Below are 72089 nucleotides of genomic sequence, written 5' to 3'. Positions count from 1 at the left end.
AACTGTGCTATCTCAGGTCTAAAGATTATATGCACTGATATGATTTATGACAAAACATTGACAAGAGTAAACTCCATGTGCTTGTCATAAGTGTCACTGGTTCGGCCTACTTATCATTTATAAGTGCCTATCATGTTTGTTATATGGCATGAGACTCACCATTCCATCTTATTTATATCTCATATAAATAACTTGGAAACAAACATGAATACAATCTTTCTGGATAAGTCATGTCCTTATTATGAAGTATCCTCGATTGTGAACCTATTTATGATACTTCGTGCTAGAAATATTGTCACTCATATTCTTAACAACTTAAGAATAATATTTATAACAAAATATCAATGGACCTTTTCTATTACACATAAATATATTATGTAAACGGAAAAGTGGAAATGCCTTTTATTAATAAAAATATGTACAAGATACATACTAAATGATATGCTCTAGGGCATACTACTAACAGTCACAAGGTACCGATGAGTTTTAAAAAGGGGCTAATTCGGGTCCCTAATGTCCTCGGATGCCAAAACCCTTAGCTTAAGGTAGGGTCCTTGTGCGATAAGATCATAATTAAATTTCAAGAGGTCCGGGGAAAGTTCTTACCCGATCCTCATCCAAACCAAATAAGAGATCGGAAGAGAGTTTTTATCCGATTCTCATCCAAAAATTTTAATAAATATTTAAAAGAGATCGGAGGAGAGTTCTTATCCGATTCTCATCCAAAAATTTTAATAAATATCTAAAAGAGATCGGAGGAGAGTTCTTATCCGATTCTCAACTAAAAATTTTAATAAATATTTAAAAAGAGATCAGAGGAGAGTTCTTATCCGATACTCGATCCAAAAATTTTTTTAATAAATATCTACAAGAGATCGGAGGAGAGTTCTTATCCGATTCTGAATAAAAAATTCTCATAAAAATTTAAAAGAGATCGGAGGAGAGTTCTTATCCGATTCTCACAAAAAATTCTCATAAATATCTAAAAGAGATCGGAGGAGAGTTCTTATCCGATCTCCAATCGAAATTTTAATCTAAAAGAGATTGGAGGAGAGTTCTTATCCGATCTCCAATCGAAAATTTAATCTAAAAGAGATCGAAGGAGAGTTCTTATCCGATTCTCAAATCGAATTCTAACAAATATGCAAAGTAATCCCACAAACGAAAACCGCAACACAACACCAATTCACTAAGGTTGTCTCATTTACTTATTTATCTGGGTAATTCGAATTAGTGAAAAATCAAATATTCCTTTTTATCAAAAGGATTAACATTTCCATTTGAACCCCCCTAACTATCGATTTTAATTTATAAAGAACGTAAGGTTAAATCTGCTCACCCTCATTGAGGGACGAGGTGGGGTGCCTAACACCTTCCCCACCCGTTTATGGACCCCGAACCTAGAATCTCTATTTTTGAAGTGGTTTCATTTTAATTTATTTTCACAAATGGTTTTCTTTAATTTCCCTTAACATTAAAGTGGCGACTCCTCACTCTTTCCCACTTCGGTGAGTGTTCGTCTAGGCGATCGCAAAACACCTTGTGACAGCTTGGTGACTCCATTGGGGATATTGATTTTCCTTCAACCCCTACCCAGAGGTCCAAAAGCAGATTTAATTTTATGTTCCTATAAACTAGAATTATATTTAGATAGGTTCAATTTAAGAAATTTTAAAACCTTAGTCTATTGATGTTTGTTATTTCCGCTAACCGCTTTGTTTATTTTTGTTTTATATCCTGCAGGATTCTTCGCCTAAAAATGAAAAATAAAAAAACTCCCCCTATATTGGGAAGAGGTAAAGGTGTCCCTTCACACACTGAACACTCACATAATGTCCTCACACACTTCAGCCCTATACCCGGGCTTTCTTACCCTTTTAGGAAAGTAGGAGGGGGTCATGTAGAGGTACCCGTGGGTTTTACCCCGTTAGTATCCGTGAAGGCTTCTGCTTAGATTGAAACTCGTTCTATCTACTGTGATACCCGTGGAACTTTCCCGACAGTATCATGGGGGATAGAATGTGGCTCTATTGTTTATAGTAGGGGCAATTTGGGAACCTATGGCTTTTAGAAAATTAGACCTTGAGCTAAACTGTCACGATAGCTAGAAGCCGTAGCAAGCTACCTTATAAGATAGAACTATCCAATTAGGTAGCACCTAGCCGGTACTAGGACTCTCCTTATTTTAGGACAAAAGGGGCATACTTACTTTTACCCTATTCTGCTTGTGTTTTATTTTGTTCCTATTTTTGAGGGTAATCTTGAATCATACTGTTAAGAAAACCTACACACTTTCCTACTTTGAGAAATGTGTAGGTGTCACTCTGCCAACAGTATAATTCAAAACTACCTGAATTTATCCTGCTAACAAGTCTTTCTTGCAGGCATTACCAAATTAAGGTCTGTAAAAGGATAAGCATCATTTTTAACATGGCATCCTCGAGTCAGTCGGCAGGAAAAGTTCTTCAATCAGAACAGAATGCTAAACCATGGCCCGAACCGCCTCATAGTTTAGTGCCCCTACAAAGTGATACTAGCTCATTACGTCCATTAGACCTGAGCAAAATTGAGGTCAGAATGAACAGTCTCGAGGGTCTGGCCAATGGTTGGAAGTCATTTCCCGATCAGGTCAAAGCACGATTTGAGAAGAAATATGGGAGGATTGCAACCTTGATACGCGTCAAAGTCCAAGTCCCGGCATTAAAGGCCATGCTGTTAGTTTGGAATCCTTCTTTTTCAACGATATCGATACTACCCCCATTATGGAAGAATATCAGGCATTGCTAGAAATTCCTTATGCGGTGCAAAATCGGATTTACTTACACCTCGAGCATAGGCAGACCTAGAAACGGTTCACACATATGGTAGGGATTCCACCAGAAGAAGCAACGGTGAAGGAAACTGTCAAAGGGAACACGCATGGATGGTATTTGACTTATCTCAAGAAGTGGTTGGATTAATACATCCAAGATGAACAGTGGGATCAAGCTTCATTGACGCTCGTTTTAGGGATCTACGGCCTGATCTTGGTCCCTGGACCTTCAGGAATTATAACCTGCAACGTTGTGGAGATGTTCTGGGCAGTAGAAAAATAGAAGGTCAATCCAGTACCGGCAATTCTTGCCGAGACTTTCTTAACCCTTACTTACTGCAGACAACAAGGCAAGGGATCCATTAAATACTGTTCTCAATTGTTGCATCTCTGGATCATCAGTCATATGTGTCCTGTGGAGACGAAGGGGTTAACATGGTATCTTGACCAGCCTATCCTCGAGAAGATGACCAGATTGGTAATCAGCCCAAAGGATGAGCCGCAGTGGCAAGAACGGATTTTGAGCTTCAACAGCCATGATTACTGTTGGAGGAAATTGTGGACATCGGGTCAATCCATTTTGGTTAGCACAGGGGGTAATCAATCAGTATCCCTAATCGGAGTGACTAGATACACAAGCTACACTCCGGCATTAGTAATGAGACAATCGGCTCAACACAGTTCAGAATGAACATTGAAGAATCCCACCGAGGTCATTTCTACCATGAGCTCAAGGAGGAGGAAGGATTGAAAATAGCTCGCAAATCCTGGGAAAACATCACTATGATGGAAAGGTCGCCTAAAGGTCCGAGTGCCACGGGCGATTATCTTAAATGGAAGGCTGACAGGGATCAAGAACACTTAACTGCAGATTCAACCAAATTCGAAGGCAGCAACCCTCGCCAAAATGTCCTTTTAGAAGAAGCTAGTGATTGTTTGGCTGATTCCCTACAAAAGGCAAACACTGAAAACTCGCAACTGCAAGAACAAATAAAATAGTTGGAGGACCAACAGCAGATCCTCAAAAGAAAAGTATGAAGGCTCAAGGAAGAGGCAAGGACCGAAAAGATGTGGTTCGAAGAGCAAGAGACACGGTGGGAAAAGGAAAAAAGCTCTCTCCAAGCTGTAATAAAAGAAGCAGAAGTACAAAATAGCCAGCTTTAGGAGAAAATGAAATATCAGGAGATACTCATGGAAGAGTATAAACAAGAAAGCAAAAAGAAGAAGCTTGAACTGAAGGAACAGGCAATGCTTATCAACGATATTCTGAAGGAATGTGCTACAGAAAGAAAGGAAAAAGAAAGACAAGCTGCTCTCTATCAGGAGCTGAAAGAGAATGTTGACCAGCTGGAGAGATTGATAGCACAGGGGAAACAAGAACTCCTACCTAAATCCGAGTATTCCCTGAAAGTGTTCAATCCTGCCAGATAAGAAGAAAGGCTATATGAGTATCTCAGGAAATGTCATTACATTATAAAGAACCTCCCTGAGCCTAGGCCGATGTAAAGAATGCTGTGTATGAATTATTCAGTTAATGGAATAACTTTTGGGCCATTGTTTAGCAAAATTGTGAATGAATAGTATAACTCCCGTAGGAAGCCCTTGCTAGGGTTGTGCGAAAAATTAGATGCGCCATATGGACAAGTATCATAGATGCGCATTCAATCCAATCATTCACAGTCGGACTATCGAACGATGCCATGATAAAATTGATACAATCATTCTTCTGCAGATTTCATTTTGGCTCCCAAGTGCCACTGTATGCTTTGTCCGAACCAGGACCTTTAATTTTTTTTACAAAATTCAAAATTCATTAAAAACTTTTTTACTTCCTATAGAAAATCAACATTGCTTCAAACAAAGCAAACCTGACCAGACACACAGTTCAACCTAAACGAGTGTACTTAACAAGATCACGAACAAAGAAGATAATGGAAGACCAGGAACAAGTCCAGAACCTACAAGGACAGGTTTCCGAATTGAAAGACCAAGTCTCGCAGCTCATGAGACTAATGAGGGAAATGTCCCATAATAAGCCTACTTTAGAGCCTAACTTACCACTACCTCCCCCACCTCCTACAACGGTTGATTCTCACCATGCTTCAACCTCTTTCACTTTCCAGCCATCAATCCCAGATCCGATAATCACTGTTAATCCGGCCCCACTAAATAATGACCCGCCTTTCTCCTATTATCCGGCTATCTCGAATGCCGAACCATACCCTTCAGTCCTGATCCCTCCAATTCATCCCACCCCTCATTTCCCAACTAGGGGAGTATCTCTTGCAGTGGGAGGAGAAAATAAGACAAGAGAAAATGAGAAGCTATCTGCTCTAGAAGAGAGACTAAGAGCAATAGAGGGACTGAACATGTATGGTTCAGTTGATGTGGCATCGCTGAGACTGGTCCCTGACGTGGTGGTGCCGCCTAAGTTTAAGGTCCCGGACTTTGACAAATACACTGGGAATTCAGACCCTCACATTCACTTGGCCACTTATATTGCCAAAATGTCTGCCCTGACAGAGGACGATCGACTCCTGGTTCACTTCTTTCACGAGACTCTCTCCGGGGCCGCCTTGAGATGGTGTATTTAGTTGGACAGGAGCAAATTGCGCTCCTGGAAAGATTTGGCAGATGCTTTCCTGAAGCAATACAAGTTTAACTACGACGTGGCCCCCATAAGGAGAGATCTCTAAAACTTAGTGCATAGGGATAGGGAAAGCTTTAAAGAATATGCCCAAAGATGGAGAGAGAAAGCGGCGAAAGTATATCCTCTGATTACTAATAACGAGCTTTGCTCCCTGTTCATTGAGACATTGAAGGCTCCATACTTCAATCTGATGATTGGAAACACTTCCAATAGCTTCTCAGACATTATCCAAGCTGGTGAGAGAATAGAAGCCAACTTAAGGATGGGACGACTGTAGGAGTTGACTGAGAACCCTGCAAAGAAAAATGCCAGTTTTGGCAAAAAGAAGGAGGGTGATGTTCATTCCATCACCCGGCAGAACAATCACTCCCCACTTCCTCAAAACAACTACCGGCCATATCCTCCCCCTCATGGCCAAACCATTGCAAACATTCCACACCCTTTTCCAAATTATCCTCATCCACGCCCACAGTATCCACCACCTATAAATTACCAACCTAGACCACCTCAAAATAACCCGAGACCACTAAGAAATCCTGATCCACCTCTTCCCCTTCCACTTAGTGAAATATACCGATACCTCGTCGGTATAAACCAAATAGTGCCAATTCCCTTTGACCCAATTCAGCCGCCATACCCCAGGTGGTATGATGCCACTGCCCGGTGTGAGTATCATGGAGGGGCACAAGGGCATTCAACCGATAACTGCAGGGCACTCAGGGGAAGGGTGCACGCCCTAATCAGGAATGGGTGGTTGAAGATTGAAGGGAATGGCTCTCTCCCCAATGTTACCTCAAACCCATTGCCCAACCATGGTACAGGCAATAGTGCAAATATGATAGAGTTGGAAGGAGAAGGGTCAACCTTGGAGGTGGATCAACTAATTCCTCACTTTGTGGAAATTTTGACAATGGCAGTAAGGGAAGGTTACCTCTACCCCCAAATAACAGAACCTGAAGATAAGACGGGATGCCCCTATCATGGAAGGGCAGCTAACCACGAGCTGCAAAATTGTGAAGAGTTCAAATAAGAGGTCTAGAACTTACTGTCCCTCAAAGTTCTGAGATGCCGGGCAAAGTAAAAAATGGAGGGCAGAGTAAATACAGCCCGACTCGGCCAAAATGCCTCTACCCCTAACCACAGAATCACTTTCTCACCCCCAGCATCGTCACCACCAGTAACAATCATACGAACCCCGCCTCAGCTCCCTGTCACAAACACCCATGCTATACCTTGGAATTATAACTTCCAAGTTTTCACCCAAGGAGCGTCAAACAGTACACCAGCTCCTAGTCTTGCTTCACCTTTGGCACTTCCCAAACTGTGCTTCACTCCTCATGAACACTTCAAGATGACTTATGAAGGACCTACCAGCAGTGCTACTCCCCAAGCTAATCCTTAGCCCGTCGCTGCCATAAAATCTTCCCCGCTTGAGCCAGAAGTTGAGTTTATAACCAGAAGTGGGAGATGTTACGGGAATGAGGAAAAGGAAAAGAAGAGAGGGAAAGTAAAAATGGGAGAGCCACGAGAAAATACGGAAGAGGAGGCTGAGAAAGCAGAGAAAGAAGAACCTGCCAGACTAAAAGAAGAGGAGGAGCTGTTGCTTCAAATAATGAAGCAAAGTGAGTACGACGTTGTTGAACAGTTAAGAAAGACACCTGCTCGAATTTCACTGTTGTCACTAATTCTGAGCTTTGAGGTGCACCGTCAAGCCCTGCAGAAAATTCTGGATCAGGCCTTTGTGAACCCCGACATCACACTGGGGCAATTCGAGAAGATAGTGGGATAAATCCAAGCATCCAGTTTTGTCACTTTCTCAAAAGAAGAGATAGACCCTGCAGGCTTAGCGCACACTAAAGCCCTACATGTGATAGTTAAGTGTAAAGGATGCATAGTAGCCAAGGTCTTTATTGATAATGGATTCACACTCAACGTACTGCCTAATGCCACCTTGGCTAGGCTGCCGGTTGACCATTCAAATACATGTCAGAGTGCTATGGTGGTAAGAGCCTTTGACGGTACAAGAAGAGAAGTGCTGGGAGACATTGACTTGCCCCTCGAAATTAGCACATACACCTTCAACGTCACATTCCAAGTGATGAACATCGAACCTGCATACACTATGTTACTGGGGAGGCCTTGGATCCATTCAGCGAATGTCATTCCTTCAACTTCGCACTAGAAGATTAAGTACATTATGGATGGCAAAATCATCACTGTGAGAGGGGAAGAAGCCATATTGGTCACCAAGCCACAAGCACTTCCTTATGTGGAAGCTGTTGAGGAGTCATTGGAAAGCTCTTTCCAGGCCCTCGAATTACAAGAAACCATCTCAAGAAATGAAGGGACTATGGCTATGGTAGCCAAGGTGATGTTGAGGAATGGGTATGAAGAGGGCAAGGGGTTAGGCGCCGCTTTGCAAGGGATTGTCGAACCTATACCGGCTATCCAGAAGGTTGGCCTTTGTGGTTTGGGTTATGAGGAAGACGCCCTAATGGATGGGCGATTCTGGATGAGGAATATGCTTCAGGATCAAAGATTTGATCAGAGAATCGGGAAAATGAAGGTAGTCCCGAGAATCACGGAGGTATTCACTAAACCGGTCATTGAAAATCCGGCAGAGATTGAAGAATCACCCGATGAACCATCCATCGATGTCATCCATCTTGATTCCTTGTATGAGGCTCTAGTCTCGCCAATAGCTCAAGGGCAAGAACTAGACAACTGGACAGCAGAGGACATCCCTGTACTTAATTTCGAGTAAAGTACTTTTGGTTATCTACACTTGATCATTTTGTCTATGGATGCAAGTGTAATATTGTAAATGGACCTTTTTCTTATGTCATAAATGTTAATGAATTAATAGCGTATTTTATATCCAATTCTCTTTTTCTTTCCTTTTGAATTCCATTCTTATAATATATTCCATTTTCATTTATTCAGGACCATTCATCAATTAACACCTAATAATTCAATAGACTCAGAAATTCCTCTGGTTAATTTTGAAATCCCCATAACTACCATTACTTCAAGTGATTCTGAGGTGGAACTCACAGAAGAAAGAGATGAAAGAGATGAACCTTCCCTAGTGCCTTGTGGAGACGAAATGCACACCGTAAACTTAGGCACGGAAGAAGTGAAAAGGGAACTTAAGGTTGTCGAGAGTGAAGAATTAGAATATATGATCAGTTTGCTTAAGGAATTCCTAGATGTATTTTCTTGGAGCTATGATGATATAATTGGTTTGGACCCTCATATAGTGACGCACAAAATTCCCCTAATTCCGGGGACAATCCCGGTAAAGCAAAAATTAAGAAGAATGAATCCTGACACACTGCTCAAAGTTGGGGATGAGGTCAAGAAGCAGTATGACGCTGGGTTTTTGGAAGTAGTCAAATATCCCCAATGGATAGCTAATGTTGTCCCAGTGATGAAGAAGGACGGGAGAGTCAGGGTGTGCGTTGATTACAGGGATCTTAATAAAGCGAGCTTGAAAGATGATTTCCCTCTCCCTCACATTGATGTGTTAGTAGATAATGCTGCGGGATTGGGCAGGTGTTCATGTATCGATGGGGCATCGAGGTACAATCAAATCCCAATGGATGAGGAAGACAAGGAGAAAACTGCTTTTATCACTCAATGGGGGGTATTTTGTTATCGGGTCATGCCTTTAGGGTTAAAGAATGCTGGCGCCACCTACCAACGCGCTATGGTCACATTATTCCACGATATGATGCATAAAGAAGTGGAGGTGTACATGGATGATATGATCATTAAATCCAGGGGAGGAGAGAGCCATATACAAGTGCTGAGGAAAGTATTCGAGAGACTCAGGAAATATCAGCTGAAACTGAACCCTGCTAAATGCATATTCGGAGCTAGATCTGGGAAATTGTTGGGATTCATAGTGAGTGAGAAGGGAATAGAAGTTGATCCAGACAAAGTTCGAGCCATTCAAGAGATGCCATCCCCAAAAACAGAAAGGGAGGTGCGCAATTTCCTGGGGAAGTTGAACTACATATCAAGGTTTATTTTCAATCTCACCGCTAAAGCTGAGCCTATTTTTAGACTACTCCAAAAGAACAACACCACTCAATAGGATTCAGTTTGTTAAGAGGCTTTCGAGAAAATCAAACAGCACCTGTCCAACCCACCAGTATTGGTTCTGCCGGTGGCAGGAAGGCCGCTGATTCTGCATATGGCAGTCCAACAAAGCTCAATGGGATGTGTTTTGGGGCAACATGATGATATCGGCCGAAAGGAGAGGCCTATTTATTACCTGAGCAAAAAATTCAATGATTATGAGTCAAAGTACTCTTTCCTAGAGAAAACTTGCTGCGCGTTAGCCTGGATAGCAAATCGCCTCAAACACTACATGTTGAATCATAAGACCTGGCTCATCTCCAGGATGGATCTTATTAAGTATGTATTCGAAAGCCCATTCGTGCTAGGGAGGATAGCCAAATGGCAGGTCATACTCTCTCAATATGATATTGTCTATATGACCCGAAAAGCAGTCAAAGGTAGTGTGATCACTGATCTCCTAGCAGAAAACCCTATCCAAGATTATGAAGCTCTGGATTTTGAGTTCCCTAATGAGCATATTAACGAAGTAGACTGCGGAGAAGAAGAGCCAGCTGATGTAAGGGAAATGTATTTCGACGGAGCTGTCAATTTGTCCGGTAGTGGAATCGGAGCTGTATTGGTATCCCCGAATGGAAAACACTTTCCAATAGCTATCAAGTTGAGATTTGACTGCACCAACAACGTCGCAGAATACGAAGCTTGTGTGATGGGTTTATAGGCTGCCATCGAAATGAAAGTCAGGAAGTTGGAAGTATATGGAGACTCAGCCCTGATTATTTATCAAGTCAAGGGAGAATGGCAAACTAAGGATCCGAAGCTAATCCCATATCATAAGTACTTACTGGAGCTGATTAAGAAGTTCGAAGAAATCTCTTTCACTCACCTTAGTTGAGATAATAATCAATTTGCAGATGCCTTAGCTACCCTGGCTGTTATGGCTCACATGGAAGAAGGGCAGACGACTCAGGTATTAAAGATTAAAGCAAGGAGTGAACCGGCATACTGCTTCATGATCGAGGAAGAACCTGATGGTAAACCTTGGTATCATGACATCTTGCTTTACATCAGAACCCGAGAATTCCCCTCAGAGGTGAGCAAAAACGGAAGGAGGATGATTCGGAGATTAGCATTGGGATACTTCCCCAGTGGAGAAATTCTATACAAAAGGAGCTCCAACGGCGAATTGTTGAGATGTGTGGATGCAAAAGAAGCGAAGAGAATCCTTTTCGAGACTCATGAGGGAAATTGTGCAACCCATGCCAATGGGCATATGATGGCTAAGAAAATCATGAGACGGGGATATTTTTGGACTACCATGGAAAAGGATTGCCGTCGAGTATTTGCGAAAGTGCCATAAGTGTCAAATCTACGCGAATCCGATAAATGTTCCGCCTCACCAATTGTTCAACCTTGTTTCACCATGGCCTTTTGCAATGTGGGGCATCGATGTGATTGGTCCCATCAACCCTAAGGCATCCAATGGGCATAAATTTATCCTAGTGGCTATCGATTATTTTTCTAAATGGGTTGAAGCGGCATCATATGCTCACATTACACAGAACACATTTCTCAAATTCCTCAGAAATAATATTATCTACCGACACGGCCTCCCCAATGAAATCGTCACTGACAACGCCAAGAATTTGAATGGTCTGAAGATCCAAAGATTATGTGATCAATACAAAATCCGACATCTCAATTCCTCACCATACTGTCCCCAGATGAATGGAGCAGTGGAAGCTGCAAATAAAAATCTCAAGAGAATAATCCGGAAAATGACAGTCACTTATAGGGATTGGCATGATATGCTTCCCTACGCCCTTCATGCATACCGGACTTCTGTAAGGACATCAACTGGGGCAACCCCATACTCATTGGTTTACGGAATGGAAGTTGTATTACCTATTGAGGTAGAAATTCCTTCTCTAAGAATTCTGAAAGAATCAGGGATTGAAGAGTCAGAATGGATCCAGTCAAGGTGGGACCAATTAAATTTGCTAGATGAGAAAAGGCTAGCGGCGGCTTGTCACGGGCAGTTATACCAAAGAAGAATGGCCAGGGCATTTAACAAAGGGGTTCGCCCACGTGAATTTCAACCAGGGGACCTAGTCCTGAAGAAGGTGCTTCCGAATCAAAACGATCCCCGGGGAAAATGGTCACCAACCTACGAAGGACCCTATGTGGTTAAAAAAACATTTTCTGGTGGGGCATTGATCTTGACTCACATGGACGGTGAAGAATTCCCAAGACCTGTGAATGCCGACACCATCAAAAGATACTATGCCTAAAAAAAAAAAAAAGGGGGGGTAGGGGTGAAAACCTGAAAGGGCGCTCCTAGCAAAATGTGCGGAAGAAGGCGAAAAACCTAGAAGGGCGCTTTCTGTAAAATGAGTGAGGGATAAAAACCCGAAAGGGCGTCATGAAAAAGTGAGCTAAAAAAAAAAAAACCAAAAAAATCTAGGGGTGAAAACCCGAAAGGGCATCCCAAGAACCAAAAGGGAGAAATAAGGAAAGGAGCATAAAACCGAGGATGGAAATAAACCGTCATGCCATGAGGCTTCAGAGTACTTGAAATAATAGCAGTTAAGAGACTTCAAAGCTAACTACAAGGAATGTATGAGATCTATCCTTGTACCCTTTTTCTTTGAAACTATACCTTTGTTTCTTAAAACCATAACAAAATCATACTTTCTTCGCGTTTATCTCTTTGCTTTTATCTTTCCCGTATGCTCATTCTTTAATATTGTCCTTCTTCAATCTCTTTATCTAATGCGCTATTAATCAGTTAAAATTTTGCCATAAGATTAGGATTTGAAAATTGATAACCTCACGTACTTTGCTATGAGATTTGCAGGAAATGACTTAAAAAAAAAAAAAAAAAAAAAAACTATAGGTGAAAACCTGGAAAGGCGCTTCTAGTCAAATGGGCGAAAGGAAAGTGAAAACCCGCAAGGGCGCTTTTCGCAAAACAAGAAGAAAGTAGAGAACAGAAAAGGGGTATCCAAAGAAATGAGGTCATAGGTCAAGTCTTTTAACTCATCGTCCATTAATCATTGGCCTTCTGGATCCTGTTAAGTACACTTCGTCGTGGAGGAACTCCTCGTATCGAGATTAGACTTGCTTTGTAAGTTGATTTTAATTTTCCTGCATTCTAAATTTCCTGTTAATCAACCTCTAGTTCCTTGATCTAAGTTGATTTTAATTTTCCTGCATTCAAAATTTCCTGTTAATCAACCTCTGGTTCCTTGATCTAAGTTGATTTTAATTTTCCTGCATTCTAAATTTCCTGTTAATCAACCTCTGGTTCCTTGTTCTAAGTTGATTTTAATTTACCTGCATTCTAAATTTCCTGTAAATCAACCTCTGGTTCCTTGATCTAAGTTGATTTTAATTTACCTGCATTCTAAATTTCCTGTTAATCAACCTCTGGTTCCTTGATCTAAGTTGATTTTAATTTTCCTGCATTCTAAATTTCCTGTTAATCAACCTCTGGTTCCTTGATCTAAGTTGATTTTAATTTTCCTGCATTCTAAATTTCTTGTTAATCAACCTCTGGTTCTTTGATCTAAGTTTATTTTAATTTACCTGCATTCTAAATTTCTTGTTAATCAACCTCTGGTTCCTTGATCTAAGTTGATTTTAATTTACCTGCATTCTAAATTTCCTGTTAATCGACCTCTGGTTCCTTGATCTAAGTTGATTTTAATTTTCCTGCATTCTAAATTTCTTGTTAATCAACCTCTGGTTCCTTGATCTAAGTTGATTTTAATCTACCTGCATTCTAAATTTCCTATTAATCAACTTCTGGTTCCATGATCTAAGTTGATTTTAATTTACCTGCATTCTAAATTTCCTGTTAATCAACCTCTGGTTCCTTGAGCTAAGTTGATTTTAATTTACCTGCATTCTAAATTTCCTGTAAATCAACCTCTGGTTCCTTGAACTAAGTTGATTTTAATTTACCTGCATTCTAAATTTCCTGTTAATCAACCTCTGGTTCCTTGATCTAAGTTGATTTTAATTTTCCTGCATTCTAAATTTTCTGTTAATCAACCTCTGGTTCCTTGATCTAAGTTGATTTTAATTTTCCTGCATTCTAAATTTCTTGTTAGTCAACCTCTGGTTCTTTGATCTACGTTGATTTTAATTTACCTGCATTCTAAATTTCTTGTTAATCAACCTTTGGTTCCTTGATCTAAGTTGATTTTAATTTACCTGCATTCTAAATTTCCTGTTAATCAACCTCTGGTTCCTTGATCTAAGTTGATTTTAATTTTCCTGCATTCTAAATTTCTTGTTAATCAACCTCTGGTTCCTTGATCTAAGTTGATTTTAATCTACCTGCATTCTAAATTTCCTATTAATCAACTTCTGGTTCCTTGATCTAAGTTGATTTTAATTTACCTGCATTTTAAATTTCCTGTTAATTAACCTCTGGTTCCTTGATCTAAGTTGATTTTAATTTTCTTGCATTATAAATTTCCTGTTAATCAGCCTCTGGCTTCTTGATCTAAGTTGATTTTAATTTTCCTGCATTCTAAATTTCCTGTTAATCAACCTCTGGTTCCTTGTTCTCAGTTGATTTTAATTTTCCTGCATTTTAAATTTCTTGTTAATCATCCTCTGGTTCCTTGATCTAAGTTGATTTTAATTTTCCTGCATTCTAAATTTCCTGTTAATCAACCTCTGGTTCCTTGATCTAAGTTGATTTTAATTTTCCTGCATTTTAAATTTCTTGTTAATCAACCTTTGGTTTCTTGACCCAAGTTGACTTTAATTTTTCATCATTTAAATTCCTGTTACCAACCTCAACATTTCAATGCCCAATCGTCCAAAATATGGGTCTGAATCTTTACATAATCCCTACACGGAAAATTCTTTCCAGTAGGAATTATGTAAAGAGGGGCAACGGTCCACACCATATTTTGGCCGATCCCCGAAATCAATAAACTTTGAAACCGATCCCCTGCATCAAGTCTCCTAACCAGTCAATCACATTTCCGATCTCTCCTCAAAAGGAATCGAATCAATACTAAGTCCCCATATCATTTAAAGCCTCACCGATCTCTCAAACCAATTATCAAGTCTCCTAACCAGTCAATCACATTTCTGATCTCTCCTCAAAAGGAATCGAATCAATACTAAGTCCCCATATCATTTAAAGCCTCACCGATCTCTCAAACCAATTGCCAAGTCTCCTGACTAGTCAATTACATTTCCGATCTCTCTTGTCAAACGAAATTGAACCAACACTAGATCTTTATGTCACTAGTCTTATTGCCGATCTCCCTTTTAAAATTTTGGGGATAATCGTCTGATAAAGTTAAGGTTCCAATCCGGTTTAATGATGATTCTGATCTTAAGTGTTCAAATTAAATTTCCAATTTTAATCAAGTCCCGTTTAGCGTTTGTTCTCAGCCGATCTCATGCTTACAATGTTTTCCGACCTCTTACACTTGGATTAATAATCACTTTTAGTTATCGTAATATGTTCAGACAATCAAGTGCATATGCAATTCAGATACTTTCCGATCCCATCCATTCGTTGAACAAAAAGGGGAGCTTCATTTCATTTCAAATTAAAATTTATACAAGTCATTCGGCTGGAGGATCACCCCCAGCCTGTTCTACATTTTGTTCGCTTCCTCTTTCACCTTCAGCCTCCTCCTCGCTATCCTCACCTTCGTCCTGGGGAGCCAGATCCACCATCCAAGAGAAGTCCTCCTCGGGATATCGCTTCCTAAGCTCGGCCAAGAGATCCCCATGAGCGTTCACATAAGCACCAGCCTCCCTCGTCACTGCCTCTTCTTCTTTTGCTTTAAGCTCCTCAGTGAGGCGAGCGACTTCAGCAGCTCGGAGCGCCCGAACCTCCTCAAGAACATGAGCCTGCTCGGCCAGCTTATCCTCGTAAAATTTCATCCACCCCTCAATTTCAGATATGCAGTTTTGGGTGGATGAAAGTTGAGATCGGAGGGAAGCAGCTTCCTGACCCACCTTCTCGACATCCTGCCTCAAGCGGTGAGCCTTCTCCCGGATGATATGTTGGTTCACCAGACTCTCCACGCTCAGGCTCATAGTTTGTGTCAGGATATCGTCGAGGTTGTTCGGGGTGAGCCTATGCCGATCCTCCCGAAGGCAGATGGAGGACCCCAAGACCTTAGCAAAACCCGGGTTCTCTCGAACCGTGCGGTTCTCCTCCAGCGAGTGGATCAGGATTTGGGCACCGCGGGAAAGGGTCCTCACAGGTGGTTGGGAAGGACCCCCTTCCGCACTCGAAGCAAATGGAGGGGGTGGTGGCGGCTCTTCTTGACGAGGAGGAGACCGAACCACTTCTACGTCGGGGATCGGCTGTCTCGAGGGTTGAGACGAGCCTCCTTGCATCTCCCCAGGATCATGCCTGGGTGTCTGAAGCAGCTCAGCCCGCTTCATCTCCTGCACTTTCCGGGAGACCTCTCTTTTCCTCTTCCGGCTCTCTTTAGAAGCCTCACTGCTTGCCATACCTGCACAGAGAAAAGCTCAGTGAGATCGCTAAGGCCCAAAGATCAGAGATATAGAAAGTACCGAAGCCAAGGTCAGAGAGTCAAGCCGCTTCTGGCCGGTGACCACCGTGATAGTCCAATGTTGCGCGATTATCACATCGCATCTAAACAAGAGAATTTTTGTCTGGCCGCCTGATCTTTTAGTTCCATCACCATTACTGATAGGTGCCAGAGTATGTCATGATAGTGTTGTACATCCCAATCTCCACCGTTGATCTTACTTGTAAGGACAAGTCCAGAGCCCTTGGATCAAAGAAGAAGACGACAAGACCGGCGCCTTTTATTCCCAGCCCTCAGATCGCCCTGGACAAGAAAATTTGGAACCGTCAAATTAGAAAGGAAAAAGGGCAAAATTTATGAAAAGGATCTCAGCCGTTCATTCTGATTCTTTTTAATTCCCAAACGTCAGATCATGTCCTTCAAAATCCAAACCTTCCATCTCCCTCAAAATAAATCCTGACCCTTCATGGGGAGCACCCGGTCCCTATAAATACCTGCATGAAAACTATTCAAAGGGGACGAAAGAAAAAAGGGTAGTAATTATAGTGGAAAGGCTCTGAAAATTGATTCAGTCTTGCTACTCTGCTATTTTTAAGCTAGAAATACCTTAGAAACCAGTTTTCTAAAGTATTTTCTTCGAAGAAATATTAGACACTGGAACTCCTGATTTTCAGTTTGTTCATTGGTCTGTGATACCCTTTCTTAAGTTTCGGTTCTGTTTTCACCACCTTTATATCCACTTTTATTCACTGAGTTCAATCTCATTCATTATCATTCCGGTTCGATTATGTGCTAACTGGTCATTCGTCATTTCAAGGCAAGCATTAGTCCCCAGACTATTAGCCCGAAACTCTGCAATACTCGTGACTCCATAGTTAGTTCAATAGGTTCAACTTCTTGTAGGTGAGTGTTCGAACTGTTGCCTTATCCAATGTTCGTCTTTATTTTCTTTTTATTTATGCACGTAATTTTTGTTAAAGTTGTCTTGTGTCAGAAGGTCCCATGTAGGTGGTTATTCTCAGGAGTTTATCTTTTGATGCAACAGTTCATGTCACTTATTTATTCTTGGTCTTTTACTATCTCTTAATGTAGGTGTTCTATTTACGGGTAACGTACAGGTAGTTTGATAAAACGTTGGTAACAGTATCTTAACATAAGAGTTTTTTTTTAAATAAATGTTCGGATAATAAATCAGAGAGTTATGAAGTTGAATCACTAGACTAGCTCGAGAATATGACTGGGTAAAGGTGGGGGAGGTCGAAGTAAAATTGAATTTCAGACTAGCAAATAAAAGAGAGTGGATGCTGCTTGTCTAAGGGTACTAGTAGGCCGATCACATAAGAGATCGACAAAAGTTCAGTCCGGTATTCCCTATTTAGTCACAAGGTACCGATGAGTTTTAAAAAGGGGCTAATCCGGGTCCCCAATGTCCTCGGATGCCAAAACCCTTAGCTTAAGGTAGGGTCCTTGCGCGGTACGATCGTAATTAAATTTCAAAAGGTCCGGGGAAAGTTCTTACCCGATCCTCATCCAAACCAAATAAGATATCGGAAGAGAGTTTTTATCCGATTCTCACCCAAAAATTTTAATAAATATCTAAAAGAGATCGGAGGAGAGTTCTTATCCGATTCTCATCCAAAAATTTTAATAAATATCTAAAAAATATCGGAGGAGAGTTCTTATCCGATTCTCAACCAAAAATTTTAATAAATATTTAAAAAGGGATTAGAGGAGAGTTCTTATCCGATACTCAATCCAAAATTTTTTTTAATAAATATCTACAAGAGATCGGAGGAGAGTTCTTATCCGATTCTCAATAAAAAATTCTCATAAAAATTTAAACGAGATGAGAGGAGAGTTCTTATCTGATTCTCACTAAAAATTCTCATAAATATCTAAAAGAGATCGGAGGAGAGTTCTTATCCGATCTCCAATCGAAATTTTAATCTAAAAGAGATCGGAGGAGAGTTCTTATCTGATCTCCAATCGAAATTTTAATCTAAAAGAGATCGGAGGAGAGTTCTTATCCAATTCTCAAATCGAATTCTAACAAATATGCAAAGTAATCCCACAAATGAAAACCGCAACACAATACTAATTCACTAAGGTTGTCTCATTTACTTATGTATCTGGGAAATCCAAATTAGTGAAAAATCAAATGTTCCTTTTTGTCAAAAGGATTCACATTTCCATTCGAACCCCCCTAACTATCGATTTTAATTTATAAAGAACGTAAGGTTAAATCTGTTCACCCTCATTGAGGGACGAGGTGGGGTGCCTAACACCTTCCCCACCCGTTTACGGACCCCGAACCTAGAATCTCTGTTTTTGAAGTGGTTTCATTTTAATTTATTTTCACAAATGGTTTTCTTTAATTTCCCTCAAAATTAAAGTGGCGACTCCTCACTCTTTCCCACTTCAATAAGTGTTCGTTCAGGCGACCGCAAAACACCTTGCGACATTTGCAATATTTATTTTGGAAATAAATATGTTAGTTCGGGTTATATTAATGAAGGTCTTTATTATTTAGATAATAATAACAAACACAAAATGAATGCAAGTGATCTAAATGAATGCAATGCCATGGTGAAAACCAACTCAAGTTCAAAACATATTTGGCACTTAAGGATATGTCATGCTACAGAAGATAGGATTGCAAAACTAGAGAAAATGGAGATTCTATCCTCATTGGGCTCTGAGCGTACTCCAACTTGTGAATCTTGCCTTCAGGGCAAAATGACTAGATCACCCTTTGTTGGACAAGGGCTAACGGTTGAAAATATTTTAGAGCTAATACATAATGATGTATGTGGTCCGTTTAAGGAAATGGCTAGAAGCGGTTTTCATTACTTTATTACCTTTACTGATGATAAATAAAGGTTTGAGCATTTGTATTTGATGAAATACAAACATTAATCTTTTGAAAAGTTCAAAGAATTTAAATATGAAGTAGAAAATCAAATAGGAAAGAGTATTAAAGCTCTTCGATTAGATCGTGGAGGTGAATATTTGAGCACTGAATTTGATGAATACTTGAGAGAGCACGGCATAATTTCCCAGCTGACTCCTCCAGGAACGCCACAGCTGAATGGTGTATCTGAAATGAGAAATCATACCCTATTGGATATGGTACGTAGTATGATGAGCTATACTGATATGCCAATCCCTTTTTGGGGATTTGCATTAGAATCAGCTTTGTATATTTTTAATAGGATTCCATCAAAATCAGTTTCTTCCACACGTTATTGAAGGAACGAAAGCGTGAAAAACACAAGATTATACCATTGAATTCAAAAATTTCACCTAGGGTCACATGCACCATGCAAGATTTATTTTTTATCTATTTGATTTCAATGATAAACAACATATTAAAACTCTTTTAATATGTTTTTGGATCCGTATTTGCCATTTAAGATTTTAAAATTAATCAGATTAATTTTAGAACCCTAGATTAAATCAAGAACGATTACACTAACCTCTTGATGCAATCGCAGTGTCTGCGCCTTTGAGATTCGTCTTCAGGACACCAAATGTTGTCCCTCTAGCTTGTCCACACCAAGAACACCTATGGCAGCCCTTGAACAGCCTCTAAAGCTCTTTCTATTAATTAGAAATTCAAGTTCTGCCTTTTAAGAGATTAGAGATGTAAACGGGACACTAGAAACAATTTCTAGTGTTCTTAATTCAAGAGATTGATGGCTAATCTCTTTGAATTGATGAGAGATGAAAAGAAATAGCTGGAGAGGCTCAAAGTGGCGTGACAAATGAGAGGAGAGGCTGCTGGTTATTTTTTCTTTTCATAACCGCACTTAAATAGCTAGGATAACACATTAAACCCTGCCACATGTCACCTTTTGATTTGCTCTAGGTTTAAGTGACCCAATGACATTGTGCCAAGTGTCAAACCTATATTTAATCTTGATTTTAATCATCTTACATGATTAAAAAACATTTGGCAAGCTTATGTGTAATCCCATGTGTCACCATCTCATGGTGCCACATGTCGCACTGTGAAATGACCAAAATGCCCCTGTGTCTTAATTTTGAGTTCTCAACCCAAAATAATTATTTTTCTTCTTCTAATTAATTTATATCAAATATAAATTAATTAATTAATCTCTATTAATTAACTTCTCATCAATTAAATTCATATTTAAACACTTTAAATATAAATTTAATTTATACTACACATCCAATAATCTAGATTTGGTTTCAAGTCATGCTAGGGACTTTGCAATTTAATTGCAAACGAAACCTATTTAATTAATCAACTAAACTCTTTAATTAATTAATTAAATCATATTTAAATAGGTGATAACTTGTGTATGTGTGTGACTTACTAGGCTCATCACTAATTGGCAATGAGACATGATATCAACTCTTAATATCATCAGAACTCTTTCTTACCATAAATGATTTCTCTAAATCATTTTATGAACCTCATAGACCATGGTTAACACCTAGCATAGCATGCCATGGCCACCCAATTAGTAATAAGGTTTACCTTAAATGAACCTATAATCATATGTTACCATGCACTAGAATCTCTCTGTTACAAAATCCCAACTCAAGCTGGAGTCATGGTTTATGTCAAACTCCACTTGCTATGGATATTATGTTCTCTTTTAATTCCAGTTCTTGATTAAAAAGATTTTTCTCATCAGAAACTCTTTTCTGAATAAATCTATCTATCCTGCCCAGGAACGTGAAACATCAAGAACAATTAAATGAACATAGGATTTTATCTCTATTTACTTAGAGGAACAGATTCCATCTTGATCAACACCTACCTCCATATATAACTAGTAGAAGCCAACACATGCCCATATACCCATGCACAGTACAAGTATGAAAGCAGTATAAAACTCAAACTACCTATAGACAAGATAACTGTGCTATCTCAGGTCTAAAGATTATATGCACTGATATGATTTATGACAAAACATTGATAAGAGTAAACTCCATGTGCTTGTCATAAGTGTCACTGGTTTGGCCTACTTATCATTTATAAGCGCCTATCATGCTTGTTATATGGCATGAGACTCACCATTCCATCTTATTTATATCTCATATAAATAACTTGGGAACAAACGTGAATACAATCTTTCTGGATAAGTCATGTCCTTATTATGAAGTATCCTCAATTGTGAACCTATTTATGATACTTTGTGCTAGAAATATTGTCACTCATATTCTTAACAACTTAAGATTAATATTTCTAATAAAATATCAATGGACCTTTTCTATTACACATAAATATATTATGTAAACGGAAAAGTGGAAATGCCTTTTATTAATAAAATTATGTACAAGATACATACTAAATGATATGCTCTAGGGCATACTACTAACAATCTCCCACTAGCACTAGAGCTATTCATTATAATATCTTAGACCTATCTTCTCAAGATGTCAGTCTAACTGAGTCTGTGACATAGGCTTAGTGAATGGATCAGCTGGATTTTTAGCTTTAGAAGCTATTCAAGGGCTGCCATTGGTGTTCTTGGTGTGGACAAGTTGGAGGGACAACATCTGGTGTCCTGAAGATGAATCTCAAAGGCGCAAATACACTGCAGTGCATCAAGAGGTTAGTGTGTTTATTCTTGATTTAATCTAGGATTCTAAAATTAATCTGATTAATTTTAAAAATCTTAAATGGAAAATATAGATCCAAAAACATATTAAAAGAGTTTAATATGTTGTTTATCATTTAAATCAAATAGATAAAAATAAATCTTGCATGATGCATGTGACCCTAGGTGAAAATTTTTGAATTCAATGGTATAAACTTGTGTTTTTCACCCTTCCGTTCCTTCATGGTCGTCAACCATGCAATGGCTAATCCACCATCTTCAAGCCACCAATTCTTCTAAGTTTCTTCACTAAAGTTGTTCTATACAACTTGGGCAGCACTTAGGGAACATGAAAGAAGGGTTTTAGTGAAGTTTTTGTCAAGCTTTAAAAGAGGTAAGTGTGTGTTTTCATTACTTCTTTCATTAAAATTGTAACTACGGTTATGGTGAGTTAGATTATGGAAGAAGTTAAAGGATTTGTTGAGTTAGTGAATTATTCAAACTTTGGCAGCCCTTATGTCCATGGAAGTTGATTTATTTCTACATGTAAATGGTAGTTTGAGGTGTTTAATTAAGTGTTTAAATGTATTGGAGTTGATTTCCATGTATAAAGTTTAATTTGTAAGTTTGAAAAGTTAAAATGGAAAGCTTGATATATGTGTAGTATTTTGGCAGCCTCATGATGAAGATTTGAAGTGTTTAAATTCTTGAAAAGATTGTTGAATTATGATACTAAAAGTGCCAGCATATGTGCATGATTTAGTGGAGAATAAATGTGTAATTTGATGATAGAAGTTATGTGTAGTAATTAAGAGTGTTTGTGTATATATTATTGGGTTTGGATTTTGTGAACTGTGATTGCATTTGGTGTATTGTGAAGTTATTATATTCTACCCAAGTTGACCTAAATGTGATGTGTTGAGTGGTTATGGTATGGTACAAGTGCAAAATTGTGTGGGAAATGAAGATATAATTGGTTGAATGTATATTTGGATTGGTACTTTTAAAATGTGTTAAGGGCATTATATGTTTTAGGCTATAAATGGAATTGTGTGACTCCAGTTGGTATGAGGCCAATTGGAGGTAAAACTAGGCACAAAATGTGCCAACTTTCATGAAGAAAGCCTACCTAAATTTTGTCCAAAAAGTGACATGAGAATTGACCAAATCCGGATTAGTGACTTTGCAAACCTGAAAATTGACCATTTGGACAGTAGTCAGTATTTTGGCCATAACTCACTCAAAACATATCCAAATGACCTGAAATTTATACCATTGATAGCTTAGACATAGAGATACAACTCTTATGAAGACACCAAAACCCAGAAATTAACATAAGCAAGTCAAAATACTTGCACAATTTCGGATATAAAAACTGCCAGAATCAGAAATGACCTAAAAATGACCTAAGTTTGTCATTTTAGTGCAATCTGTCCAGCAATAGTAAAATGGCCATAACTTGGTCTAGTAAACTCCAAACGACCTAAAATTTGTGGCAAAAGTTCACTAAGATATAGATCTACAAGTTTATAATTTGGACCAAAACCCGAAAACTGAGGAAACTAGGTCTTCCGGCTAGGTCAAAACATCATACCAAAATCCAAAAAACTGCAATAAAATGCAATACACTTAAAAATGAAATTGGTAACATATACTAACACGAAAGGACTATAAAAAGTGATGTATTGGCAACATTAAAATTATTCCCCAAGAGGCATCAAAGGTCAACATTATAGGTTGACTAATGAAAGCAATAGTATTAAATAATATTAATTATTGAACCTTATTGATAAAAATAATTTGGCTGAGTACTGAAACACTTTAAATTGTGCATTTCAATTACAAAGACTCAGGGAAGGGAAAGGAAACATTGAGTCAAGGCCAAGAGGCTACTCTTCAGAGGTTTGTGCACAACAATTATTTCTTTTGAATTTTCAATTCAAATAAATTATGACAATTTGAATGTTATTGCTTAAATTGTGAAAAAAATTGTTTGAATGGAATTTGATAGATACTTATTGCTTGAAAAATATTGTAAATGGTTTGAAACCACAGATATCATGTATATTTGATTGAATTCCTTGCTAGCTTGTCTAATGGGACGAATTGGCTTTGAATTCCTGCTCTGACTAAAGTGTTGAGGTGTGTGCCAGTTGAGGACGAATAGGATGAGTACTCATATAATTGCTAGCTAGCTATGTTATTCCTCACTAGCCATCGGCTTTTGGGAAGAATTGGACTTTGGGAACATGATTAAGCTGTGTGTGTGATTTATTGATATTTATTGTCATATTGTGAAATGCAGTTTAATTCTTTATGACATACACTATCTTTTGAATTTAACTATGATTTTAAGTATCCATAGTTCATATGATTTATGGTTTATGGCTTTAAATTGTATTTTCTTAATGTTGTGCACCACTGAGGCATTGGCTCAGCGATAGCTTTTTCATTGCTATCGTAGGTAGACAGACAGATAGAGCAGCAGAGTAGGCTGCTTGTGCTACATTTTGAGATTCCGCCGGGTATATTGAGTATACCATATTCTGTAATTTTTGTTGTAATGTATGTGAACTGTATGTATATATTGTACTTGGTCTTGAGCAGTTGTAAACTAAAATTGTAAATTATTTTGGCCTGTAAAAATATTGTGATATATTTCTCTTATCTTAGCTTTTGGAAACACTGGAAAATTGATGTTGAATTGAGTTGATAATGTTGAGAAATTTATTGTGTTGAACAAATTTATTGGAAGTGCTTTTTACAGGTTTTTGAAGAACTATTTTATTCAAAATACAGATGGCACTCTGTCAAAATTTTTACAGAAATTATTGATACTTCAGATTTGTTATTTGGTTTCACTTCAATTTAAAAAAAAAATTTAGCACCTGTAACACCTGCCAAAAGTGCTCACCACTGTAAAAAGAAATAAGAAAAGGTTTAAAATCTCTTGTAGTGTATTTAATGAGTTATCAGTAGGCGAAGTTTAGTAATTCATTAGGTATACTACGGGATCATGTTATGCCTTACGGAGGGGTAAGGTGTAACATGAATCCCACTTCATTTACTCACTAAAACACATGGTCCCCTTCATTAAAAATCAAACCCATATCATAAGGAAGCTATTGATAGTAATAAGAAGAGGTAGAAGGGAAGTTTAACAAGTCACCAAAAAGGTTAGTGCTCTAACTACTATTCTTTCTTCTATAAGTATAAGAAGCATGCTAAACTAAGTACATATTTCATGAAAATCAAAAGAAAATCTTGAGAAAAGGGAGACTTGATTTTTGACAGCCCTAAAAAGAAGATTAATTTGATGGTTTTAAATTGGTTAGGGAAGTGGATTAATAAAGTTTAATTTTTTAAAATTTGATTTGCATGGGTGTATATTGATTTGGATATTTGAAATTAGGGTTTGTGTACATGGATTGGGAATTTTGTGAAATTGTTGGAATTTGACTTGGTTGAGATGAGATTGTTGCTTATAGAAGTGCTATGTATGCAAATTGAAGTGAGAAAGTTGGAGGAGATTGAATATTTGGGAGTGCCATTTTCTACAGGGTTAGGACTCAATGAGTCCAGTGTGTTTGATGAACCATAATTGAAATTATGTGACTCCAATTGGTAGAAAGCCAATTGGAGGTAAAACTGGACCCAAAATAGCCCATTTTTCATGAAGACACCATGCCCAAATTTCATCAAAATCCTGACCAATTTTCTGCCCAAATCCGGATGACCCTGCACAAAACCCAGAAAATGACCAAATGAACAGCATGTATTCATTTGGTCATAACTCCCTCTATATTGGTCCAAATGTCCTGAATTTGATACCATTAGAATGAAGGAACGGAAGCGTGAAAAACACAAGATTATACCATTGAATTCAAAAATTTTCACCTAGGGTCACATGCACCATGCAAGATTTATTTTTATCTATTTGATTTCAATGATGAACAACATATTAAAACTCTTTTAATATGTTTTTTTGATCTGTATTTGCCATTTAAGATTTTAAAATTAATCAGATTAATTTTAGAACCCTAGATTAAATCAAGAACGATTACACTAACCTCTTGATGTCTTTGCAGCGTGTGCGCCTTTGAGATTCGTCTTGAGGACACGGATGTTGTCCCTCTAGCTTGTCCACACCAAGAACACCTATGGCAGCCCTTGAACAGCTTCTAAAGCCTTTTCTATTAATTAGAAATTCAAGTTCTGCCTTTTAAGAGATTAGAGATGCAAACAGGACACTAGAAACAATTTCTAGTGTTCTTAATTCAAGAGATTGATGGCTAATCTCTTTGAATTGATGAGAGATGAAGAGAAATAGCTGGAGAGGCTCAAAGTGGCGTGACATATGAGAGGAGAGGCTGCTGGTTATGTTTTCTTTTCATAACCACACTTAAATAGCTAGGTTAACACATTAAACCCTAGCCACATGTCACCTTTTTTATTAGCTCTAGGTTTAAGTGACCCAATCACATTGTGCCAAGTGTCAAACCTATATTTAATCTTGATTTTAATCATCTTACATGATTAAAAATATTTGGCAAGCTTATGTGTTATGCCATGTGTCACCATCTCATGGTGCCACGTGTCACACTGTGAAATGACCAAAATGCCCCTGTGTCTTAATTTTGAGTTCTTAACCCAAAATAATTATTTTCTTCTTCTAATTAATTTATATCAAATATAAATTAATTAATTAATCTCTATTAATTAATTTCTCATCAATTAAATTCATATTTAAACACTTTAAATATAAATTTAATTTATACTACACATCCAATAATCTAGATTTGGTTTCAAGTCATGCTAGGGACTTTGCAATTTTATTGCAAACCAAATCTATTTAATTAATCAATTAAACTCTTTAATTAATTAATTAAATCATATTTAAATAGGTGATATCTTGTGTATGTGTGTGACTTACTAGGCTCATCACTAATTGGCAATGAGACATGATATCAACTCTTTATATCATTAGAACTCTTTCTTACCATAAATGATTTCTCTAAATCATTTTATGAACCTCATAGACCATGGTTAACACCTAGCATAGCATGCCATGGCCACCCAATTAGTAATAAGGTTTACCTTAAATGAACCTATAATCATATGTTACCATGCACTAGAATCTCTCTGTTACAAAATCCCAACTCAAGCTAGAGTCATGGTTTATGTCAAACTCCATTTGCTATGAATATTATGTTCTCTTTTAATTCCAGTTCTTGATTAAAAGATTTTTCTCATCAGAAACTCTTTTCTGAATAAATCTATCTGTCTGGCAGAACTTGAAACATCAAGAACAATTAAATGAACATAGGATTTTAACTCTATTTACTTAGAGGAACAGATTCCATCTTGATCAACACCTACCTCCATATATAACTAGCAGGAGCCAACACATGCCCATATACCCATACATAGTACAAGTATGAAAGCAATATCAAACTCAAACTACCTATATACAAGATAACTGTGCTATCTCAGGTCTAAAGATTATATGCACTGATATGATTTATGACAAAACATTAACAAGAGTAAACTCCATGTGCTTGTCATAAGTGTCACTGGTTCGGCCTACTTATCATTTATAAGTGCCTATCATGTTTGTTATATGGCATGAGACTCACCATTCCATCTTATTTATATCTCATATAAATAACTTGGGAACAAACATGAATACAATCTTTACGGATAAGTCATGTCCTTATTATGAAGTATCCTCGATTGTGAACCTATTTATGATACTTTGTGCTAGAAATATTGTCACTCATATTCTTAACAACTTAAGAATAATATTTCTAACAAAATATCAATGGACCTTTTTTATTACACATAAATATATTATGTAAACGGAAAAGTGGAAATGCCTTTTATTAATAAAATATATACAAGATACATACTAAATGATATGCTCTAGGGCATACTACTAACAATCTCCCACTAGCACTAGAGCCATTCATTACAATACCTTAGACCCATCTTCTCAAGATGTCGGTCTAAGCGAGCTTGTGACAAAGGCTTAGTGAATGGATCAATTGAATTTTTAGTGATGTTATTTTCTGCATGGCTATATCGCCTTGCCCAACTATATCTCGATAATGTGGTAGTGCCTTTACGTGTGTTTGGATTTTGTGTGAGACCTTAGTTCCTTAGCTCAGTATGATGCTCCATTATTGTCACGGTGTAGTGGAACTGGCGACTCAATGGAAGGAACTGGCATAAGTTACATCACGAACTTCTTTATCCAAAGCGACTTCTTTTGCGACATCGATGCGAGAATATACTCGACCTCGATGAGTGGAATCTGCGATGCGTGCTCTGTTTGGAACTCTTCCAACTAATCGCACCTCCATTACAAATGAACACATATCCGAGGTAGACTTTCTATCATCGATATCGATTGGAAATCGAATCGGTATAACCATCCAATTGCAAGTCTCCACCTCCATAAATTAAGAATAAATCCTTAGTTCTTCTCAAGTACTTAAGGATATTCTTGTGACTATCGATGTTCCAAACTGGATTGGAATTATACATGCTATTCAAACTAACAGCATATGCGATATAAGTCCTAGTACACAACATTGCATACATTAAACTTCCAATAGCCGAAGCATATGGAATCCTGGCCATCTTATCTCTTTCTTCAGGTGTCTTTGGAGACATCTCTTTAGAAAGGTGGATACCATGTCTCACTGGTAACAATCCTCTCTTGGAATCAAGCATGTTAAACCTCTTTAACACCTTTTCCAAGTATAGACTTTGGGATAAACCAATTATTCTTTTCGCTCTATCTCTATAGATGCGAATCCCAAGAATATAGGTTGCCTCCCCTAAGTCTTTCATGGAGAATGTATTTGACAACCATACCTTTATAGTCGTCAACATACCTGTATCATTACCCATCAACAGTATGTCATCCACATATAAGACAAGGAAAGTGATAGCACTGTCACTAACCTTCTTATATACACATGGCTCATCCTCATTTTTGATAAAACCAAAGGATTTAATGGCTTCATCAAAATGGATGTTCCAACTCCTCGAAGCTTGTTTCAACCCATAAATGGATCGCTTTAGCTTGCATACCTTGGAACCATCTTGAGATTCAAATCCCCTAGGTTGTTCCATGAAAATGTTTTCTTCAATGTATCCATTGAGAAAAGCTATTTTGACATCCATCGCCAAATCTCATAATCATAGTATGCAGCTATTGCTAATAAAATCCTAATTGATTTAAGCATGGCAACAAAGTAGAAAGTCTCCTCATAGTCTATTCCTTGCCTTTGGCGAAACCCTTTCGCTACTAGCCTTGCCTTATAGGTCTCTACCTTTCCCTCAGAACCAATTTTCTTCTTGAAAACCCATTTGTTCCCTATAGGTACAATACCTTCAGGTGGGTCAACAAGATCCCAAACTTGATTCTTATACATGGAATCAATCTCGGATTTCATCGCATCAATCCATTTTGAAGAGTCTATATCTGATATAGCTTCTTCATAGGTAAGTGGATCATCTCCATGATCTACTTCTTCATGAGTAGACAACTCTTGTTCTTCTTCATGAAGAAAACCATATCTCACAGTGGGTGAGATACCTGGTTGTTCTACGAGGAGCAGGATGTAGATGTTTCATCAATGGGTATAGGTTGACTAGATGGATCTATATCCATCGATGCATTGGTTGGTCGAATTCTCCAATTCTAACTCTATTTGCCTTCCTTTGCCTCCTTCTTGGACAAACTGTTGTTCAAGAAATATGGCATCTCTACTTATCACAACCTTTTGTGAAGTAGGCAAATAAAAATAATATCCAAAACTATCTTTTGGATATCCAACAAATCGACCTTTTTCTGATCTGGTCTCCAATTTATCAGTGTTGACTTTTGATATAAGTGGACAACCCCAAATCTTAACATCCTTAAGACTTGGTTTTCTTCCATGCCATATCTCATAAGGTGTGGAAGAAGCGATTTTGATGGAATCCTATTCAGAATATACAAAGTGATTCTAATGCAAATCCCCAAAGGAGATTGGCATATCGGTATAGCTCATCATACTACGTACCATATCCAATAAGTACGATTTCTCCTTCGGATACACCATTCGGTTGTGGCGTTCTGGAGAGTCGGTGAGAAACAATGCCATGCTCTCTCAAGTATTCATCAAATTCGATTACTCAAATATTCACCTCCACGATCGATCGAAGAGCTTTAATATTTTTTCTGTTTGATTTTCTACTTGATTTAAATTCTTTGAACTTTTCAAAGGATTCATGTTTGTATTTCATCAAATACAAATACCCAAACCTTGATTTATCATCGATAAAGGTAATAAAATAATGAAAGCCCCTCTAGCCATTTCTTTAAACGGACCACATACATCACTATGTATTAGTTCCAAAATATTTTCAGCTCTTAGCCCTTGTCCAACAAAGGGTGATCTAGTCATTTTGCCTTAAAGGCAAGATTCACAAGTTGGAGTAGGCTCAGAGCCAAATAAGGATAGAATCCCCATTTTCTCCAATTTTGCAATCCTATCTTCTGCAACATGACATAACCTTAAGTGCCAAATATATTTTGAACTTGAGTTGATTTTCATTATGGCATTGCATTCATTTAGATTGCTACACTCTGGCCAGTGGAAACACTTTCTTTCTGGCAATAGAAACACTTTCCTGTTGCCAAAAGAAACACTTTCCTGTTTGCAGTGGAAACACTTTCCTTTGCCTTTGTCAGCTTTAGTCTTCCTTTTCTGTTTAGCTATTTTCTTAGAAGGACCAGGAATCTGAGGTTTCTTTTTCTTATTGCCCTTATTCTTGTTGGACTTTCCAGCAGAAGAAGATGCAACAAAGCTACCTCTTTTCCTTTATTGCAGCATATTCTTTTGGGCAATAACCAGCATGTTGAGTAATTCAGCTAAGGTGCATTCTGTTTAGTCATATGGAAATTTGTCACAAAATTCCCAAAAGACTCGGGAAGGATGAAGGATCAAATCCGTTTGTAGTTGGAAATCCATGTTGAAGTCAAGATGTTCCAAGCTGCTCAAACAATGAATCATCTTGTGGACATGATCCCCAACATTCTGTCCCTAGACATCCTCATACGGAATAGCTGTCTAGATATCTCATACCTAGCATTCTCTTTGTGCTCACCATACAACTCTTGTAGGTGAAGGAGGATCTCACTCGCTCTCTGCATGTTCTCATGTTGCTTCTGTAACTCATTACTCTTGGATGCAAGCATGTAACACTTAGCTCTCATAACATGCTCCTTCCACTTGTCCAAAGTTTCATGTTCCTCTTGTGTGGCCTCTGGAGGTAAGGGACCAGAACATTTGAATCTAGAACATATCCTATATGTTCAAGGTTCGAGACAAGTTTCAAATTTCTTAGCCAATCAGACAGTTAGGTCTGTCAACTGTTGTGATCAAGTATGCTTGCAAGGATATTGGATGGTGGTGGTTGTTTTATGCTCATTTTATCGGAAAATTAAGCTGAGAAAATAACCAGATTAATTAGTAAATGTATAATGTAATTAACCAAAATGATTATGGTCTTTTAATCAAATTGGTCCTCCCACTAACTTAGCGAATCCTACACTTCCAAAGTAGAAAAGCGAAATCCTAGTTGGATGGATTTCTAGTGGGTGATTGAATTCTTATAATTCTATTGATCATCCTCGATTACATCCATTATTGGAATTACAATAAACTATAAGTGAGCAACTCCTTGCCCATCACATCTCATGTGAGGTTCAATCCTTTACCTAGCCCCTAATGCTCAAAATCTCGGTACATCCATTATTGACTTATCTTGCATTAGTTAAGTTGATCCCATTGAGCCAGTAATTATGCAAATAATTTTAATGTCCTCAGGTACATCCAATATTGGCCACTAAACCATTTATATATTTACAACATCTCATGCTTAACAATTATTCTTAAGAAAATCTCTTAAATTAATTGCATCTCATGCAACTATTTAAAATTTCTTAAAATAATTGCCCCAATGGAGGGCTTATGTTATAATTACTTTAATTATAGCATTTCCAACTTAATCATTTGTTTGGAAGATTTTATAGCCATCCTAATTACTATTAAGGTCTCACTTTGCACATTATCCATTTAGCATGCATATATCATATAATTGCATACATTCCCATACATCTCATGCATTCATGGATAAGCGATAAATATGGTATGATCATGGACTTTCTAAGGGATTCAATTGAGCCACCAAGAATTGAATCAGGGCATTCCTAGGTGCATTTCATTCATTCATTTTACAAGAGTTGCTGAAGGAGTACATAATCAACACTTGATATTGAATTCCTCCCACTGGTCCCACCAATGCTCTTGACCTCCTTGAACTTCTTGCAATCCAATATTACATAGTAATCCTTGGCATACCAAGGCGAATTTACAAGAACTTAAATAAATGAAATTACAATCCAAAATATTATTACAAACTTAATAATACATGCCCAAAATAAATTAAAATAAATTAATTAATTTACAATCCCAAAGAAACATAAAAGAAATAAATCCAATCACATTGGTCTTTTATAGTCCATGATCATCCATCATGCATATCACTATTTAACAATTAAATAAAACATACATACTTAAATTAAATTGAATATCTCATATTCAACTTAAAAATCCAGATTTGAATATGATTCAAATAAATTTAAAAATTCAGATTTGAATCTCATTCAAACAAATTTAAAAATTCAGATTTAAATCACATTCAAACAACTTAAAAAATTCAGATTTGAATCACATTCAAACATTTTTTAAAAAATCAGATTTGAATCACATTCAAATATTTCTTAAAAAATCAGATCTGAATTTTATTGAATCAATTTTAAAAAATCAGATTTAAATATGATTCAAACAACTTTAAAAATTCAGATTTGAATCACATTCAAACAACTTTTAAAATTCAGATTTGAATCACATTCAAACAATTTTTAAAATTCTGATTTGAATCATAATTTAATTGTGTGATTAAAACAACTAATTAAACACTTTAATTAGTCAAAGAATAGGCCTTAGATCATACAACAATTGCAGAATTAAAAGCTAAACCTTGAACCATCCAAGGAACCATTGTTGCCGCCACCAATGGTGGCTTCACCATGTGTGACGCCACATCTCATGATCAAACCAGCAATGAATCTCTTGATCTCATGATCAAACACACAATTAAATTATATAATCAACAATCTAAATGGCAAATATAGTGGCTCTGATACCAATTGAAGGAACGGAAGCGTGAAAAACACAAGATTATACCATTGAATTCAAAAATTTTCACCTAGGGTCACATGCACCATGCAAGATTTATTTTTATCTATTTGATTTCAATGATGAACAACATATTAAAACTCTTTTAATATGTTTTTTTGATCTGTATTTGTCATTTAAGATTTTAAAATTAATCAGATTAATTTTAGAACCCTAGATTAAATCAAGAACGATTACACTAACCTCTTGATGTGCTGCAGCGTGTCTGCGCCTTTGAGATTCGTCTTCAGGACACCAGATGTTGTCCCTCTAGCTTGTCCACACCAAGAACACCTATGGCAGCCCTTGAACAGCTTCTAAAGCCTTTTCTATTAATTAGAAATTCAAGTTCTGCCTTTTAAGAGATTAGAGATGCAAACAGGACACTAGAAACAATTTCTAGTGTTCTTAATTCAAGAGATTGATGGCTAATCTCTTTGAATTGATGAGAGATGAAGAGAAATAGCTGGAGAGGCTCAAAGTGGCGTGACATATGAGAGGAGAGGCTGCTGGTTATGTTTTCTTTTCATAACCACACTTAAATAGCTAGGTTAACACATTAAACCCTAGCCACATGTCACCTTTTTTATTAGCTCTAGGTTTAAGTGACCCAATCACATTGTGCCAAGTGTCAAACCTATATTTAATCTTGATTTTAATCATCTTACATGATTAAAAAATATTTGGCAAGCTTATGTGTTATGCCATGTGTCACCATCTCATGGTGCCACGTGTCACACTGTGAAATGACCAAAATGCCCCTGTGTCTTAATTTTGAGTTCTTAACCCAAAATAATTATTTTCTTCTTCTAATTAATTTATATCAAATATAAATTAATTAATTAATCTCTATTAATTAATTTCTCATCAATTAAATTCATATTTAAACACTTTAAATATAAATTTAATTTATACTACACATCCAATAATCTAGATTTGGTTTCAAGTCATGCTAGGGACTTTGCAATTTTATTGCAAACCAAATCTATTTAATTAATCAATTAAACTCTTTAATTAATTAATTAAATCATATTTAAATAGGTGATATCTTGTGTATGTGTGTGACTTACTAGGCTCATCACTAATTGGCAATGAGACATGATATCAACTCTTAATATCATTAGAACTCTTTCTTACCATAAATGATTTCTCTAAATCATTTTATGAACCTCATAGACCATGGTTAACACCTAGCATAGCATGCCATGGCCACCCAATTAGTAATAAGGTTTACCTTAAATGAACCTATAATCATATGTTACCATGCACTAGAATCTCTCTGTTACAAAATCCCAACTCAAGCTGGAGTCATGGTTTATGTCAAACTCCATTTGCTATGAATATTATGTTCTCTTTTAATTCCAGTTCTTGATTAAAAGATTTTCTCATCAGAAACTCTTTTATGAATAAATCTATCTGTCCTGGCCAGGAACTTGAAACATCAAGAACAATTAAATGAACATAGGATTTTAACTCTATTTACTTAGAGGAACAGATTCCATCTTGATCAACACCTACCTCCATATATAACTAGCAGGAGCCAACACATGCCCATATACCCATACATAGTACAAGTATGAAAGCAATATCAAACTCAAACTACCTATATACAAGATAACTGTGCTATCTCAGGTCTAAAGATTATATGCACTGATATGATTTATGACAAAACATTGACAAGAGTAAACTCCATGTGCTTGTCATAAGTGTCACTGGTTCGGCCTACTTATCATTTATAAGTGCCTATCATGTTTGTTATATGGCATGAGACTCACCATTCCATCTTATTTATATCTCATATAAATAACTTGGGAACAAACATGAATACAATCTTTCTGGATAAGTCATGTCCTTATTATGAAGTATCCTCGATTGTGAACCTATTTATGATACTTTGTGCTAGAAATATTGTCACTCATATTCTTAACAACTTAAGAATAATATTTCTAACAAAATATCAATGGACCTTTTCTATTACACATAAATATATTATGTAAACGGAAAAGTGGAAATGCCTTTTATTAATAAAATATATACAAGATACATACTAAATGATATGCTCTAGGGCATACTACTAACATAGAAAGCTTAGATATGAAGGAACGGAAGGGTGAAAAACACAAGTTTATACCATTGAATTCAAAAATTTTCACTTAGGGTCACATGCATCATGCAAGATTAATTTTTATCTATTTGATTTCAATGATAAACAATATATTAAAACTCTTTTAATATGTTTTTTGATCTGTATTTGCCATTTAAGATTTTAAAATTAATCAGATTAATTTTAGAACCCTAGATTAAATCAAGAACGATTACACTAACCTCTTGATGCACTGCAGCGTGTCTGCGCCTTTGAGATTCATCTTCAGGACACCAGATGTTGTCCCTCTAGCTTGTCCACACCAAGAACACCTATGGCAGCCCTTGAACAACTTCTAAAGCTTTTTCTATTAATTAGAAATTCAAGTTCTGCCTTTTAAGAGATTAGAGATGTAAATAGGACACTAGAAACAATTTCTAGTGTTCTTAATTCAAGAGATTGATGGCTAATCTCTTTGAATTGATGAGAGATGAAGAAGAATAGATGGAGAGCCTCAAAATGGCGTGACAAAGGAGAGGAGTGGCTGCTGGTTGCTTTTCTTTTTCTTAACAACACTTATATAGCTAGGTTAGCACATTAAACCCTTGTCACATGTCACCCTTTGATTAGCTCTAGGTTTAAGTGACCCAATCACATTGTGCCAAGTGTCAAACCTATATTTAATCTTGATTTTAGTCATCTTACATGATTAAAAAACATTTGGCAAGCTTATGTGTAATCCCATGTGTCACCATCTCATGATGCCACGTGTCACACTGTGTAATGACGAAAATGCCCATGTGTCTTAATTGTGAGTTCTTAACCCAAAATAATTATTTTTCTTCTTCTAATTAATTTATATCAAATATAAATTAATTAATTAATCTCTATTAATTAATTTCTCATTAATTAAATTTATATTTAAACACTTTAAATATAAATTTAACTTATACTATACGTCCAATAATCTAGATTTGGTTTCAAGCCATGCTAGGGACTTGTAATTTAATTGCAAACCAAACCTATTTAATTAATCAATTGAACTCTTTAATTAATTAATTAAATCGCATTTAAATAGGTGAGAACTTGTGTATGTGTGTGACTTACTAGGCTCATCACTAATTGGCAGTGAGACATGATATCAACTCTTAATATCATCAGAACTCTTTCTTACCATAAATGATTTCTCTAAATCATTTTATGAACCTCATTGACCATGGTTAATACCTAGCATAGCATGCCATGGCCACCCAATTATTAATAAGGTTTACCTTAAATGAACCTATAATCATATGTTACCATGCACTAGAATCTCTCTGTTACAAAATCCCAACTCAAGCTGGAGTCATGGTTTATGTCAAACTCCATTTGCTATGAATATTATGTTCTCTTTTAATTCCAGTTCTTGATTAAAAAGATTTTCTCATCAGAAACTCTTTTCTGAATAAATCTATCTGTCCTGGCCAGGAACTTGAAACATCAAGAACAATTAAATGAACATAGGATTTTATCTCTATTTACTTAGAGGAACAGATTCCATCTTGATCAACACCTACCACCATATATAACTAGGAGGAGGCAACACATGCCCATATACCCATACACAGTACAAGTATGAAAGCAGTATCAAACTCAAACTACCTATACACAAGATAACTGTGTTATCTCAGGTCTAAAGATTATATGCACTGATATGATTTATGACAAAACATTGAAAAGAGTAAACTCTATGTGCTTGTCATAAGTGTCACTGGTTTGGCCTACTTATCATTTATAAGTGCCTATCATGTTTGTTATATGGTATGAGACTCACCATTCCATCTTATTTATATCTCATATAAATAACTTGGGAACAAATATGAATACAATCTTTCTAGATAAGTCATGTCCTTATTATGAAGTATCCTCGATTGTGAACCTATTTATGATACTTTGTACTAGAAATATTGTCACTCATATTCTTAACAACTTAAGAATAATATTTCTAACAAAATATCAATGGACCTTTTCTATTACACATAAATATATTATGTAAACGGAAAAGTGGAAATGCCTTTTATTAATAAAACATGTACAAGATACATACTAAATGATATGCTCTAGGGCATACTACTAACAGTCTCCCACTAGCACTAGAGCCATTCATTATAATATCTTAGACCTATCTTTTCAAGATGTCAGTCTAACTAAGTCTGTGACATAGGCTTAGTGAATGGATCAGCTGGATTTTCAGCTGATGCTATTTTCTGCATGGCTACATCGCCTCGCCCAACTATTTCTCTAATAATGTGGTAGCGCCTTTCTCTGTGTTTGGATTTCTGGTGAGACCTTGGTTCCTTAGCTCAGATGATCGCTCCATTGTTGTCACGATTGTAATGGAACTGGACTCAATGGAAGGAACTCTTGTAAGTTTTGTCACGAACTTCTTTATCCAAGCGGCTTCCTGCGGCATCGATGCGAGAATATACTCAGCCTCTGTAGTGGAATCTGCAGTTGTGCTCTGTTTGGAACTCTTCCGACTGACTGCACCTCCATTACAAATGAACACATATCCAGAGGTAGACTTTCTATCATCGATATCTGATTGGAAGTGAGAATCAGTATAACCATCCATTGCAAGTTTGCACCTCCATAAATCAAGAATAAATCCTTAGTTCTTCTCAAGTACTTAAGGATATTCTTGACAGCTATCTAGTGTTCCAAACCTGGATTGGATTGATAGCTGCTAGTCAAACTAACAGCATATACGATATCCAGCCTAGTACACAACATTGCATATATTAAACTTTCAATAGCCGAAGCATATGGAATCCTAGCTATCTTATCTCTTTCTTCAGGTGTCTTTGGAGACATCTCTTTACAAAGGTGGATACCATGTCTCACTGGTAACAATCCTCTCTTGGAATCAAGCATGTTAAACCTCTTTAACACCTTTTCCAAGTATAGACTTTGGGATAAACCAATTATTCTTTTCGCTCTATCTCTATAGATGCGAATCCCAAGAATATAGGTTGCCTCCCCTAAGTCTTTCATGGAGAATGTATTTGACAACCATACCTTTACAGTTGTCAACAAACCTGTGTCATTACCCATCAACAGTATGTCATCCACATATAAGACAAGGAAAGTGATAGCACTGTCACTAACCTTCTTACATATACATGGCTCATCCTCATTTTTTATAAAACCAAAGGATTTAATGGCTTCATCAAAACGGATGTTCCAACTCCTCGAAGCTTGTTTCAACCCATAAATGGATCGCTTTAGCTTGCATACCTTGGAACCATCTTGGGATTCAAAACCCCTAGGTTGTTCCATGAAAATGTTTTCTTCAATGTATCCATTGAGAAAAGCTGTTTTGACATCCATCTGCCAAATCTCATAATCATAGTATGCAGCTATTGCTAATAAAATCCTAATTGATTTAAGCATGGCAACAAGCGAGAAGTCTCCTCAAAGTCGATTCCTTGCCTTTGGCGAAACCCTTTCGCTACTAGCCTTGCCTTATAGGTCTCTACCTTTCCATTAGAACCAATTTTCTTCTTTAAAACCCATTTGTTCCCTATAGGTACAATACCTTCAGGTGGGTCAACAAGATCCCAAACTTGATTCTTATACATGGAATCAATCTCGGATTTCATAGCATCAATCCATTTTAAAGATTCTATATCTGATATAGCTTCTTCATAGGTAAGTGGATCATTTCCATGATCTACTTCTTCATGAGTAGACAACTCTTGTTCTTCTTCATGAAGGAAACCATATCTCACTGGTGGGTGACATACCCTGGTTGTTCTACGAGGAACAGCTGTAGATGTTTCATCAACGGGTATAGGTTGACTAGATGGATCTATATCCATATGATCTGTTGGTTGGTCAGAATTCTCCAATTCTAACTCTATTTGCCTTCCTTTGCCTCCTTCTTGAACAAACTGTTGTTCAAGAAATGTGGCATCTCTACTTATCACAACCTTTTGTGAAGTAGGCAAATAAAAAAAATATCCAAAACTATCTTTTGGATATCCAACAAATCGACCTTTTTCTGATCTGGTCTCCAATTTATCAGTGTTCAGCTTTTTGATATAAGCTGGATAACCCCAAATCTTAACCTGCTTAAGACTTGGTTTTCTTTCATGCCATATCTCATAAGGTGTGGAAGAAACTGATTTTGATGGAATCCTATTCATAATATACAAAGCTGATTCTAATGCAAATCCCCAAAAGAAGATTGGCATATCAGTATAGCTCATCATACTACGTACCATATCCAATAGGGTACGATTTCTCCTTTCAGATACACCATTCAGCTGTGGTGTTCCTGGAGGAGTCAACTGATAAACAATGCCATGCTCTCTCAAGTATTCATCAAATTCAGTACTCAAATATTCACCTCCACGATCTGATCGAAGAGCTTTAATACTCTTTCCTGTTTGATTTTCTACTTCAGATTTAAATTCTTTAAACTTTTCAAAGGATTCATGTTTGTATTTCATCAAATACAAATACCCAAATCTTGATTTATCATCAGTAAAGGTAATAAAATAATGAAAGCCCCCTCTAGCCATTTCTTTAAATGGACCACATACATTACTATGTATTAGCTCCAAAATATTTTCAGCTCTTAGCCCTTGTCCAACAAAGGGTGATCTAGTCATTTTGCCCTGAAGGCAAGATTCACAAGTAGGAGTAGGCTCAGAGCCCAATGAAGATAAAATCCCCATTTTCTCCAATTTTGCAATCTTATCTTCTGCAACATGACATAACCTTAAGTGCCAAATATATTTTGAACTTGAGTTGGTTTTCACCATGGCATTGCATTCATTTAGATTGCTATACTCTGGCTAGTGGAAACACTTTATTACTGGTAATGGAAACACTTTTCTATTCGCAATGGAAACACTTTCCTGTTGGCAGTGAAACACTTTCCTTTGCCTTTGTCAGCTTTGGTTTTCCTTTTCTGTTTAGCTATTTTCTTAAAAGGACCAGGAATCTGAGGTTTCATTTTCTTATTGTCCTTCTTCTTGTTGGACTTTCCAGTAGAAGAAGATGCAATCAAATCTACCTCTTTTCCTTTATTGCCTGATATATTCTTTTGGGCAATAACCAGCATGTTGAGTAAACCAGCTAAGGTGTATTCCTGTTTAGTCATATGGAAATTTGTCACAAAATTCCCAAAAGACTCAGGAAGGGACTGAAGGATCAAATTCGTCTGTAGTTGGAAATCCATGTTGAAGTCAAGATGTTCCAACTGCTCAATGAGCCGAATCATATTGTGGACATGATCCCCAACATTCTGTCCCTCAGACATCCTCATACGGAATAGCTGTCTAGATATCTCATACCTAGCATTCCTACTGTTCTCACCATACAACTCTTGTAGGTGAAGGAGGATCTCACTCGCACTCTACATGTTTTCATGCTGCTTCTGTAACTCATTACTCATGGAAGCAAGCATGTAACACTTAGCTCTCATATCATGCTCCTTCCACTTGTCCAAAGTTTCATGTTCCTCTTGAGTAGCCTCTGGAGGTAAGAGACCAGGAACATTTGAATCTAGAACATATCCTATATGTTCAAGGTTCAAGACAAGTTTCAAATTTCTTAGCCAATCAAACAGATTAGGTCCTATCAACCTATTGCGATCAAGTATGCTTGCAAGGATATTGGATGGTGGTGGTTGTTCTGTGCTCATTTTTATCAGAAAATTAACTGCAGAAAATAACCAGATTAATTAGTAAATGTATCATGTAATTAACCAAAATGATTATGGTCTTTTAATCAAATTGGTCCTCCCACTAACTTAGCGAATCCTACACTTCCAAAGTAGAAAACGGAAATCCTCGTTGGATGGATTTCTTGTGGGTGATTGAATTCTTATAATTCTATTGATCATCCTCAGGTACATCCATTATTGGAATTACAATAAACTATAAGTGAGCAACTCCTTGCCCATCACATCTCATGTGAGGTTCAATCCTTTACCTAGCCTCTAATGCTCAAAATCTCAGGTACATCCATTATTGACTTATCTTGCATTAGTTAAGTTGATCCCATTGAGCCAGTAATTATGCAAATAATTTTAATGTCCTCAGGTACATCCAATATTGGACACTAAACCATTTACATATTTACAACATCTCATGCTTAACAATTATTCTTAAGAAAATCTCTTAAATTAATTGCATCTTATACAACTATTTAAAATTTCTTAAAATAATTGCCCCAATGGAGGGCCTATGTTATAATTACTTTAATTATAGCATTTCCAACTTAATCATTTGTTTGGAAGATTTTATGGTCATTCTAATTACTATTAAGGTCTCACTTTGCACATTATCCAATTAGCATGCATATATCATATAATAGTATACATTCCCATACATCTCATGCATTCATGGATAAGTAATAAATATGGTATGATCATGGACTTTCTAAGGGATTCAATTCCGAGCCACCAAGAATTGAATCAGGGCATTCCTAGGTGCATTTCATTCATTCATTTTACAAGAGTTGCTGAAGGAGTACATAATCAACACTTGATCTTAAATTCCTCCCACTGGTCCCACCAATGCTCTTGACCTCCTTGAACTTCTTGCAATCCAATATTACATAGTAATCCTTGGTATACCAAGGCGAATTTACAAGAACTTAAATAAATGAAATTACAATCTAAAAATTATTACAAACTTAATAATACATGCCCAAAATAAATTAAAATAAATTAATTAATTTACAATCCCAAAGAAATATAAAAGAAATAAATCCAATCACATTGGTCTTTTATAGTCCATGATCATCCATCATGCATATCACTATTTAAGAATTAAATAAAACATACATACTTAAATTAAATTGAATATCTCATATTCAACTTAAAAATCCAGATTTGAATATAATTCAAATAAACTTAAAAATTCAGATTTGAATCTCATTCAAATAAATTTAAAAATTCAGATTTGAATCACATTCAAACAACTTTAAAAATTTAGATTTGAATCATATTCAAACATTTTTTAAAAAATCAGATTTGAATCACATTCAAACATTTTTTTAAAAATCAAATCTGAATTTTATTCAATCAATTTGAAAAAATCAGATTTAAATATGATTCAAACAACTTTAAAAATTCAGATTTGAATCACATTCAAACAACTTTTAGAATTCAGATTTGAATCACATTCAAACAATTTTTAAAATTCTTATTTGAATCATAATTTAATTGTGTGATAAAAATTCTAATTAAACAATTTAATTAGACATAAAATGGATCTTTAGATCATACAACAATTGCACATTCACCATCCATTTACCTTTGCACCCAATTGTGGTGCATCAACCATGCGCACCATGGTGTTCATCATTTGTGCCACTACCTTGGCTTTGCAACCAGCAATGAACTTTTGATCTCATGATCAAACACACAATTAAATCATATAAACATCAATCTAAATGGCAAATATAATGGCTCTGATACCAATTGAAGGAACGGAAGCGTGAAAAACACAAGTTTATACCATTGAATTCAAAAATTTTCACCTAGGGTCACATGCATCACGCAAGATTTATTTTTATCTATTTGATTTCAATGATAAACAACATATAAAAACTCTTTTAATATGTTTTTGGATCTGTATTTGCCATTTAAGATTTTAAAATTAATCAGATTAATTTTAGAACCCTAGATTAAATCAAGAACGATTACACTAACCTCTTGATGCACTGCAGCGTGTCTGCGCCTTTGAGATTCATCTTCAGGACACCAGATGTTCTCCCCCTAGCTTGTCCACACCAAGAACACCTATGGCAGCCCTTGAATAGCTTCTAAAGCTTTTTCTATTAATTAGAAATTCAAGTTCTGCCTTTTAAGAGATTAGAGATGTAAATAGGACACTAGAAACAATTTCTAGTGTTCTTAATTCAAGAGATTGATGGCTAATCTCTTTGAATTGATGAGAGATGAAGAAGAATAGATGGAGAGCCTCAAAATGGCGTGACAAAGGAGAGGAGTGGCTGCTGGTTGCTTTTCTTTTTCATAACAACACTTATATAGCTAGGTTAACACATTAAACCCTTGTCACATGTCACCCTTTGATTAGCTCTAGGTTTAAGTGACCCAATCACATTGTGCCAAGTGTCAAACCTATATTTAATCTTAATTTTAATCATCTTACATGATTAAAAAACATTTAGCAAGCTTATGTGTAATCCCATGTGTCACCATCTCATGGTGCCACGTGTCACACTGTGAAATGACCAAAATGCCCCTGTGTCTTAATTTTGTGTTCTTAACCCAAAATAATTATTTTTCTTCTTCTAATTAATTTATATCAAATATAAATTAATTAATTAATCTCTATTAATTAATTTATCATTAATTAAATTCATATTTAAACACTTTAAATATAAATTTAACTTATACTATACATCCAATAATCTAGATTTGGTTTCAAGTCATGCTAGGGACTTTGCAATTTAATTGCAAACCAAACCTATTTAATTAATCAATTGAACTCTTTAACTAATTAATTAAATCACATTTAAATAGGTGATAACTTGTGTATGTGTGTGACTTAGTAGGCTCATCACTAATTGGCAATGAGACATGATATCAACTCTTAATATCATTAGAACTCTTTCTTACCATAAATGATTTCTCTAAATCATTTTATGAATCTCATAGACCATGGTTAACACCTAGTATAGCATGCCATGGCCACCCAATTAGTAATAAGGTTTACCTTAAATGAACCTATAATCATAGGTTACCATGCACTAGAATCTCTCTGTTACAAAATCCCAACTTAAGCTGGAGTCATGGTTTATGTCAAACTCCATTTGCTATGAATATTATGTTCTCTTTTAATTCCAGTTCTTGATTAAAAAGATTTTCTCATCAGAAACTCTTTTCTGAATAAATCTATCTGTCCTGGCCAGGAACTTGAAACATCAAGAACAATTAAATGAACATAGGATTTTATCTCTACTTACTTAAAGGAACATATTCCATCTTGATCAACACCTACCTCCATATATAACTAGTAGGAGCCAACACATGCCCATATACCCATACACAGTACAAGTATGAAAGCAGTATCAAACTCAAACTACCTATATACAAGATAACTGTGCTATCTCAGGTCTAAAGATTATATGCACTGATATGATTTATGACAAAACATTGAAAAGAGTAAACGCCATGTGCTTGTCATAACTGTCACTGGTTCGGTCTACTTATCATTTATAAGTGCCTATCATATTTGTTATATGGCATGAGACTCACCATTCCATCTTATTTATATCTCATATAAATAACTTGGGAACAAATATGAATACAATCTTTCTAGATAAGTCATGTCCTTATTATGAAGTATCCTCGATTGTGAACCTATTTATGATACTTTGTACTAGAAATATTGTCACTCATATTCTTAACAACTTAAGAATAATATTTCTAATAAAATATCAATGGACCTTTTCTGTTACACATAAATATATTATGTAAACGGAAAAGTGGAAATGCCTTTTATTAATAAAACATGTACAAGATACATACTAAATGATATGCGCTAGGGCATACTACTAATAAGATATAGGGCTACAATTTTCATGCGGAGCACAAAAGCCAGAAATGCCTTAAACCAAACCAATTGCTGGCCCAAGTTGGGTCACAAAATTGTCCAGAATTAGGTTTTCCAGAAACTGCTAAACATAAACTTACCCGACCAGTTTTGGAAAAATGGCTATAACTTGGTCTACAAGAACTCAAATGTAATGAAACTAGTGGAAAAATGTCTACAAGACACAGATCTACAAAATTGTTATTTTGACTTAAACCCAAAAATCAAGAGATCTAGGTCAAATTGTTAGAACAAGTCAATACATCAAAACCTGGAATCTGACCAAATTTCATTTGACCCCAGAGAATAGTCGTTTAGTCATATCTCCCTCTAGAAGAATCCAATTGGGATGAGCCATACCTTTACAAAAACCTAAAAAATAGGGCTCCAACTTTGTTTTAGAAACATTCCTCAAATTATGAATGAAAGAACCTTAAAAATTGACCTGCAATCACTGACTTGAATTGAACCCCTATTGGCACAGGGTGCATGAGCCCAGGTCAGTTAATTGGGCAAAAATAATTCCACAAAACTTGAAAAATTGTGATACAAATTTTTCAATGATCATAAGACGTAGGAAAATAATTTCTATGAACATCACCATGCTGAAAAGTGACTGCAACATATTCCATTAATTAGGTAAATTTAAGTCCAAAAGCTGCCTAGTTAAGGAACCAGAATCTAGAAATGAATCAGTTATGGTTATTTGACCATAACTTGAGTTCTAAAAATCAAATTGACATGATTCAAAAGGGAAAATAAAGATAAGACATAGAGAAACAACTTCCATGAGGAAGTGTGGCGAAACAGTGGCTAAAACCTGATCAAATGGATAGGAAAAAGTGAGACACTAAAACTGAACCTAAAGAAAGGTTCATGAGATAATTTATCTTATCATAGGAGTTGAACCCAAATAAGCCATTAAACACTAAATCACATGAAAGGGGTATCTCAGATCTATTTTTTCACTATAAAGTGACATGAACATTACAAATAAATAAGCAATAATGTTAGTTGCCCATAGTATACCTAGACTTATTTATTTAATTTGGATCAATTGGTATATTAATTAGGGACTACAGATAACAGTACTGCCCATAGGAATAATCATTAATAGATAAAATCTATCTGACATGATTGTTTTACAGGCTTTATGCCTGCTCGTTGGCCAATGTGCCTAATATTATCTCTGACTTAAATGCCTGCCTGCGGGCTTTATACCTGACATGACCGACGTGTATTGGATAGACATATGGCTATCTAACTAGTACACTCCCGTGTATCCAGTTTTTTTAATTTGTTATAGGTTTCTTGGGCACTAATAATGATTAATTAAGACTTAATATATAATAAGTAAATAGAAAAGATCCCAATAATTTCAAGTGTTTCCAAAGTGCAATAAAAATGTAAAAGACCTAGAAATTATGAATTGCCATATAGAATTATTATTTCTATTGTTTAATTATTATTATTATAAATTATGCACCACTAAGCGTTATACTTAGCACGTTCCTTTCCATCTAGTAGGTATTGGAGACTAGTCCCCACAGCCCCAGCAGTAGTAGCAGTAGTGCTCATACAGAGGCCAATCAGATTTGCTAGTGTCTACTAGTCACCTCGACAGTTGAAATTTTGTTGGTAGGGCCCATGTATGTCTAGATGTTGTTCTTTTGTTCATTGTACATAAACACATGATGTATTTCATTTTGGACTTGTAATTAAACTTTGAGATTATAATGTAAACTTGTAATTTATTATCTATGAATTTCTATATAAATGCAATAGATGATACCCTTTGAGATCTCATAAATAATTGTGAATTACATGATACAATAGAATATGATATGGAAATGTGTGAAATGAATATGAATATGTTAACAGGTGATTAGTGGAACCTGCCAAATGCTAACAAAACCGAGGAGGCTCTGTCCGGGTCTCCACAGAAACAAGTTGTATAAAAAAAAAATTCTACACGTGGATTACCACTTTTAAATGATATTAAAAATTTACAATAGACATGATAAGACAAGATGGGGTGCTCCGGCATCGAATGTGACACTTTTTGCTTGGCTATACACTAGATGGGTATGGGGCGTCATAGGTTACAGCCACTTTTAAACCTAGTGTTCTTCATAGAGATTATTGCCCTATGTCTTATGGTCACTCAAAATTTTAAATTGCAATTTTTCAGGTTTTGTAGAATTAATTATAGCCAAATCACTGGCGTGGACTTGTGTACCTTATGCCAATAGGATTCCAGTTCAGGTCAGTGGGTTTGACTCAACTTTTAAGATTTTTACATTCATAATTTGAGAAAAGTGTCCAAAATAAAGTTGGATCCCAATTTCTTAGGTTTCTAGAACAGTATGGCTCATCCCAATTGGATTTTACTAATGGGAGATATGACTAAAAGACCGTTCTGGTATCAAGTAGTCACTTGGGCAATTTCTAGAATTTGCATACTAACTTAACCTAGGCAATTTACCTAGTTCCCTTGATTTTTGGATTTTGGTCAAAATACCAATATTGTAGATTTATGTCTTGTGGAAATTTTGCCACTAGTTTCATTGCATTTGGATTTTTTTGGACCAAGTTATGGCCTTTTTGCCAAAACTGGTCCGGTAAGCCTATGTCCAGTAATTTCTGGGCAATATGGTTCTGGACAGTTTTGTAACTTACATTGGGCCAGAATTCTAGTTTGGTTAGAGGCATTTCTGGGCTCTGTATTCTTCATGAAAGTTATAGCCCTATGTCTAAGCTTTCCAATGGTATAAAATTCAGGTCATTTGGATCTGTCTAGAGGGAGTTATGACCAAATGATCGGAACATTTTTCTGGGTTCATTGTTTGGTCAGCCGGATCAGAACAGTAAATTGATCAAGTTATGGACAAATTTTGGGCATGGTTTCTCCATGAGAAATGGAGTATTTTGGGTCTAATTTCATCTCCAATTGGCCTCATACAAATTAGAGCAACACAATTCAAGTTATGGCTCAAAATACATACTGGACTTATAAAGTCCCAAACCTGCAAAGAAATGTACACTCCTAATTTCATTTCCTCCAACTCTCAAACTACAAATTGGCATTTAGGGCACTTCTAAATATATTCAACTCATCTCAACAAAGTCAAATTCCAGTAATTACATAGAATCTCCAATAGTTAGGTCAAAACCCTAACTGAAAATGTCAATCTCAAACATACACATGCAATCTAATTCCTAATGTATGTAACTTCATCACTCAACAACATTAATCATCATTATAGTTAAGAATTCATCAACACTACTAATCACCATTTACATGCATGAATTTATCAAACCCTCATGTTTCCCAAGGCTGCCAAATTATAGGGTTCTCAAATACTTATCATTTTCTTCAACATGCTTACATTAGGATAGCATGAAAAATAAATCAGGCCATCACACAGAGATGATTCTACTATTCCTAATAAGGAATCATTGAAGTTATTTTGTCTCTTGTCTTGGACACAAATTAAAGCTGAGGTGTTTAATCTTAGCCTAGTTGCAGGTTTAAGAGCAACTTCAATCATTCCTATATGGAGAAAAGAGTATTCCTTTTGATGTTTTTTTAAAAGATCTTCAGAAAACAGACTCCTGGAATGTAATCCTTCATGCATAGGAGAGGCTTGTTCTATAGTTTTAACTACATAATCAGACTTAAACCTAAAACTAGTATTGGATTTATAGATAAGATTAGAAGAAATGGGAGGTAACTTTACTTAGATTATTTTATATATTAGCTAATAATAATATTTCTTTATTTTTTTATTTTTTCTTTTCCTTTTCTTCGAACCTAGCACTCCTAGAGCTACCAGACAAGCTAGAAAATAGTTTGTCCATCTCTTTTAGATCACTGTCAATGATGTTACTCCAATTGCCTAACACGCCTTTCTCATGGCTTCAATGGCTGTAGGATACGCGACTTGGGTTTCACTAGAACCTATGATCACTCTACCACTAACTTGGCTCTGATACCACTTGAGACTAAAGGATCTAAAAGTAGTACGTGCTGTTGTGTCTAGAGTTGCTCTACCTTCCACCAATGAAGGGCTCAAGCGTTTACTAGTTTGCAATCGATATACCACTTCAGTCCATCCTCAAACCTTCTGCACTCATCAACCTCTATAGGCATTATCTCCAATGCATATCCACTAAGTCTCATGAATTCTCACTCATATTCAGAGACTGTAAGCTACCTCTGTCTTAATGCCATAAATTCTCTCCTTCTGGCCTCCAAGTACACATGGCTGATGTATTTCTTTCTGAATTCAGCTAGAAAGAACTCTCAGGTGATATGTGTAGACTATACCACTCTCGATATGGCCACCCACCATCTATGTGCATCCTCCTGCAATAGGGATAGAGCACACTCCAACTGTTGCTCTGTCCTCTCCAGCCAATACTTTGCTGCGGCTAGATCATCCTCCTTCTTGCCCTTCAAGTCAACTGCCCCATACTTCCGCAGTCTCTGTAATGGGGATCTGTGTATAGGTTGTGGCTGTAGGGGTGGTGGTGGCTATGGTTGTGGCTGTGGCTATGGCTGTGGCTGTGGAGGTGGAGGTAGCTGTGGCTGAGTTATGGCTCCGGTGACCTGATGAAGCAACTGAGTCATCTGTTCTAGGAAGGCCTGCTGTGCTCTCCCTGTAGTACCACGTGATGACTCTACTCTACTACTGCTTCGCCTCCGACTAGGAGTAATTATGGGTGCGTGACTCTCTACCTCCTCCTTGATCAGTCTAAGAGGCCCATGCTTTGAAGGATTAGATGCCATTGATCTTATAAAATAGACAAAGAATATATCTGCATAAGTGTCACCTTGACTCTATCTAAAGGCCCATGCATGTGATGCAAACTATTTCTTTCTATCTATCTAGGTCTAGGACTGCCTAAACCGCTGCTCTGATACCACTAAATGTGAAGCCCCTCACCCGTCTACAGTGTAGCCGAGCGAGGATTGCACATTCAGTGTCGGAGCACCCTACCTTATGCTGTCCTCTTCACTGTTAATTTTAAACTTCATTTAAAATATGTGGACATTTTTTTTTATCACAAATTATTTCTGTGGATACCCGGGCAGAGCCTCCTCTATTTTATTAGTATATAGTGGGTTCCACTATTCACCTAGTAAAAATCATTTCATATTTCCATATGCATCATGTCATATTGTGACACCCCCTTACCCATCTACAGTGTAGCTGAGCAAGTTATGCCACTCAGTGTGTCGAAACACCAATTCATATTTCAATTTCAATTTATCCCTTTTTATTCATTTATTTATAATTTTTGATAAATCTAAATTTTTCCGCAAATTTTATAGAAAATCCGGCAGAGTGCCGGCTATAAATTGGAAAACAGTTCTTCTGAACCTGTTTAAAAACACTTCCAATATAATTATAATCTCAATATCAGTCAACCACCAACATTTTTCAATAATTTCTCAAATCAATTCAGTATCTCAAAATTCACATTCATCTCATATCACACCCAATTCAGTGAGAAATACTCATATTTATTTATTTACACAGCTCATGGGTAATTACAGCAAAAATATGATTACATGAGTTTATAATATACATAACAAAAGTTTACAAATACAAAAGACTTAGGTAGCCCAATGTCCTACCAATGCACTGCAATTGTGAGGTGACTTTGAACTCTGAGTGCAGATCTGAAAACTCACCCTGTATGAGGTCGGCTTGACTCCCTAGCTATGTCTCCAGTACCTGCGCGTGGCAAAAGCGATGCGCTAAGCAATTCTGCTTTGTGGTGACAATCTGAAATAAAATAAAATAAAAATATGTATGCAGAATGTATGTTTACATTTTTTGGTAGACTTAATTTCAAATATTTATTGCAATATTATTCGATTAAAGTTTGGTAAGATTTATTAACATTGCCCGAGTAAGCTATATTACTTGACTGGACTGAATAAACGAGTAAACTGGTACTGGGTACTAAGTACCTTGGACCATCACACCATCGGTCACATTGTGTCTCCCGGTGTGCAACGGAACAGCTAATAAGCTGTAATAATTATCGGGGATTAAACCCAAGTATAACAACTCAATATCATAGCCAAAGGCTATTATGTCACAGAATGGCATGGAAAGCCATGAAATGCAGAATGGCATTAAGCCATATGCAGTACTGCTAATAGAACCCTATTGGCATGCCAACCTATCCAAACCAATCACATTAGGCCTACTAGGGCATTTAACACTTTTCATTTATGTAATTCTTTGAAATTGAATTTTTATGATTACTATTCATTTCATTGGTCAACCAAAATGTTGACTGTTGCATTGGCAATAGCTAAATTAGTTTAAATATCATCAACATACCACATTTTGCATTTTAAACTTGTTGGTATTGGTTGCCAATACCATCTCTAAGCTTAATGTGAATTGGACAGAATTTTCAGTTTTCAAGCTTTAGGTTTACTGTTCTATTAGTCACTTTTGCAGTGGGAATTTGGAAAAACGATCAACATGAAAGATGTTCCTTATTTTGTCTAGTTCAATTTCCTTTTTTGAATCACTCCATTTGGAGTTTTTTAGCTGGTTTTCTCTCATTTTTCAGCCCATTTGTCTCTTTTAAATAAAGTTATGCCATGTGTCAACATTGGGTTGGGTGGGAGAACTTTAATGACATCATTATGATGTCATAAGTCCATTTTCCTTCATTTTCTTTTCATTTCTTGTCTATTTAATTGCAATTAAATTTTTAACAACATTTATTCATATTTTATGTTATATAAATTATTTATTTAATTGGAAAAGTTGGTCAAAAATCATCTCTGAAGACGAAATGACCAAAATGCCCTCCGTTTGGCTTAACGGACCAAAATTGTCTGTACCGATTGAAAATTTTTTCTAAGTATTTTCTTAGCATTCTAATGCCATAAGAACCTCAATAACCCTTCTCTGGAGTCCCAGAAATTATTTTATAATTTTTCTCCTGGGTCTAGGGCTCCTAGTTGCGAGAACCGCAACTTCTCACTAGGTTACCCATCGCTAGGGCACCGGCTCATTTAACTTGGTTGTATCTTATTTCTAAAATTTTTGCTAAAATTTTCTTATTAATATTTGAATTAATTATGGTTTCTCACTTTAGTTTAAATATTTTTTCAGACGTTCTATTTGTCGGACCGACCACAGTCAACAAAGAGATGCATTTATGACTAGCTAAACTAAGGATGTTACACATATCATATCATTTCTACTTATACAATTTCAAGAAAACATATTTTTCATTCATTCCTTCATATGGAAATTCATATACCAAACTTGACAACTATATTTACAGTCCAAAATATATAAATTACAACTTGTTTACATCACAACTGTAATTACATAATGTTCCTATACAATAAACCAAAATACTAGTCTATGCATGGGTCCTACCAAAATAAACACTGATGAGGTGAACTCTGGACTGTAGCAGATCTGGTTAACTGTAGTCAGAACACTACTGTGGCGGCTAGTTTGTCTGGTCTACAGTACCTATGCGATGAAAATATCCAACGCGCTAAGCTAATAGCTTAGTGGCGCATAATTTTAAGGAAAACCAACTAAATAATTCAAATAATAATTCTATGTAAAATTCTGCAATTCTATGTCAATTGCGTAGTTTATTGCACTTTTGGAATCAATTTATTTATTCAGATCTTATCTATGCATATATTTCATTTTCAGTCTCCTTAAACTCATATCAGTGAAATTGTCATCAATTCTAAGATATTTATAAATTTTCTACACTTTGAGAACAGTTAGATTGAACATCATCTTTTCTATTCATTTGTTATATTGTCTAAGTCATTTAGGACTTTTCTGTACTTTGGAACTAAATTAATTATTAGTATCTTATCTATTCATTGGTTTCATTCTTAGTCTTTGAAAATTATATCAATGCCCAAGTAATCTATAACAGACTATAATGTTGGATACACGGGAGTATACTGGTTAGACAACCGTAAGTCTATCTAGTATACATCTGTCATGTCAAGCACAAGGCCAGCGGGCAGGCTTTTAAAGCCAGATATAAAATTAGGCACAACAGCCAATGGGCAGGCATATAGCCTGTAGATCAATCATATCAGACATATGTTGTCGATCAGTGATTATCCATATAGGTAGTACTGCTATCTATAGTCCCTAATCGGTATACCAATTAATCTAATATATATATATATATATATATATATATATATATATATGCCTAGGTTTACTTTGGGCAATTGAGCATTATTAATTGTTTAAAAAAATCTTATGTCCATGTATTGTGGAAAAAGGTAGGTCTCATATCACTATTTTATGTAATTTAGCATGTAGTGATAACAAAATTTTTATGTCAATGTATAGTGGAAAAGTGAGTCCCACATACCTGTTTCATGTAATTTATAGTCAAATTACTGACCTAGACTTAAGTGTCTTGTAGTAACAGGATTTCAATTAGGTCAGTAGCTTTGACCCAATATTTAAGCTTCTTACATTCATAAGTTGAGGAAAATGTCCAAAACAAAGTTGAAAGTCTATTTCTTAGCTTTCCAGAATGGTATGGCTCATTTCAATTGAAGATTTCTAGAGGGAGATATGCTTAAGAAACTATTATGGAGTTAATGGTCATTTACACCATTTTTAGAATTGGTATGCCAAATTAATCAAGTTAATTGACCTAGTTTCCTTAATTTTTGGGTTTTTGTCAAAATACCATTATTGTAGGCTTATGTCTTATTGAAATTTTGGCACTAGTTTCATGGCATTTGGACTTCTATGGACCAAGTTATGGCTTCTTTGCCAAAACTGGTCAAGTAGCCTTTATTTAGCAATTCTGGGCAGTTTCAATTCTGGACAGTTTTAGTACCCAAAATTGGGCAAACAATTTGACTTGGTTAATGACATTTCTGGGCTCTATGATCTTCACAAAAGTTTTATCCCTATGTCTAAGCTTTCCAATGGTGTAAATTTGAGGTCATTTGGACCTATCTAAAGTGAGATATGACCAACTGAATGAACACTGTTCATTTGGCCATTTTCTGGGTTCACTAAATGGCAATCCGGATTAGGTCAGATTTTAGCTCACTTTTTAGGCAAAATTTTAGCATGGTTTCCAAATGAAAAATGGACCATTTTAGGTCTAGTTTTGCCTCCAATTAGCCTTATACCAATTGGGGCCACACAATTTCACTTATGGCTCAAAACATACACTGTTTTTAACAATTACTCAACCTATAAGAAAATTGTACACTTCCAATTTCATTCCTCTAAATTGCATACATGGCACTTCTAATTATCATCAATCAAGTCCCAACTTGGTCAATTTCCAGAAATTTTCATAAGTCTCCAATAATCAATTCAAAACCCTAATTCAAATAGTCAAGGTCAACAATATACACATGGAATCAAATTTTCTATCACAAGTATCTTCATCTCTCAACCTATAACTCATTCATCAACATCACAATTCACCTTTTTCATACATGAAATTTATCAATTCCTCATTCTTTCAAGGCTACCAAAATGAGACATTTGCATAAGTCTCTAATAATTATTTCAAAACCCTAATTTAAATTACCAACCTCAAATATACTCATATAATTAAATCCTAATATATGTAATTACTTTAATCAGCATCACAAATTATCATTTACATGTAAGAATTAAACAAACCCCCTTACTTATCAAGGCTGTTGAATTTAAGGCTCAGCATCACCCATCAATTTCTTCAAATTTTCAACTCATTTCAACTTCAAATCAAAAAATTAAGATGAAAGGATGAAAAATTATGCACAAACCTTAAAATCAAGATATTCCCAACCTTATAAAACTCCACCAAATCTTATTTTTCTTACTGCCTATGATTTGCCCTAGGTGAGGAGACAAACTTTAATGAAGAAAATTTGTGAATTTAGGTTGAAAATGGGAGAGGTGGAGAGCTTGCATGAAACGCCATGGAGGAAGAGAGGAGAAGCTTCAATTTGGCTATAGTGAGTAAAGTGATGAAGAAAAAGTGTGAAATGGTGCAATCTGTCCTCAAGTGTCCCTTTTATAGCCCACTTTCAATTAATTTAATTGTTATAATATTCAAGTTTTCATATTTACAATTAATCCCCCATATTTCCTTTATTTACATTACATATATAATTTCATATTTTTATGGGGTTTTCAAAATTTAATACCACTCATTTTTAATGAACATTTAGGTCAAAATTCAACTCTAAGTGCGAAATGACCAAAATGCCCCTCTTCGGGTTATAATCACACTTTTTCGATAATACCGATTAAATCACTAATTCGACGATTCCTTTAATTTTCGTTTTCGTCTGTACCGATTCACTAAATTTTCTTTGACATTTTTAATGTCAATTATACCTCAGTAGATCTTTAATTATGTCTAAAAAATTATTTCTCGGGGTTCCCCGCGGTCTTGGGGCTATCAACTGTTTACGCAGTGACTTCCTAGTGCGGTCACCCATCGCTACGATTCTGGCTCGTTTAACCTACTTACATTTTATTTCTTTTATTTTCTCTTAATTTTTCTTGTATTCTCTTATCATGTATTCCATTATTTTATGTCTCCTCACTATCATTTAAGTGTAGTTCCACACATCATGACTGTCCGGACAAACATTAGTTATCGGAATAGTAGAACGTATGGACTACCTTCAGTGAGGGTGTTACAGTTTAAAATCCCTTATAATATGTTTAATGGATTATCGGTAGATGGAGTTCGGTAATTCATTAGGCATATTACAGGATCATATCATACCTTACGGAAGGATAAAGTGTGACATGTTTAAGTGGTATCAGAGCAAGTTTTAATAAAGGTTTTAAATTGCAAATTTGAAATATTTCTTGATAAGGATAACTGCTCAAATACTATTGATTGATACATATAGTATATTTACATAATGAAAATAGACTTACGGGTAGAATTTCTCATGTTGGCTATTCAAGAAGTTGAAATCCTTGTGAGTTACAATGGAGAGGGGAATAATTCTGCTGAACAATCTATGGCAGCTGAAGTTAGAGGAGAGGCCTCAGCCCATCAGGGTGTAACACCCCTACATGCATAGGTTTGTGTATTTTACTATTCCATTGACCGGTGTTGGTCTGGACAATTAAGAGGATTAGAACCATATTTAAGTTACCTAGAAAAGCCCTGAATAAAAATTAATAATAATTACCAGAAGGTCAAGTCTAAATAAGAAAAGTAAAACATAAAAAGTTAAATGAGCAGGGGGTCACAGCGATGGGTGACCACACCGAAAAGTGATTGCGAGATTAGTCAGAACCCTAATTTTGTACGGGGCATTGTGACACCGCAGTCCTAGGAAAAATTGCGAAGCTAGGGTAAATGTGAAAATCACAAAAAAAGGTAGAGAACCATATCAAATAATTAGGTCAGGGTTTCGAAAGAAATACTAAATTATTGGCAAATCGGATCAGACTGGCGAGGGGCAAATTGGTCAATTCAACCCTAAAGGTGACTCATGACCTAACTGTCCAATAAAATCTGAGAACTAAAAATTTTGAAATATAGATTTAAATTAAAGAAGTGTGAAGAAAACAAAAGAAAAAGAAAAGAAAATGAAAATGGAAATATGACATCACCCAAGATGTCTTAAGCATGACTACAAAAAAAATTTCTATTTAATTACAATTTTTACCAAGTCAAAAAAGAGATAAATACTACCAAAATTAAAAAGAAATTAGTCATCTTTTTCACAAGGGCAGCTGACACCTCTTTCTCCCATTTTTCTCTCACTACACACCACCATGGAAGCTTAAATTCAAGCTTCTAAAACCCAAAAAATTTGCATAAATTTCCCAAATTTCTTGCTTAATCCTAAACCTAGCAACTTGAAAAGAAGATTGAAGAAGGAAAAGGCAGAAAAAATTGAAGGATTTAAAGCTTGAGAATTTGAAGAAAGAGGTTAGTAGTGAAATTCAATTTCTTTCTTTAAATTCATGTATATATAATTGAGTTAACTTAGGACTTGTGTAAAAATCAAACAAACATGTTAGATTAAGGGACTAAGGGAATTCGGCCAACACTAGAAGGATTAGGGTTTGCATGATTTTGATGGATTTAAAAGTGTAATTAAGTAGAATTAAGTGTGTACAAGATGATTATGTATTTTAATTGCACTAATTGAATAAGTTGCAAAATTAGGGTTCTTGAGACAATAAATTTTGGGGGGAAAATTTGGAAAAATTTGGTAATTGATGTAATGGGACCTAATGGAGACTCAAAATAGTCAATTGGGACCAATTGGAGTGTGTTAGAATGGTGAGAATTGAAAGGCAATTCAGATTAGTGAGGGTTCATTTCTGGACAGTTTGACCTAGGTCCCTTTCAGGGACCAAGACTGTAATTCTGCCACCCCAATTGGTATGAGGTCAATTGGGGATAAAATAAACACATAATGACACGATTTTCATGTAGGAACCCAACCCTAAAACTGAACACAAAGTGGTGTAAAATTAGGTCAAATCTGGGTAATGCACACTGCCACTGTACAAAACTGACCATATGAACAATACTTGTTCAAATAGCCATAACTTGGAGTAGGAAAATCCAAATGACCTGAATTTTATACGGATGAAAATCTGAGACATAGAACTATAACTTTTATGAAGAACACAAACCCAAATTTTGACCATAACCCATCCAAAAAGTGAGCTGCAGTCAGTATACCAAAACTGCCAGAACCGAGAAAGTGCCCAGAATTCTGGGTTTGAACTAATCCGGCCAGTCTTAGAAAAATAGGCATATCTTGGGCTAAAAAACTCTAAATGGAGTGATTCAAAGATGGAATTAAAGCTAAGACAATAAGGAATAACTTTAATGAAGAATACTTAGCCAAATTCCTACAGTAACTAGACCAATGAAATAGTACAAAACAGGGCACCAAAACTGAAAAATTGAAATTTCTCTTAGGAGACTTAGAAATTGAAATGGCAACTAAGGCCAACAAATTTGACACTCAAAATGTGGTATGTGGGTATAATTGGAATTCACGTACTTATTAAGCATGAGTAAGTCAATATTTTGACTTGAATAGTACCATAAATAGTAACCCTAAAATGCAAAGTCTAGATAATGCCAATTTAAGCCTATGTAGAGATATAATTAAATAAGTATGCAATAAATTGTTGGAATTATTATGAGATATAATATTGAAACACTATAAACTGTGTGTTTCAATTGAAAAAGAGACAGATAAGGATAAGGCAAATTGAGTCAAGGCCTAGAGGCGACTCAAATCAGGTTTGTGCATAATAACTTTAAACTATTGCTTTCACAATGAAACCTTGATTTGTTATGCACTGTAAGTGTATTGTGTTAATTTTGAATTTCAAGAACTATTGTGTTGCCACTTTGTGAATGTAAATTAGACTTTGGAAATTGATTGGATTTTACATGCAATATTTGAATAAATAATTTTAAATTGATTTCGAATTCACACTTAGCATGACAGTACGATAATATTCCTCCTTCATTTATGGGGTTGAGATCGATTATTTTCCTCCCTCTCTAGCTTGCCAGTTGAGGTTAAGATCGGATTAGTACTCATATAGCTAGGTAGCCACCTCCCTCATTGATTTCAATTAGTGAGGTTGTAGATTGCTTTATTGTGATGTACAACATGGCATTGATCAAAATTTTTGTGTCATGACATAAGTTGTGTATGGATTGGCAACACTGTATTTATTAAATTATTTGACAAAATTGTGTTATAAAGGTGATTTGAAAATTGTGAAACATGATTATGAAATGTTTGAATTATTATTATTAGTGAATGTTTTAATTTCAGCATGTTAAATATTTTTTTTATTGTACACCACTGAGTAAATCATACTCAGCGACAGCTTTATTTGTTGTCGCATATAAGGGGAAAGAAAAAACAATAGAGTGAGCTACTGAGTTGATGAGGAATTCACTGACTCCTTGGTACGGGTGTTACTTTATGCCCAATGTATTTAGTTTGATGTAAATATAGAATTGTTCATATGTATTGATGTAAATTGAGCAGTTATACAGTAAACTTGTAATAATATTATTTTTTAATTTTATGTCTGTAAATTAATTTTTTTTATGCAATGTGCATGAATTTATCTAGTTATTTTTGAAAATATTTGAGATGTGAATTTTGAATGGAAATTGGTTGAATTGTGTTTAAATTTTAGTTTTTCCTAATTACAGACGGCACTCTGTCGAAATTTTTACAAAATTTGCAGAAAAATAAAATTTATCAAAATTTTTACGTAGACTTTTAAATGAAATTAAAAGTTTTTAATACCTGTTAAAAGTGCTCACCATCTTCAAAAGAAAATAAAATTGTTTTAAAATCCCTTGTAGTGTATTTAATGGGTTATCGGTAGGTGAAGTTCGGCAATTCTTTAAGTATACTACGGGAACATGTCATGCCTCATAGAGGGGTAATGTGTGACACAGGGTGCAGAAGGGCCAGCTGCACAATCCCCACCTATGCAGTTTCCTGCTCAACTAGCTCAGCAGATGGTTGGCAATGTGCAAGTACAACCCCAATCAACATAGAGGTAGTATGAAAAACTAATGAAGTACAAGGCTACGGAATTCAAAGTGTGACACTTTACCCCTTTGTAAGATATGACATGATCCTGTAGTATACCTAATAAATTATTAAACTTCTCCTACCGATAATCTATTAAATACACTACAAGGAATTTTAACAAAACAAAATTCATTTTTAAGTTTAGCGTGGTGATAAAAAAATTATTTAAGTGTTTTCAATTTAAGTGCATGCCATAAAACTTATTTAGAAATAAATAGGCATTTTTTAAATTTTTGCAGAAAATTCGTATGGTTACGGCTGTAATTTCACCTATGAAAATTATATAACATAATTAAATACAATTATTATTAAAAAATTTTCCTAAAAAATTTTCTTTCTTTCATCCACGAACCGAAAAGGATAAAGCTTTTGCAATTACAATATAAGAAACATTTTATTACAATTTGACATCCATTAAGTTTAAGGAAATTAGTATTACAAAATTTACAAATGTTCAAACTCACAAGATATAATATTACAACAATTTACATTTGACTAAAGTCTCAAAAATAACATTACAAAGTTTCTGTACAATTGTTCGAATGTAATTACATATATATAGCTATATAATTACATCAAAACCTAATGTACAAGGATACCTATGATATACCCGAAGACAACTCCAACTAAATTTCAAGTCACAGCTTCAAGTAGGCTCACTCAACTGCTCTATCTTTTCTTTCACCTACAACAACATATAAAGCTATTGCTGAGTGGTGAACTCAGTGGTGCACTACTAATAATTTAAAAACTCAGTATAAAATATGCTTTATCAAATCATAACATTTTGAAATCATTGACAAATCATTTATTCTTCAATCCCACGTTTATCAAGTAATCACAATTTAAGGATGTTGCCAATATTTCACACAGTTAGATCATGACACAAAATTTTTGATCAATGCTGCGTTGTACACCACGGCAAAGCCAAGTCATCCCAATAATCAAAGGCTAAAGGGGAACACAAAGGCTAGCTAGCATATATGAGTACTCATCCAAGTTGTCCTCAACTGGCAAGCCAAAGAGGGAAACTCAACCTCACAAGTAGGGGAGAAACAAATCCAAGTCGTCTCACTGGGCATGCTAATGAGGAATACAAATCAAATTGCCATGTCCACTGTGGTTTCAAAACATATTCAAAATAGTTTCCATTTAACAAAATGCATTTACAAATTAATAAACACATTTAGTTGTTGCAAATTCATGTACATGGTTGGCAACACATTCAAGTTCTCAAAAGCACTCCAAAATACATTCAAAATCTGCCCACCCCCTTGCTACAATGAAATTAAGGGCCAACGTTTGCCTTTCCATAATATAAAATCATTTCACAACTCACAATCTTTGAAATAATGCAATAAATTCTTAAATCCATAAAAGAAATCATATCTAAATCATACAAAGTCAATTCAACAAATTAAATTTCTCAAATACCAAGAAAAAGTATAACTCATTCATATAAAGCTCATTCACATCAATTATAAATTAAAAAAAAAAAAAAAGACAAAAGCTAATTGTGCACAAACCTTCAATGAATCTCCTTTTTCTTTACTTACTTCTCCTTGTCATTCAAAGCCTCTTTTTTTACTGAAAGCACACAAGTAGAATGTTTCAATACTTATCCCAACTATTACCAATAACTAATCAAATAAATGTCTAATAAACCCCTAAGTTAACTTTGAAATTTCAATGAGTTTTGGATTTTGGACAGTTTTGTACCCTGACATTTGAACCTATTTTTAACCTAGTTCCAATCATAATTTAGTGAGGCGTTCTTCATGAAAATTGTTCCTCTATGTCTTAGTTTTATTTTCTTTTTTTAATCACTCTATTTGGAGTTTTGGATCTCAAGTTATGGCTAAAAAATTAGACACTATTCTAGGTGTCATATTCTAAAATTCTAAGTTTTCCAAATTTGTACCTTAAATTTTTATTCTATATTCAGGCATCTTAAGCTCATAATTTGGCCCTAGTACGTCAAACAATGTTTTAGGTCTTTGTCTTAGGTTTCTAAATCAATTTGAATCACTTCAATTGGAGTTATGTAGAGGAAGTTATGGTCTTCTAACCATTCAGTGGTCATAGGGCAATTTTGTTGAAGTGTAGGAATTCCAATATTGGCATTCCTGAATTACCCTAATAATTCCTCCACTTTGCCCTAAGAACTGGTTTAGGTCCAAACATGACATTTGTAGTTCTATGTCTTATGAGTATTTTGGCTCTAGAATCACCTAATTTGCATTTATATAGCTCCAGTTATGGCCATTTTTCCAAAACTGGGCAGATGCCTAATCCTTCACATTTTCCAGGTTCAGTCCAGAATCATGGCAGATTTGCTAGGCTAAATTTGTCTAGTAATTTGATCAAGTTAGGGTCATAATTTAACTTCATAGTCTTCATAAGAATTGTTCTCCTATATCTCAGGTTTCCATTGGTTTAAGAATTACCTAATTTAGAGTTTCTTAGAGTGAGTTATGCCTAATTGAATTAGTATTATTCATATGTTCATTTTGTCCAGGTCTAGAATTGGTAACCCAGATTCCAGCCTAATTTGAGGTATCCTATGGTCATTTTCTGGGTAGACTCTCTTCATGAAAAATTTAGCATTATGTCTTAGGTTTCATCTCCCATTAGTTTCACACTAATTGGAGTTGTATAGCTCAACTTATGAGCATTTAAGTGCACTAGACACAAGCTGTCCAAATTTCAGCACATTAGCACCCTACCATTCCATTAATTCCTTTCATCAAATTAACACCAAATAACATTAATTGCAAATTAATGACCTTAACTCGGGATCAAAAACCCTAATTCTCCAAACCCTAATTTCCAAAACTTCTCAATCCATACAAATTTCAACATATAAATTATATCTACAACTTCATGCCATATCAAAATCATGTCTAATTGCATTAAAAACACCAAAACCCTACTTCTTTCAAGATGGCTGAATTTCACTCTTCAATAGTCAAGCGTGATTTCTAAGCTAATTCTCCATATTTAACCTTATTTTAAGTAATTGTACAAGAAGAGAGGATTGGAAGATAACTCACCTTAATTGAAAAATCTCCCAACTTCAAAATCTTCAAGGTTTTCTTCAATCTTTGCTTCCAATCTTCTTTTCATAGTCAAATATCAAGCTTTTACTTAAGTAACTGCAGCTTTTATGGGAGAAATACTAAGGATTCAAAGCTTGTAATTGAGATAAAAATGGAGGAGACGGAAGGTGATGATGGCCGACCAAGGTTAAAGGTGTAACACCCTTATATTCGGTAGTGGATTCCACTATTCCGATGACCAGTGTCCGTCAGGACAGCTAGAATGCCTAGAACTACACTTAAATGTTAGTGAGCAGACATGAAATAATGAAATACAATAGAGGAAAATATAAGAAAAACAAAGGAAAAATAAGAGCAATGAAATGTAACTAAGTTAAACGAGCCAAAAACTGTAGTGATTGGTGACCACACCGGGAAGTTGCGGCGATGACCGTTGACTAGCCCTGGATCGCGGGGAGCCCTGGGAAATATTTTTAAGACTTAAATAAACATCTATTGAGGTATAATTGAGTTAGAAAATGTTAAAGAAAAATTAATTAATTAGTACAAAAAAATAAAAAATCAAGAAACCGAAAAAAATCGGTATTACCGAAAAATTAAGAATACAAACTGAATAGGGGCATTTTGGTTAATTGACACCCCGAGTTGCCTTTTGACCTCAATTTCCATTAAAAATAAGTGACATTAAAGTTGGAAAACTCCATGAAAAATGAAATTGCAAATGAAATATATAAATAAGGAAAATTAGGGGGTAAGAATTTGAATAATTGAAAGTTGGATTAAATTAATGTTATTCCTACATTAGTGGACCACTAAGCACTTTGTAAAGCATTTAAAAATCTGGCATCTTCCACTAAATTCTGAACCATCTTCTTCCTCAAGACTTCACGTTGGCCGAACCAAATTCCTTCCAAAAGCTCATCCATGGCCACCCCATCTACATGCTCCAATCTCCATGATCAAGCCATAGTTCTTGCAAGTTATCTTCACTAAAGTTGGAGTACACCTCTTGGGCAGCATTTTGGGAGCAAAAAGGGAGAGATTTGAAGGAGTTTTGACAAGTTCCACTTGAGGTACATGTCCAATTTTCTTTCATTGCTTTGTTAAAGTTTGTGTTAGCATTGAGAGGAGTTGATTTATGGAAGAAAGTGGAAGATTTGTTGAGTTAGTGAATTGTTCAAATTTCAGCAGCCCTCATGTCCATGGGAGAATGAATTATTTCTTCATGTATTTGGTGATTTGGGGTATTGATTTAAGTGCTTAAATGTATAGGAGTTGATTTCCATGTATATAGTTTGAATTGTAAGTTTGTAAATTGAAAATGGAAGCTTGATGTATATGTGTAACTTGGGCAGCCTTATGGTGAAGTTGGAAGTGTTTAATTTCATGAATGGTTTGTTAAATTATGGTATTGAAGGTGGCAGAATATGTATATGACTTAGTGGTGAATATATATGTAATTTGGTGGTGGAAGTCATATGTAATATTTGGGAGTGTTATGTGTATATATTGTTTAGAATTAGATATTGCGAAATGGCAGTGTAATTGGTGCATTGTCAACTGGTTATATTTTGCCCAAAGTGACTATAATGTAAAGTGATGAATGGTTGTGGTATCATACAAATGTAGAATTAGGTTTGGGAAGTAAAGTTATAGCTAGTTGAATGTGCGATTAGTTAGTGCATCAAAAATGTGTTAAGGGCAGTATGTATTTTAGGCTATAAATGGAATTGTGTGACTCCAATTAGTATGAGGCTAATTGGAGGTGAAACTAGGCACAAAATGTGCCAACTTTCATGTTGAAAGCCTACCAAAATCCTGTCCGGAAAGTGACATTAAAACTGACCTAATCCGGAATTGCAAACTTGGCAACCCAGAAATTAACCATTTGAACAACTGTCAGCCTTTCGGCCATAACTCACTCAAAACAGGTCCAAATGACCTAAAATTTATACCGTTGGAAAGATTAGACATAGGGCTACATCTTTTGCATAGATCACAAAACCCAGAAATGACCATAAGCAAGTCAAAATGCTTGCACAAGTTTGGGGATAAAACCTGCCAGAATTAGAAGTGACCTAAAAATGACCTAAGTTTGCCATTTTAGTGCAACCTATCCAGCATTGGTAAAATGACCATAACCTAGTCTAGCAAACTCCAAATGACCTAAACTTTGTGGCAAAAGTTCAATAACACATAGACCTATAAGTTTGTAATTCTGACTAGAACCTAAAAACTGAGGAAATTAGGTCATTCGACTAGGTCAAAATAGCAAACCAAAATCTGATAAATTGCAATAAAATGCAATAAACTTGAAAATGAAATTGGTGACATATACCAACACTTAGAGGCTATAAAATGTGACAAGTTGGGAACATTAAAATTGACTCGCTTAGAATGCGTCAAAGGCCAACATTCTAGGTTGACTAATGAAAGCAATAGTATTAATAAAGTCTAATTATTGAACCTTATTATTAGAAATAATATAAATGAGTACTGAAATACTTTAAATTATGTGTTTCAGTTAGCAAAGACTCAGAAAAGGGGAAAGAACCACTAGGTCAAGGCCAAGAGGCTACTCATCAGAGGTTTGTGCACAACAGTTATTTCTTTTGAATTTTCAATTGAAATAAATCATGACAATTTGTATGTTATTGCTTAAATTGTGGAAAATTTGTTTGAATGAAATTTGATGGATACTTATTGCTTGAAAAATATTGCAAATGATTTGAAACCATAGCTATCATGTATATTTGATTGAATTCCTCGCTAGCTTGTCTAGTGGGACGAATTGGCTTTGAATTCCCTCTTTGGCTGAAGTGTTGAGGTGTGTGCCAGTTAAGGACGAATAGGATGAGTACTCATATAATTGCTAGCTAGCTATGTTATTCCTCATTAGCCATTGGCTTTTGGGATGAATTGGACTTTGGAATTATGATTAAGCTGTGTGTGTGATTTATTGGTATTTATTGAGACATTGTGAAATGGAGTTTAATTCTTTATGACATTCTCTGTCTTTTGAAATTAACTATAATTTTAAGTATCCATAGTTTATATGATTTATGGTTTATGGTTTTAAATTGCATTTTCTTAATGTTGTGCACCACTCAGAAATTGGCTCAACGATAGCTTTTTCATTACTATCACAGGTAGACAGACAGATAAAGCAGTATAGTAGGCTGCTTGTACTACACTTTTGGGATCTTGTGGGTATATTGAGTATACCACCTCCTTATAATTTTTGTTGTAATGTTTGTGAACTGTATGTATATATTGCACTTGGTCTTGAGCAGTTGTAAACTTAAGTTGTAAACTAAAATTGTAAATTATTTTGACCTATAAAAATGTTGTATTATACTTCTCTCATCTCAGCTTTTGAAATACTCATTTATTTTGAACCTTATCTTTGGAATTGCTAAAATTGATATTGAATTGAGTTTGAACTGTGTTGAGGACACTCATTTGAGTTGAGTTATATTGGAGTTTGGGATTGAACAAGTATATTGGAAGTGTTTTTTATAGGTTTTTGAAGAACTGTTTTGTTCAAAATATAGACGACACTCTGCCGAAATTTTTACAAAAATTATTGATACTTTAGATTTGTTATTTGGTTTCACTTCAGTTAAAAAAAAAAAAATTAACACTTGTCAAAAGTACTCATCACTGTAAAAAGAAATAAGAAAAGGTTTAAAATCCTTTGTAATGTATTTAATGGTTATCAGTAGACGAAGTTTGGTAATTCATTAGGTATACTACGGGATCATGTTATGCCTTACGGAGGGGTAAGGTGTGACATGTTTTAGTGGTATCAAAACTAGTTTTTAAATTCTGTTTTGACCTGTAATTTGAACATTCTTTCTTCATAGTACAACTGCTCAATGTCATGGTTTGATACATATAGTACATTACATTATAAATATGCACTAACGGGAGGAAATCTCTTTGTGTTAATTGTTCAGGAGGTACAATATCCTCTAATTGATTATGGAAGAAGGGGACCATTCAGTCGATCAATCAGTAGAGGCTGAGGTACAAGGGAAAGCCCCAGCCCTTCAACCCCCTCAGTACCGTAGTTCCCTACTCAATTTGCTCAGTAGATAGCTGCAATGTTCCAACAGATGGCTGGTAATATGCCTACTCAAGCCCCACTGCAGACACCAGTGGTACAACCACAGCCTTCAGCTAGGCAGTATGATAAGCTGATTAAATATGGGGCTACTGAGTTTAAGGGGACAGTAGATCCACTAGAGGCAGAACAATGGTTGGAGAGAATGGATAGAGTGTTCAAGAAACTGCACTACACAGACGAGCTAAGATTTGAGTATTCAGTGTCACTACTACAGGGGGATGCATGTGACTGGTGGAAAACCATTCCCCATAGTTTGGTGGAACCTCCAGTGCTATCCTGGGATGGTTTTCTTTGGGAGTTCAGACAAAAATATGTCCCAGATGCCTATGTGGACCAAAAGCTACAGGAGTTCTTAAGTCTGAAACAAGGAAGTAGATCAGTGGCAGAATATGAAAGGGAGTTTTCTCGCCTGAGCCACTATGCAGGAAGTCTCCTTTCTACCAGCAGAGAAAGATGTAAGAGGTTTGAAATCGGCTTGAAGCCTAGTCTCAGACTATAAGTGGTCGGACTCAAACATAATAACTTTTCTGAGCTCATTCTTAAGCACTTGAATTAGAAAGAATTGAGTCAGAAGCAGCCCCAGAGAAAAAGAAATCAGAGAAGACAGAAAAAGAGAAAGAGGGGAAGTCAGTAGATCAGAGTTCTAGTGGTCCTCCTGGAAAGAGAAAGAACTTTGGGGGACACAACAGGGGTGGTAAAAAGTCTGGTAGGGGAAGATTTTCAGGACAGAGACCTCCTTTATCTAGTCAGCAGACTACCAGAAGTTCCTACCCTCCCCGTTAATGTAAAACTTAAGGTAAAAATGATGGTGGTGTATGCTACAAGGCTATAGGAGCCTGTTATAATTGCGGGGGCACAGGACACTTTGCCAAAGATTGCATTAGTGTCGTAGAGTTAGGCCACCTCCTACTACTGCAGAAGGGTCAGTTCAGAATTCTGTCACCAGAGGTTCACAACCACCTAACAAAGGTAGAGGCAGAGGTAGAGGTAGTCCATCAAACAGCCAAGGCACAGTAAATCAATCAATGCAAGGCAGTGCTTCAGCCAGAGTCTACACAATGAGACAGAGGGAAGAGGCTGAGACATCTGATATTGTGGCTGGTACCTTCTCAACTTTTAATCAAGATGTGTTTGTGTTATTTGATCTAGGTTCTACCCACTCCTATGTGAGTGCTAGCATCATTGATTGCATTGTTGTTCTGTGTGTGAAAATGGACTTTGAAGTGCTAGTAACAAGTCTACTAGGACAAGAGGTCAGGGTAATTAAAGTGCATAGGGATTGTCCTTTGGTGATCCAAGGGCATACTTTTCCATCTGATCTCATTGAAATGCCCTTCAGAGATTATGATATCATCTTGGGCATGGATTGGTTAGCCAGGCATCACGCTATGATTGACTGTAGACTGAAGACAGTCACTTTTGGTCTCCCTTAGTATAGTGATGTGGTAATACATGGGGAGAGGCAGTTATTTCCATCAAACATCATTTTGGCTGCACTAGCTAGAAAAATGATTAGAAAGGGGTGTGAAACATACTTGGCACATGTGGTAGACACCCAAGTGGGGAGTCCAGCATTGAGGGACATCCCTACAGTATATGACTTTCCAAATATGTTTCCTGATGAATTGCCAGGATTACCTCCAGAAAGAGAAGTGCAGTTTGAGATTAATGTTATGCCTGGAGTGGATCCAATCTCTATAACACCATATAAAATGGCACTAGCAAAATTAAAGGAGTTAAAGGTACAGTTGCAAGAACTACTTGAAAAGGGCTTCATCCGCCCTAGTGTGTCACCTTGGGGGGTGCCAGTATAATTTGTTAAGAAGAAAGATGGCACTCTCCGCTTATGTATTGACTACCAGTAGTTGAATAAGGTGATAATAAAGAACAGATATCCATTCCTCGTATTGATGATCTGTTTGATCAGTTAAAGGGTGCAGTTATGTTCTCCAAAATTGATTTGCAATCTGGTTATTGTCAGTTGAAAGTGTAAGAGCAGAGTATTCCAAAAACTGCTTTCAGAACTCGATATGGCCACTATGAGTTTCTAGTAATGCCATTCGGGTTAACTAATGCCCCAGCTACTTTTATGTATCTGATGAACACTATCTTCAAACCATATCTTGAACAGTTTGTGATGGTGTTTATTGATGATATTTTGATATATTCGAGGAATGCAGAGTAGCATGATAAACATCTATGGATTGTACTACAGAACTTAAGGGAGAAATAGCTATATGCCAAATTATCGAAATGTGAATTTTGGCTGAAAAAAATCTCTTTCTTGGGACATATTGTGTCAGCTTAAGGGATCAAGGTAGATTCCAGCAAGATAGAAGCTATCCTTAATTGGAAGCCACCCAGGAATATCACAGAAATTCGTAGTTTTCTGGGTTTAGTTAGATACTACCGCCTCTCTATGTTGGCTTCTTCGCTGACCAAGCTGCTTCAGAAAGATGTGAAATTTCAGTGGATGGATAAATGCCAGCAGAGTTTTGATGAGTTGAAGAAGTGTTTAACTGAAGCTCCATTCCTTACTTTACCTACCCCGGGTAAAGAATACACAGTTTATAGTGATGCTTCTCACAATGGGTTAGGTTGTGTACTGATGCAAGATCGAAATGTCATTGCTTATGCATCACGGCATCTGAAACTGCATGAGAGGAACTCTCCGACACATGACTTGGAGCTAGCAGCTATTGTTTTTGCTCTGAAGATCTGGAGACATTACTTATAGGGGGAGAAGTGTTATATCTACATAGATCACAAGAGCATGAAGTATTTGGGCACCCAGAAGAAATTGAATTTGAGACAGAGGAGATGGTTAGAGCTGATTAAAGACTATTATTGCTTAATAGACTATCAGCTAGGGAAAGCAAATGTGGTGGTTGATGCCTTAGGTCGCAAGACTATGGCAAGTCTCAGAGTTTTTCCTTTGTCCATGGTACATGAGTTAAAAGCACAACATGCCAGTTTGAAGATTGATGATAAGGGACTAATAGTAGTTGCATAGCATGTACAGCCAGTATTGATTGATCAGATTAGAATGGCTGCTCAGAATGATGAGAAATATCAGAAGCTACTGGAAGAAGTCTGATAGGGCAAGAAACCAGAATTTTCTATGAGAAATGATGGTTTATTACTACATCAGGGTAGAATATGCATTCCAAATGACGTGGAATTGAGACAGATCATTATGAAGGAAGCACATGAGTCTCCCTTTGCTATGCACCCTGGTGGAACTAAAATGTACAGAGGGCTAAAAATGCATTACTGGTGGATGGGTATGAAAAGGGATGCAACTGATTTTGTTTCCAAATACTTAACTTGTCAGCAAGTGAAGGCAGAACATTAAGTACCAGTGGTTTGTTACATCCATTGCCAATACTAGAGTATAAATGGGAATGGATAACTATGAATTTTGTTATGGGACTTCCGAGGACACATAATAGTCATGATGCAGTATGGGTTATAGTTGACAGACTGACCAAGTCTGTTCACTTTCTGCCAGTCCGAATGGACTATAGCCTGTAAGACTCCATGGAGTGCCAGTATCGATTGTATCAGACAGAGATCCTAGGTTCACTTCTAGATTCTGGGGTAGTCTTCAGAGAGCCCTAGGAACTATATTGAACTTTAGCACGGCATTCCACCCACAGAAAGATGGCCAGTCTGAGAGGATAATTCAGATCTTGGAGGATATGCTACGAGCTTATGTGATCGAGTTTGAAGGTAGTTGGGATATACACTTGCCTTTGATTGAGTTTGCTTATAACAACAGCTACCAATCAAGCATTGGGATGCCTCCATATGAAGCTTTGTATGGCAGAAAATGCAGAACTGCCCTATGTTGGGATGAAGTGGGAAAAAGAAAGACGATTGGCCAAGAAATTGTTCAGCAAACAGAGGAAAAGATTAGATTGATCAGAGATCAACTCAAGGCTACATCAGACCGGTAGAAGTCCTATATTGATATGAAGGGAAGAGATATTGAATATGCAGTGGGTGATAAGGTATTCCTCAAAGTTTCTCCTTGGAAGAGGATTATGAGATTTAGCAGAAAGGGAAAACTTAGTCCTCGTTTCATTGGACCATATGAGGTTCTGGAAAGAGTGGGTCATTTGGCGTATCGTTTGAAGGGCAGTATGTATCTCCAAAGCTAGAAAGGATACACGGTGCCTTCCATGTGTCTGTGTTAAGGAGGTACAGATCTGACCAATCTCATGTTCTATCAGTTGAAGAGATTGAGGTAAATCCAGACCTTTCATATAAAGAAGAACCCATAGAGAATCTGGCATATGAGGTGAAGCAGCTAAGGAACAAACAGATACCCCTGGTTAAAGTGCTATGAAACCATTATTCAGGCCAGGTAGCTACTTGGGAACATGAAGAGGACATGTGGAGACAGCACCCACAGCTGTTCAGAGAATAAAACTAGGTAAAATTTCGAGACAAAATTTAATTTGAGGGAGAATTGTAAAAACCCTATATTCGGTAATGCGTTCTACTGTTCCGATGACCAGTTTCTATTAGGACAGCTAGAATGCCTGGAACTACACTTAAATGTTAGTGAGGAGACATGAAATAATGAAATACAGTAGAGGAAAATACAAGAAAAATAAAGGAAAAATAAGAGCAATGAAATGTAACTAAGTTAAACGAGCCAAAAACCATAGCGATGGGTGACCGCAATAAGAAGTTGCGGCGAGGACCGTTGACTAGCCCTGGACCGCGGGGAACCCTGGAAAATATTTTTAAGACTTAAATAAACATCTATTGAGGTATAATTGAGTTAGAAAATGTTAAAGAATAATTAATTAATTAGTACAAAGAAAAATGAAAAATCAAGAAACCGATAAAAATCGGTATTACCGAAAAATCGAGAATACAAACCAAATATGGGCATTTTGGTCAATTGACACCCCGAGTTACCTTTTGACCTCAATTTCCATTAAAAATAAGTGACATTAAATTTGGAAAACTCCATGAAAAATGAAATTGCAAATGAAATATATAAATAAGGAAAATTAGGGGGTAAGAATTTAAATAATTGAAAGTTGGATTAAATTAATGTTATTCCTACATTAGTGGACCACTAAGCACTTTGTAAAGCATTTAAAAATTTGGCATCTTCCACTAGCTTCTGCAAAACCATCTTTTTCCTCAAGACTTCACTTTGGCTGAACCAAATTCCTTCCAAAAGCACATCCATGGCCACCCCATCTACATGCTCTAATCTCCATGCTCAAGCCATAGTTCTTACAAGTTGTCTTCACTAAAGTTGGAGTACACCTCTTGGGAAGCATTTTGGGAGCAAAAAGGGAGAGATTTGAAGGAGTTATGACAAGTTCCACTTGAGGTACATGTCCAATTTTTTTTCATTTCTATGTTAAAATTGGTGTTAGTGTTGAAAAGAGTTGATTTATGGAAGAAAGTGAAAGATTTGTTGAGTTAGTGAATTGTTCAAATTTCAGTAGCCCTCATGTCCATGGGAGAATGAATTATTTCTTCATATATTTGGTGATTTTGGGTATTGATTTAAGTCCTTAAATGTATAGGAGTTGATTTCCATGTATATAGTTTGAATTGTAAGTTTGTAAATTGAAAATGGAAGCTTGATGTAT

Source organism: Hevea brasiliensis, chromosome 4 (genome assembly GCF_030052815.1).
Source record: "Hevea brasiliensis isolate MT/VB/25A 57/8 chromosome 4, ASM3005281v1, whole genome shotgun sequence".
Classification (NCBI taxonomy): domain Eukaryota; kingdom Viridiplantae; phylum Streptophyta; class Magnoliopsida; order Malpighiales; family Euphorbiaceae; genus Hevea; species Hevea brasiliensis.
Note: the sequence above shows the minus strand (reverse complement) of the source record.